Source organism: Solea solea, chromosome 21, assembly GCF_958295425.1.
Source record: "Solea solea chromosome 21, fSolSol10.1, whole genome shotgun sequence".
Classification (NCBI taxonomy): domain Eukaryota; kingdom Metazoa; phylum Chordata; class Actinopteri; order Pleuronectiformes; family Soleidae; genus Solea; species Solea solea.
This window is the reverse complement of record NC_081154.1, coordinates 9,818,337-9,887,934: the sequence shown is the minus strand read 5'-3', so window position 1 is coordinate 9,887,934 and position 69,598 is coordinate 9,818,337. Positions and strand designations below refer to the sequence as shown.

Here is a 69,598-nt window from a genome sequence, read left to right as displayed (position 1 = left end):
CTAATTCACCAAGTGCCGTCTGAACACGTCGAAAAAGCCAAAGGTGTTATTATCCGTCTCAAGTGAGAGAGGCTTTGCGATGGGATGAGTTGTAGAAACAGAGGGACAGCTCAACAAAAACAAAAAAAACGCATTTTAAACGTTTGCTCACTTTCTCAAGAAAACATTCTAAGTTTCACAACATGTTCTTCCTTACTCTTAATGAAGTAAATGAATGCCTTTTAAAGCCGTACACATCAAGTACACAATCAGTCGAAGATGAAAATAAAACGTTTTCATGCCGCTCGGCTCTGTTAGCACCTTTTTTATCATCCGGCCCGTGTTTATATACGTGCTGTTCTAGCACGAGTCCTGCAGCCACTGACCTACAGCACACTGTTTATACATCAGAACAGGGCACGATAAGTGATTCCTATCCTTCACCGTGCTCTTGTGTTGCTTGCTGCGGTTTTAACATATGTTATTCTTTGCCCGCGTGTTTGAACCTCGCGGATGATGGAACGCCACTGATTAACAAAAAAATGCACCGTGTATTTTGTTTCCGTTGGCTCCGCGGCGAGGTCACGTCACGCGCGGAGCCACGTGGACGCGATGTGAATGACGCGCAGCTCAGCGAGCGGATGAACAACCCTCGTCTTGACTAACGTCTCATCCCGCCGTCTCCGTGTCGAGAGCAGAGCGCGAAGTGGACGTGGCGTTTGTCCTTCTGAAAGTAAAGGAAAAACATCGACGTACTTGAGAGGAGCGAGGGCGAAGCCTGAGAACAGGAACGTCCTGGCACGGCCGTGTTATTGTTGTTGAGTAACCAAGAAAGAGCGAATTGTGCAGGGAAAGATTGAGAGCCCGCCAATCATGTCTCTGGGAGTGACCTTGACTATTTTCTAGTTTTTCTTTTCGGTGTATATCATGGGCACGAATATGCTTGCAGCTATGCAGGCAGAAACAAATGGGTAAAATGTGGACGGACGGACAAACGCTCGGCAATAATTTATGAACATTTCCATAAAACCCAGACTACAAACAATTAAGTTCATGGCACACTCGACACAAACGCTGTCCAGTGGTGGAAGGGAGGAGATAGGATGTTCCAGTATCACTACCCAAATCTCAGGTTTGATGGTTCAGCCCATGCAGTAGTTCCCAGAATATTTTCTTTTTTTTTTTCCATGTGGGAAAACTTAACCTCACATGAGATTTGAGTCGTATTTGTTTTCACCTACTGTCACGTTGGGATGGATCGAGCGCGATGCCAAAGATCCGCTGTCACGTCTTCATGCCACTTAAGCGGAAGACAATTCCAGAGGTAAACACATAACTGTGTGGAGGCCAGTCTAATATGGAATATCCACATACAGACTGTTTGGATGAATATTCCAGACGTTTGTTTGTGTGGATATCTCGAACATCTCCCCAGAGTGTTTTTTTTTTTTTGACAACACAGTGATCCCAGATGTGGCCCATCGTGTTGTCATCCAGTCTGGGTCTCTGGGACACACGCCACCGTTTTGATCCTAAAGAATCATGGGCTCCCTTTTTAAAGCAATGCATTGTTTATATGGCCTGTGCCAACTGGATTTCTGATTGCAGGCCACTGGTTTATTTTAATTAGCCGTGGAGAGTTCCGATGGATTTGAGTGTGAGTCACCCACTTTTCTTAAAATATTATAGCCTCCGCCAAGTTCCACTGTTGCCCTTTGAGGTTGGGTTTCGTTTCAGATTAGTTTAAAAGAAAAAAAAGGGAAAGGAGAGGACCATCCCTGATGTCGTGCTATGCACTATATGTGTGCATCGATGTGTATGTTTGTGTTCCCATGCATGTGAGACAGAGACCATATTATGACGGTTGAGCTAGAGTGAAAATTTAATTAGTGACACCAGAGCGGAGTATTTTCTCACTGGTGCTTTTCTTATCACATGTGAAGACTTTGCTTTTGTCTGACAGACCAGACTTCCTGCTGCAGCTGGGTTATAGCTACAGTGTCTGGCAGACACCTGTGCCCTCACAGTGCGGTCTGCCCACTGTGTAAAAATGCCCGACTCAATTTCAGACGTCTCACCGTCTACGAGGAAAAGAAACGACACTATTCATAAAAAAAGGAAATAATCTCGTTTTAGTTCATCTTTGTTTTTCACATTTTAGGAGAGATTGATCCGATTTTACAGTCGGTTCGCCGCAGTTCTTAACTCATCCACGATATTAAAAGTCACAGTCGATGAGAATTTCAGCCCTCTGACTTGCACTGAGGGAGAATCCACATCTGTTGTGATGAGGTTCCAACTCACGGATAAAACTTCTTCTTCTTTCTTTCTGTCTTTCTTTCTTTTTTTTTTAAACTATTTTTATTGGAAACTTTGACCAAAAAGAAGTGATGGATCGCTTGCGTAAACACGTCAGTCAAAGTCACACAGTCGCACTCGAAACACACAGCGTTGTCATTTTATGACACTTGGCTGTTTTGCATTCAGATGATATGACTCTGCAGACATAAGAGCTGATTTTATTTCACATCAAACAATAATCCTTAACTTGTCTCTTGTGGCCACAGCATATCTTTTTTAAATCACATTATTTCAAAGTCAAATCCAATCAAAGACAACACATGACAGACACTGTTTTTTGTCCTTTTGTCTGTGATTTTGCATGTTTTTTTTTGCCTCGTATTATACATTTTCTGAGCTGCTTATTTATGCGAAAATGTTCATTTGTGATGCAAAAGGTTGTCACAAACTTTACTCCGCAGCGTCACCCTGCTGTGCTGTGACACCGGCTGTACATTTCCTGATACCTTTGATTTGTGTGCACGAATGTGCCTGTGCTCCATATGATAAACTGGCTTTCCACTGCAGCCACTAAACATGACATTTGGCTTTTTCATATAGCCCCTGAGAGGAGCTGAAACTATACGACAGCGCTGTCCAGCACACACTCTTTATGATGAAAATGTTAAGCAGATATTGCGTGCCGCTTGTGTGTGAAAGACAACCCCAGCTTTGTCATTCTTACTTTATTCTTTAAGTGTCGAAGAAAACCAGCACACTGACCCGAATGACTCGGTCGAGCACCTTTAAAACACTCATGACTGTTAGAAGCTGCAGCTGCGTGTGGATCAGTTACATTCTTTATCTCACTTTATACAGCTTTTTCCAACTATTAATTTTCAGGCTTGAACTACACAAATCAGCCATTTTAGTATGTACTTTTTATCGCCCCCTTTCTTTCTTTTTTTATAATCTGGCTTCAAATTAATATTTTTACAGCTTCTCTCCAGGACATTCAAAGAAAAAGCAGGTTGTAATTATCGACAGTCTGCAGGAGGGAGGTTAGATAAAACACCAGCAGAGTTAGATTGAAAGATTAAAAAACAAAATGCAGACAGAATTGTAAGAAATGGGTAAAAATAGTTACTAAACAAGTTAAATCACAGGTTTTATTTTTGTCATATGAGTAACATTTTTTTTCTTTTTTATTTAGCCTTTATTTAAGCAGATAAAGTCCCATTGAGATCGAGATCTCAGCGACACACATCATCATAAATATATATAAAAAGTTCAAAAAGACCGATTACAATAAATTAAAATAGACAGTAATTTAGGAATTCCAGACAATTACAACATGCAGTTGTTGAGATCACAATAACAATTAAAAACACAGGCACTGTTCAATGGATTATCATTGTCTAACATTAAAGATGGAATGAAAAACTGAAAATGCTACAAGAATGTAATGCATAATGGCTTTTGGCTCTTTGTAACATAACAGATGTAAGCTAATCTTGCACCAAAGTGTCATTAACCCTTTAACACCAAAGCCTCAAAATGTCAGTCTGGACTTTTTTGCTTATTTTAATAATAAAAGGGCCAGAAAATGTCCTGTAACTAAGTGCTTTTGCCCATTTTTCCATAATAACGTTCAATATCTGGCAGTCATTCAAAATAGTCTATAGAAAAACACTGTAGTTGTATATGAACACCAGATTTTTTGTGTTAAATTTGAAATTTGAACAGTATAAAACATATTTAAAATAACATTTGTTTGCGTCTTAATGTACATACAAAAACAGGCCAAAAAATGGAAACTGTGTACAGGTGCTTTTTGACTAGCACCTTTTTACTGTGTTTATTACATGTTGGCTTTGTTGGATTTGTAACTTCTCAGCTTTCAGACACTGCTGGAATTTGCCGGATGGCACAAACCGTCACGTTACTACGGTAATGCAAAGTGTGCATTAACGCGTCGTCTGTGACACAAATGGCTCCCCATTCAGCACTTTTTTATTCGTTTACTACAGACAGAGACAAGCAAAGGTTATTATTTACAGAAGACTTAAAGTCAAAATGTTTGAAACCTTTATTGGAACCGAAAGAAAAGCTGCTTCGAGATACATATCTGTTTTTGGAGATCCTGTTTTTCCCCCATCACGAATCAATCAATTTCTGACTTCATGAAGTGCATATCAAACCTTTGAGCCAGGACCAAACTGATTTATCACAGTGAAATTGCAATATTTTCCGAAATGTGAAACATGGCAGATCCAAGTCTGACTGTCATTCACAAATAACTAGTACTTTTGCTTTTGTCAGGCTTTATTAGTTTTATTGCACTAAACTGACTGGTAATCACCTGATAATAAGGCAGCTCTTCAGGCAAGGATCTGTCTAAATGTCAGAAGGCACAAAGGAATGTCAGTAGTCAGAAAATACTTGCCGTTTGTACCGCAACCATTTTCAATTCTTGACTCATCCAGCTAGGCACATTAAAGTAACAGCCTGCACATTGAAACAATTATGGGAATCATATGGGGTGTTTTAACAGCTGTCGACGAGGGGAAGGGCAGGGTGAGAAGCTCGCAGGACCCGATCTATTGTGTAACGACAGGAGAGGAGACACCTATCACAATAGTTACCACCGACTAAGTCACCAATGGCAAGGGAAATAACGGAGTTCGAAATGAAAAACCCGCCGGACTCGGATACAAGTGGAGGCTTCAGTGTGATGTGTTCAGCTGTGGTGTTTGATTCAGACACTGACACATATTTGGCACAGTGGTCTTGATATACAGTGAACATAGCAGGTTCAACAACAAGCTAAAGTACTGTGCAGACGAACAATGAAGTATTTATGACTTAAACAGCAAAAACCTACGACGCGAGCTGTTTTTACACAATTAACACCATTCTTGATCAAATCATTCATGTTTTTTGTTCAACTTTTGAGATTACAATGCTTTTCAGACACAGATTTCATAGTAAAGGAATATTTTTTTTTTAACTTTTCCACCTCCAGGTTGTCGTAACTGGTCCAGATGTTTAAAGTACCTACTTTTCCCTCATGTGGACGAGTGTTGTGCTCCAGTGGCTTCAGCCGTTAACTTCTCTCACCACATGATCCCCTGGGAAAGGCAGCAGAGACGCTCCACTCCATGACCTACAACGTCTGCTGCTAATATGGGTCAGTTTTATCCCCAGATCCCCCGCCCCCCCAAAAAAAAAAAGAAATCTGTACATGATGACTAAATGAAAAACACAAAAGGCATGAATCAACCAGGCTGTGTGTGATTTCCCAGCACTTGTGTCAACATGCCTGGGAGCCTGCTGAGCTGTGAAATATCTAAGCTAGGACACCCGTTGGTCCTCATTGACTCCAAAAAAAAAAGGCTCCTCTTGGGCCAGGGTCAAGCAAGGAGAGAGTATGAACCCCACAGAGTATTTACAGTTCAAATAGCCTTCGAGTTAGCGTGTCTGGAAAGTGGTATTTGTTGTGACTGTAGTTTATAGATGGTGAGTTCAGCGGCAGCAAAAAAACAAAATAAAACGAAATGCACATTTACAGAGGCTGTTTGAGTTCCCCTGAATATTCCATCTGACATCTTAAGAAATGAGGTGAGGCAGGAAGTTTTTGCATTAAATGGTGGCTTCCCACCTGAGGGGAAACTGAGGATGTCCATCAGAATTTCCTCTCACTCTGGTTAAAAGTCTGGTCTTAGTCGGACTAAGACAATAATTTGGTAAAGTTTGACTAAAATCAAGCTAGTCTTAGTTGGACTAACATACCTGGATAATGTGATTCATAGTCCGATTACTCCTGCATGTATATGCTTAGTCGGACTGGAGTCAGACTTGGCGATTGGAGTACGCCTGACTCCATCCCCCTATGGGTGGAGTCAAACGTACATAGCCAATTCATTAGATTTTCGCCTCCCCATGTTTACTCAGAGTCGGCTAGTTGTCCAGTTGCCGGTCTTAGTCAGACTATGACCTTAGCTCGATTAAACTGCGTGTGTAAATGTACTGACTGTCATACAGAGGCAGCAGCAATTCATCTCATTCTACACAAAATAACTACATTCTTAACAGGAAAATGCAGCATCACCCATTTCAGAATCCCAGTCCAGAGATAAAGCCCACTTCACCTAAAAGTGAAATGCGCGTCAACTGTGTTTATGTGTTTTCACCACAAACTGTGCGCACCCTTGCTTATCACGTACCGTGACCTCGCCGAGCAGGGAGAGCTCTGCTGATATCACGATTCAGAGGAGCACAAACATCTGTGCCTGACATGAGCGAGAGGATTGTTTGTCAGGCAGTGATTAAGTGCATGAGTCAAACTATGAGCACAGCTCTGATAAAGACATCCATTAGCTGTCCCCGAACTGTCCTACTCTGTGTCAGTGATTTGTGCTGACTTTTTAGCTTTATATAGAAGCACTTGTGTGTGTGTGTGTGTGTGTGTGTGTGTGACAGAGGCTGCTGTTAAAGCAACACTTGTGTAACTTCTGTGGACTTTCAACTATATTGAACTTTAGTCACTCACTATCATTAAGTTGCAAACTTTTGGGTGTTCCAACCTGCTCACCAGAGTTACATAGATCATAGACAGAAGTACAGGGAGAGAGTGGGAATGAAAGAGGCGTCTTTCTTCCTGGTACAAGTCATTAGCTCATCGAAATGATTGTGAAGTTGCTATACAGGGTTTCTTAGCAGATCGGGAGCCGCCTGTAACCTTAGAATAAACCTTCGATTAGTGCTTCAGACAAGGGCCTTACTGTACAGAGGCTGCCACCTTTCTACGGCAGCTCAAATGGACAAACCAGCCAGGGCGTGCATTTTGCATTTCTAAACAGAAGCAAACAGAGACAAATGGAAACATCTCTGACATGTGAAGGTCGCTGTAGTTCCTTGAGATGTTTGGTAAAAAGTCCTTCGTTGGTTACAGTCCGCACTCTCACCATTAATTGTCACTAAGTCTTAATTTACTGAACCTTTAATAGACCTAATATGGTAGTGCCAACGTTCTCAAACGATGCCTCCTCAGCTTTTGTTCTTCTGTGGTGGTGCCTGAAGACCTTTGGAGTCAGTCGTTACAATTTATTTTCTGCTCATTTTGTGGCAGGAAGTCGAGTCACGTGGCGTTTTTGCGGCTAACTTTTCCTTTGTGAATTGCCTTCTTGTTTAAAAAGCACTGCTCTCCCCCCCTGCCCTCAGATGCTATGAGCCCACTGACCTTCCCTTAAATAGGGAAGTTTTATGCCGTTGACCTCTGACTTTTTACGTCTCCGTATTTATGTCTGAGAAAATAGTGAAATTATGACACTTAACGCTGTCGCCTGCATGCGTCTGGAGTTGCTCTGTGAAGACTGGGGGCCATTGAGAGCCCAGGGCAACACATGACACCCTCCTCTCCTGTTTAATAGTGATACATTGAGAGCACACTCACACTGCTGCACCATGAAAACCTAACCTTAAATGGATTGTAAAGCGTAGTATTAAAGTAGTTTCACATTGCTTATAAATTCTCCTCTTGTTTCTTTTATGAGCATTTCATTGCAATAATATAAAGGACAGTTAAGTGTCATTTTAAGCCATGCTCTTAACAAAAACCCAGAGGGATGTCAGACAAAAATCACACGGGGATGAAACTGAAAAGTGGTGGAAACTTTCAGGACAATAAGCAGTTAAAGTGCGCCCCCCAGAGGACTAAGAGTAAAACTCAGTGCTGCCTGGGAAAAATGACAATGACATGCCATAGCCTCTGGTGTTGAAGCATCCCTGTTTTTCATTTTCTATTTGTTTCTTTTTTTTTGTATTGTTTTCAGACATAAAGTGATGTCTTCATCATTATCAGAAGACATCCAGATGTCATGCTGTAAAAACAGATGGTGTCGCTGTAGAATCAGATCATTCATAAGTGAAAAAAGTTTAAAGGGAGTAAAAGAAATAAACACAAACAAAATTGAGGCAAATGCAGAGGAAAAGTCTTGATAAATTTACAAAAAAAAAAATTCGGAAAGAAGCATTTTCATCGACCTCAGCTGATTTCGGTGGCACCCCTCAGTGCTCTTCTGACATGTGTTTGCTCTGAGTCGTGTGAGGAACAGTTTTCCTCAGTCATCTGTTGGGGGTTAGTCTTATACTTGAAGAGCCAAAGACCAGCATCAGTCTCTCTGATCAACCTCCCAATCTGTGGTCACAGTGGTTTGACTCCACTTTTTTTGGCTTAATCAAGGCCCTTGAGCACAACAAAGGTCCAACTCCAGAAAACAAGAAGCTGCCTTCTACAGAGTCCCGATCAATGAGCAATCACGATCAACGATTCCCTCTTATCTATTTGGCCTGGTTGGACATGGGTGTTAATCAGTCCCATATCTCAGTAATGGTGTTTCTGTTAATTGCCTCCCTTCAATGTGGCTGTGTTCCCTGGTGCTTCTGATCTCTATCTGCAAATGAGGTCAGAAATTCACATGAACCTTTGAGCTGAACGCTAACGGAGGAAAGCTTGTGCTGACTGTGTGTTGTCTGGAGTTTCAAGCCAACTTGTCTGTCAATTCTTGAAGTTTGATCATGAGCAAGAGTTCTCCACAAACTGGCCGTCCTGAGTGCGTTTGTTTTTCGGAGACTTTGTCACTGCTCTTATCGTGACTCATGGTTACCCCTTGAGAATGGCGGGATTTGCATATTCACTAAGCCTTTGCATCTGATGGCCATCTCGTTAGACCTGGTAATGGTGCGATATGTTTCACAGCTTCAGGGCGAGTCGGCCGCACCGTCTGAGTGGCATGCAAATAGAAAAAAAAAATAAAGGATGCAGATTGAGATTTGGTTAATCACATTCTGCACCATGACTGGCCTGGTGTTGTGAAGGCCAAGTTGAGAGTTCAAGCTGGCTGATGACATAGCATGACAAAAATTGAAAAATGCATTTGACAAATGAACTATGATGCAAATGCACACCTTTGAAGAGAAGGAGATCCATGTATAGATCGAGGGTCAGCCGGGTCACACTGAAAATGCCCTATTGTCACTCTCTCTCCCCAACCTTTCACTGTGAGGCGGGTTAACCGTCATTTCTTTCAAGCTTCTCCTCATGCAGAAATAAACCTGTCGCCTCCTCCTTGACTGAACCATGGGCTTGGTCCAGGGACGTGAAGGTCTAAGAGCAAGTCTCCAGGAGGACATTCCCTTTTCTAACTTAGCTTCATGTTTATGCTCATTATCCTCCTGCAGTTCATTCAGCCTGTCCTGGACGAGACTCTCCAGCCTGATGAATCTACGCTTTGGGGTGGCAGCATTGTGTCACAACGTCACACTGCCACAAGAAGAAGAAAAGTGGGGGAGACACCATTATCCCCTTTTTCCTACAGACCAAATCAAATTAGCAGCAGAGCAACCCTGAAAGCAAACGATCTCCAAAATGGGACGTCTTGCTCAGTCAGTTCTCCTCATAATCTCTTGTTATTCAGAGTTGCCCAGCTGTTGTACTGACACTGCTGTCAAAGGAGAAGACTTTCCTGCCTCGAAATTCAACCCCCTTGCCCCTAATGATGCCCTGAGGGCTCTGAGGCTAGAGGGCAGGTGGCAGAGGTTGCTCTGAACAGGACGAACAAACTCTTCTCCCTCTGATCGTTTCCCTAATCTTTTTTTTTTAAGTATGGCACAAGTAAAAAAAACAATACAGAAAGATTTTTGATGTTGCTGGTGAAAAATAAGCTATCAAATGCAATTATAATATGCTGTTCCACTGGAATATGTCATTTGTTCTGGAATTATTTTTGTTCTGGAATTACATTTGTGTGTGTTGTTAAATTTGTGTTTAAATCTAATAAAAATTTGAATTGTTAAAAAAAAGGGATAATCAAACCTTTTATTACCCATTCACATGAACCGAATAGACAGTTTAAATGGAAATTCATGGTACTTTAGAGAAATACACAAAAAATACAAAAAAATGTAATACAACTTCCTTCAATTCAAATGTAAACCAAACAAAACAAATTGCATAGCTCAAGTCTCTGCCACAGACATGACATTGTTCATACAACACTGACCTCTGGTGGGGATTTATTGAAACACCACATTCAAAACTTCACTTGCATTATTCTCCATCTAAGTGTCAAACACCTTGAGTGTTCACGCAGAAGGTTTTGGCTGCTTTTTGGCACTTGCTGTGAGGGCCCCAACTCTCCCCTTTGGCTTCTGCACATCAGCACTGGGAGGTTGTACTGCGTCTGACACATTTTGACTGGCACCCCTCTCCAGACCTTGGACGCGGCTCTTTGTCTTCCTCGACTGACCGCCGCACGTGTTCTGCAGTGAAGAAGCGCGAGACTGCTTGCTCGTTGGCAGAGCCTGGGAGTCGGAGGGCAGTGAATCCTGTGGCGTGTAACTAGCCCAGGAATCTGTGTTGTTGCTGTCGTCGAGGCACTCGGTGCTGTCATTAGCTTCGACGTCGTACGCGCCCTGCCGTGCATTCTGACTGGTGTTGCCTCTGAGTGGCCTCTTCTTTGTTTGTTCAGATGTTTTTACCTTTTTACTCCGACTCACAGATTGTGGAGCGGTCTTACAGCGTTCTCGGACTGTGAATGGAAAAACAAAAAAATCACAAGAACGGACTATCATAGAATATTCCCACTTACGGCATGAGTCACGACTATATAAAAATGAATGTAGTCTTACAGTTTGAATAGTAAATGAAGAAGTCTATAGGAAATTGAGTCTACTTCCCACTTTTTGGTCATTTTTGGTCTCAATCATGGGTTTCAAGTCTTCTTCAATAGCACATGTATAGCAATTTTGTAAAGTATGTTCCAATTTAGAGAAAATAGATGATAAATGTGGCCCATGTGAGTTGACAACAGTGTGATTGACAGCTGGTATCGTCCAATAGGTGCATAGTTGCAGGTGAAATTGTCATGGATGATGAATCTCAAGGCTTCAAAGGTGAATAGGACTGCATCCATCTTTATATACTGTATATTATGGATGTGAGACACACATCTGCGTGCATACCTTGAGTCTGACATTTAGAGGGAGTCACCGGGACGTGCGTGTGTTTAAGCAGCTCAGCTTTCTCTGGCTTCCTGCAGTCACTGGTGTGTATCCTTTGGCTGGGTGGGGTCTCCTGTGCCGTGCCATGGTTGAAGGTAACCTTTCTGATGGATGCTGAAGATTCCTCATCCTGAGTCAGCACCACACTCTGGCCCTCTTCTGCTGTGTCGGGGTAATCCCAGAACACTTTGGCAAAGTGGTGAACTTTCACACAGGATATCGTGTTTATCAATATGCTGATTGGAGGTAGAGGGAGGAGAAAGGAGAACAAGAGAGATACATATATGAACGTGCATTGATATATTATCTGAACACCACAGTAATCAATAAAATAGAAATAAACAGTGCATGTGATTCACCTGCCGTCAAGGAAGTGCAGGGACAGAATACAACCTGCCTTAGGCTCCACTGTGATGGCTCTCAAGCAATCACCGGTGAGGAAATTAAAAATACGAATCTTTCCGTCCACACAGCCAGTGACAACACGCAGGTAGATGAGCGCCAGCGATTTGACCTCTCTGCAGAAAAGTCAAGAATAAGAAGAATAAGGATTTGAAAATTCGCTCTGTAATGGCAGGCAAAGACATTCTAAATATAGTTTCTGGGATGTTTTTATATATATATATATATATATCTGCTCCAATGACTTGCTTACTTTGGGTGGCTGAAGGTCATGAGACACTCTTTAACCTGACAGTTGGTGCTCCACACCATGACTTGACCATTAACGTCCCCAGATAGAAGATGCCATTCATCAAAGAACAAGCACCTGACTGGGCTCCTGTGGGCGTCAATCACCTGAAGGAATGGGTGTATGACATGTAAGCATAAGCCAGCCAGACAGACAGACAGGTGGACAGACAGACAGGTGGCCATATTCTCACCCTAAGTACTGATGCCTTCTCCAAGTTCCATATCTTGACGAGGCCTCGGGCACAGCTGCTGAACACTTTGGTTGTGTTGATCTTCACACACTGGATGGAGTTTGGGTGTTTGAAATTTAAACCCTGAAGATGCTTCCCTGTTTCCAGATTCCACACTGTTGGAAGAATTGGCATTATGCAGTAAGTGACTGCAGAGACACATGCTCTCAGAGCGCTTTCTGTGGTGGTCTTTGTGAGCAGAAACAATGAAGCAATCAGATGTGAATAAGGATATGTTTGTGTGTATACAGTAGCAGCACGGGGGCTGGCGGGCACAAGAAAGACCATTTCAACTATACTTTGTACTAGATTTATAACATCAGTACACATTTTCCTGAGGAGTAAATGGTCTCAATTGCTAGATACAGATCTTCTCCAATAGCACATGATGTCAATATTGTAAATTATGTTCTTATTTAGAGTAAAACAGACAATAAAGTACTGCACATAGTGTGACTGACAGCTGGCATCATCCAATCGGAGCCTGGTTTGCTTCCAAAATGGGAATTTACTTTATGATCAGTTGCCAATTGGTTGGAATATCCTTAAACTCAGATACCAAATAATGTTACTCTCACACTATATTCTGTATTCATTCATCTGAAACGTCATAGGCATCATATTAAAGCCTGTTTACCTTTCACTGTGCAGTCCTTCGACCCTGAGACAAGTCTATCAGCATGGACATCCAGACAGTTGACGGTGCCGGTGTGACCATACAGCACAATCTCACACAAGTCTGTCTTCAAATTCCAGCACCTAAAGTCGTGATCAAACACCAATTAAGCAGTGGAACTACCAAAAGGAGGAGGAATGCATCGTCATTGTGTACATTGTGTACACTCCTTCATCTCCTCCTCACCTGATACTGGCGTCACAGCTCGCAGTTATCACCAGGTTTCTGTCCTCACAGAGCAGCACTGCCCGGATGGTGCCAACGTGGCCCTTCATCACCGACACCATCTTTGCTTCTGATGCAACATAATACAGATGCGCAGCGCAGTCCTTGGAGGCGGTGGCCATATACGCTCTGCCTCTGTAGTCCAACACTCGATGGGGGTCTTCTCTGTCAAATCCAGCCACACCGTATTTGTCAGTTCTCTCAAATCACATGCAAGTGCAGGGTTAAGATACACACAATGAACATAACCATGGATTGAATACTGTAAACTTACTTCATCAGCACGACTTGGGCAAAATGCGCGCCACAATAAACATTCCGCTCCTCCATTTGGACAAACTTGGTTTTGATTTTGGCATAAGCAGCTTCAAATGGCTGTACCTGTGAAATCAATCCAACCAGAAAATAAATAATAATCAGTATACTGAGAACAGATGTGTGATTCACAAACTGAGATGAATGCGGGTTAAGTTTTGATTTGTTAACCTTCTGGTAACTTGAGTGAATATCTGCTTCTTCGTCCTCATATGTGGGCACGTGGACTTCAACAATGTTAGCGTAAGTGGGACTGACCAGATCGATGCCTTTGTACTTCTGGAACAGAAAAAAAAACAACGTTTGTTTTAGTTAAACATGCATCAGTAAAATCTTTAAAAAAAACAAAAAAACTTATTTTGTCCTCTGAAGACATTAAAATAAACCCATGTCTTACATTCATAGTTGCCTGAGTTTGATCCTGGAACTGTCTTCTGAACTTCTTGTCCTCCATGGTTTCTTTTACGAGGGGCTGCCAGCGACGACAAACCTTCTGGCAGCTTTTTAAAGTTGCTTCTTCTAACAGACCTGTTGGGAGACATGAATGTAAAGTCGGGCCTACTAGCACCAGCGGTCAGAGGGCAACTTGTTTTTTTCAAAAATAAGGTTAATTAACCATATGATTCTATGCACAGAAAGGCTAAATAACATGAGACTGCTGTTTCAAAGTAGATTAGGGTGTAGGCATGCTTACACAACAACATAAACATAGCATAGTACAAAATAGTGTTGTCAATGATGTCAATGAGACATGTGTACTTGCTGCTTGTAAAAAAAAGTCATACTGAGGATATTGAGCTATGTTCCTCAAGGTGGCAAAAGGTAGTGAGCAAATTATTTACCTAGTATCCTCTTAGACAAATTAACAGGCAGGCAGCCTACGAAGTCTCGGTATCGGCTCACTCCAGACATGGATCTGGAGGAACCAGGATCCACCATGACAGCAGGATCCTCCGAGTCTTCGTCTTTGCACTGTTCAGACCCATTGGTGTTGCAGCCACTCACTGGAAATGGTATATATCGATTGGATTATATGATGAGTGGAAAAAATTGCAAAGCTCATTATGTCACAGAACCAACATCTCTTGTTTTATTATTATTATTTCATTCATTCATTCATTCAGTAGACTAAATGAAAAGCCATGTAGGAACGGCTTCTCTGCTCAAACTGCTGCCTCCTGCTACAGTAAATAGCACTCCCCTGTTGTGAAATTATTATTATTATTATTATTAGAAGAAGCTAGTTTTATAGTGGCAGAGGAGACAGCCAAATCAAACCAGCCATTTAGTTTTTTTTGTGTTTGGCCCTTCACTTACACCATGTTTTAAATTGGGGCCCCTTTTGTGATTGAGTTTCAAAGGCAATAATTTTTAAGTACACATGTACACACATACGTGTGTGTGGCATATTCAATTTCGGCCAAAATGCCTGCCTAAATCTCCACACACTGGACCTTTAACAGCCCCTCAACTCACGTTCGCGTTGCTTCACCGCTCTCAATGTTGCCAAAAGGACGTTGGTTAGGTTGGCAAACACGCGCAAAAGTTCCGAGTCACAGAGTAAAAAAAGACGACAAAGATAAAGTGATTTAATCCAGTCTGGACTGCTGCTGAACCAGTCCCAGATCTCCTCCATATCCACGTCCGGTGGCTCCTCCAGAAACGCCGGGTTTGTGATGTGATTCGTAAAAGGTCGAGGTGGGACTCTCGCCCGACCGTAGATGAACAAAGTCCACGATGTTACACTCAGCATATTCTGGATGCTTTCGAGCAGCAGGGTGCTTTTGCAGCGCAGAAGCAGCTCCACCACGAACCCTCGCCTGTGTCCATCCGTCACCTTCCACAAGCACTGAGTACGCCCCGCAGGTTTTGGGGCAAAAGCGCAAGCGGGACACAAGCCGCACATCTTTGCGCATCCCACCTTGGATTTATAGTCAAAATTAACGCACTTCATCTTCTTTGGTGCTTCACGATTGTTCACATCCACGTTGTTCATGTTGCCTTCGCGCATTCATTATTTTCCTTTCCTTACTTAACGCCGAAAAAGCCACTTTTTGGCGTGAGTGATTAAAAAATGAAGATAAAAGGAACGGATGACGGTTTGTGTCCGCTTACACCAGCGCCAGGTTCTGTCGTTGCCTAGGCAACGGCTGCATGCACACAGTTTACGGGGCATTGTCTGTTGCCCGGTGAACTTTTGAGGGAACGTAACCAAGTAACCGATTTTAAAAAGGATAAAAAGAAACCTTAAGTCATACCACTTCCCATGAGAAATGATCTCATATAGACCATTTTGATATTGAGCTCATTTATGATACATTATAAATTACTCCATACGAATCATTTGTTATATATTTTTTTTCTTTGATGAGTGCAGAAAACCATAAATGAATAACATAGTCTTCAATATCATCGGCTCAACAACAAATCATTGGGCTCTTTGAAGAATTTTAATTAAAAGAGTTTAAAAAACTGTTCTCATAAATAGGTGTCTTGATTTCGTCGATCACATGTCACTTAAATGTATGATAATCTTTTTGTCATATAGAAGTATTAAAGATTCGTGCGCCGCCCGGGAATCGAACCCGGGTCGCAAGAATGGGAATCTTGCATGATACCACTACACCAGCGGCGCTGATATCAACTCCTCTGCCAGCACTCATAATAAACCATGTCGGAGGTGATGATGTGTGCGTGGGGTGTTTGTGGTAAATAATGCTTGTGATTTCGCTCACTGTCTGGATGTTGGCTGTTCGTTATAAAATTATTATCGTATGTGCAGCCCAGGTCATTCTAATGTCACCACTTTAATTTGAAGGACGACAGGAAATGTAACCTTTATGCTGAAAGGGAATTGTATTTACTTCCGGGGGAACTATTGCGTACGCCAACAGCATATTGAAATGGTGTTGATGTCCTTAGATGTGTGGCTGGGTCTGACTGGGGGGCTGAAGATCTACAGAGCAATGATAAGATCATCTTTCGATTATGGTTGTATGGTTTATGGATCAGCAGCTTCATCAGTGATCAGTAAACTTGACATAGTCCAAGCAAAAGCCCCAAGACTGTGTTGTGGGGCATTCAGGACAACTCCAATATCAGCCTTTTTAATAGAAATGGGGGAGATGCCGTTAGAATTCAGGAGATACAAACTTGGCTTGAGATATTTAATGAAGCTCAAAGGACAAAAATACATTTTACTAACAAAAAAACCTTCTGACCCAACATTGGGAGTTTATGGGAATGTCAAAAAAGACTCAAATTAATTTTGCAGAAAAATTTAAATCTGTGGCGCAGGAAATTGGAATTATGGGTATTAGCGTTTGTCCACCAGTATGCAGACCAGTTGTTCCATCATGGTTGATTCCAGATCCTGTTGTTGACCTAAAGTTCTTGAAGTAAATCAAGGCTGTCAGAGGGTATAGTAGGAGGTAAAAGTATGGCTACAACTAAATTGGGGAGTTTACCTACACCTTTATACAGATGGGTCAAAGGATTATGAGTGGGAAAGTGGCAGTTGGTATTAGCATTCCTGAAATCAGATACAAAAAAAGGAATCAGAATTTCAGATCATATGTCAGTCTTCACAGCAGAAATGGTGGCAGTTCTGTGGGCGTTAAGATGGGTTGAGGACAATAAACAAGGAAATTCAATCATTTGCAGTGACTCAGCAGCAGCTTTAACTACAATAAAAGAAGCTAAATCCAAGTCCAGACCTGATTTAGTAGTAAAAATTTTACAGACCTTGTTCAGAATACACATTGAAGGGTATGAGGTGGGTTTTCTTTGGGTTCCAGTCTGGATTCTTGGATTAAAACAAAAACATTGATGGATTATCTTCACAAAACAAGATTGTACAAAAGGATTTGATGTAGGTCTCAATAACAACCAGTAGGGGCAGCCATACGCCATAGCTGCGTCTAGCCTGCCATACTAAAGAAGAAGAAGAAGAAGAGAACGCCAACAATTTCTTGTGACGACTATAAGACCATCATGTGAACGCGTAAATCATCGGTCTGTTTGCTTGTTGGCAACAACTATCCTGAGACACAAAGCCGCGGTGACTAAAGTAGGTGCTGTTTTATTTGTAGGAATGTAGAAAATGTCAGTAGGTGTAGAACAATGATAGTTAATGTTGCTAATGCTTAGCGGTAGCCACATAGCATCCACGAACCAACTATAGCATGTCAAAGCTAAAGTTGCGCTATTATTAACCAAATAGATTCACGACAGGGGATTTTTCACAAGACTATGGTCCTTTATGGTCTGTATTGTTAGCCAGCTACACTACTTTTTGGGTTGGGTTAACGTGCTATCGTTAGCTGGTAGGTGTTTTAGCGATGTGGGTGTATTTGTTTGAATGTGACAACTGTACATATTGCACTAATAGTTAAATAGTTAATAGTTTAAATACTGCACAGGGTCTGCACTCATGTCGGCCGGGAGTGACGTGGTGGCGTGGGTTGAGACAACCGAAGAGGTTGTTGTAACAGAGGAGTCACCACCATCTGATGACAACACTCCTCCAGGTACAATTTCCATGTTGGGGCGTTGTTTGTTATGTCTAGAGAGTTGACTTTAGTCAATATATATGTTTCTAAAAGAGTGTTTGTGTTGTGAATTAAGTTTTTGAGCCAGCAGAAGCAACCGTTCAGAAGTTACTGGATACTTTGGGGAAGGGAGAAAACCCTGAGGCTAATGATGGCTTTCGTAAGCATGTTTATTTACTCCTCGAACACACAGGCGGGTTTATATACCACCATAATCTGATATTGTTTACCTTGGACCATAACCTACACCTGCTGAAAATGTCATGAGAATTTTTACTTTTTGAGATATGCTGCTCACAAACAGACTGACCTAGCCTTCTTAGCTGAGGTGGTAGTACAATAAAAGCAAATGGCAGCACGAATTTTACCTTCTCAAATGATCAGACAGTTCAATTAATACATATACTACAGCTTCAATACGAGCTGAGCTTTATAACTTTTATGAAAATGTGGTTGCTGTGTTTAAATGACACACCTGAGAGATAAGTCCCTGGTCTGGCTTTATGGTCCTACTCTGGTACAGTGTTCATTCCATCTACATTTGATTGGATGTGTAGCAAAAAAAATAATTTGAAACTGAAACTGAACTGTGAGAATTAATTAGGGACCTGAATTTTTCAACTGATGGAAATACAATGTAATCTTAACAAAATAATTTTTGGGACTAAATTGTTCAATTTCAGTTTTTAGGGGCACAGAATTCTTTCCAATGTCATTTTTCTACCAATGACATTGCCTAGTATACGATGGTATATTGAACCAGCGATTTTAAAAAGTAGCTATTGTTTGTGTATTATGCTTAAATGTGTCAATGGTATAGCACCATGGTTATTATTGTAGTATTATATGGATAATGATAAAAAACATTTACTGTATTCCTCCGCTTTCCTCCTCTTTATATTTCCCAGATTGCGAGGAGTGTCTGACTCTCTTTCAGGAGCACAATGATCCTGCCAACATTAATGGCCCATCTTTTGTCCTTGACTTCCCAATAAGCATTGGTGTCCCGCAGCGAGCTCTTCTCACTCTCCCCTATGGACTGATGATAGGCAGATCTAGCATTCCCAGAGCAGGTATTGGGGTCATAAATCATGGTCCAACTGTGTGTCCGGGAATGCATTTTGGACCGTATGAGGGGGAAGTGACAACAAGAGAAAATGCCATGTCAAGTGACTTCTCCTGGGAGGTGAGTGAAAATGAAGTGACAATGAATTTTCGACTTGCAGACTCATTCTTACAACTTAACAACTTCTCGTTGTCATATTGGTATGAGTGTCTTAATAGAAATATCAAATTTTTCTGCAGATCAATAAAGGAGAGCCTGATTATGAATACATTGATGCTGCCAGAGAATCACACTCAAACTGGATGAGGTAAATTATTTTTTATGATTTTTATGTTGCCTGAAATAAAAGTTGTCCTTGTCGTGCTGATTTTGGTCACAAAAGTTCACAAAAATACTGAGACGGGAGAATTATTGTAAATCAATGCATTCGGGTGCCTTAAAATTAGAAGGTAAACAAGCAAATTGAGGTTGAGCCCTCAAGCACACATATAAGACAGACAGTTAGTGAAAGCAGTTAAAGTAGCGTTTTACCGATGTGTACATGTAGAGAACAGCTGCATAAATCGGTCTTTGTTCGTATTGAAACTCCGTTCTTCCACGTAAAATGTCTAATGTCTTTGCTCACTCACAGGTATGTCAACTGTGCTCGAGTCAAAGACGAGTCAAATCTGCTGGCAGTCCAGTTCAAAGGCAGCATCCTCTTTCACTGCTGTCGCACCATACATCCTGGTGATGAGCTCATGGTGTGGCCCAGTGACAATCTCCTTGCCCATTTCAGTGAATCTTGGAACCAGCTGTGGTTTATGAAGTTGAAATCTGAAGGTACTTACCACCCGAGTCTCGGTAGCAACGAAAATGTTGATATTTTTACCTTGAACTAAATACTACTGTAATTTAATTGCATAATGCCCTTGACACCAGAGGATTCTTGCAGTTCAATGTTCCTGTATTATGTCAAATGAAGTGTGACAGTAATGTTTTCCCTCTTTTCTTTATTGCAGAGAGTAATGCAACAGTAGCATCTCAGGTCTTCTTGTGCTCCCAGTGTCAGCTTTCCTTCACTACAGAGGCTTTTCTCCACCGACATATCGAACACTTCCACACGCAGCCCACAGGGGACTGTGCAACACCTGATGCTCAGGGAGCGGAACTTGAAAATCCCACCCCAAGTGAGGACTCGGGAACTGTAGAATCACTGGTGGTGTTATCACCCGTTGACCCTTTTGACTCCAAAACATGTGGAGATTGCGGGAAAACTTTCAAGCAAATGCCACACCTCAGAAGGCACAAACTTTGTGTCCACTCAAACAGGCGCCCCTACTGCTGCCCAAAGTGCAGGCGAACTTTTAGCCAGGCATGTGGTCTAATCAGACACCAGCTTGTTCACCGGAAGCAGACTGTGCCGAAGGTTGCCAATCAAAGCAAAAATGTCAGTGAAAACACAGAAATCTCCACACAAAGCTCAGAACTTTTTGTAGCTGCTGATCCAGGCATAATTGATGAAGCAAAAGAAACGGATGTAAATGAGAATCAACAAGAGGCGATGGATGTAACTGAAACGCAGAATGCATCTACAGGAGAGGCAGAAACATCTCAATTTAACTGTTCAGACTGCGTGAAGAGCTTCATAAATGAAGCCTCCCTTAAAAAGCACAGGGTGATTGTCCATGAGAAGTTACGCCCCTATGTCTGCACTGTGTGTCAAAGATGCTTTGGTCAGTACAATGACCTGACCAGGCACCTGCAGGTTCACAGAAAAGAAAAGAAAGGTAAAGAAGAGGAACCAAACACCTTGTCTTTTAGCTGTGCCGACTGTTCACTGGCTTTTCCTTCAGAGGATACCCTTCAGCAACACACCAATGAGCATAACTCGGGGGATACCACAGTGAAGGACGGTCATCCATTGCCTGTCAACAGTGATCAAATTAACGATCCTGATTTCGTTCCACAAACCTCTGTGTCTGGAACGGATGTATCGATCCAAAACGCTCCCTCTCAGCGGCCTCGGAGACTTGGTGCCAGATCTCGAATTTCGGCCATTACCAAGCTCATAGCTCCAAAACAAAGAAGAGGTGTCAGCAAGAAACTAGCCAGCTCCACTCCGACTGATCTGAGCTGCACTCAACCAGTAGCCTCTGCTGTCAGAAATGTCAAGTTCACAAAATACAAATGGTTTAGTTGTGAGAGATGTAAACGGACATATGGAAACCCGAGTGATCTCAAATCCCACAAATGTGCTTGGAAACAGCACAAGTGTGGTCAGTGTGGGGCGTCTTTCAGTAAGTCTGGGTTTCTGAAGAGACACGAGCAGCGGGTACACACAAATGCAAAGTCCTACAGATGTGACCACTGTGATAAAGTCTTCACCACAGCTTGTAACTTGAAACAGCATCAGAAGAGCAACACTTGTATGAAGTATCACTGCACGTCTGAGCTTTTCTCATGCTCCTTCTGTCAGTTCTCCTTCACCATGAAGAGCTACCTTATCAAACACATCAAGAGGCACCACCCCGTGGAGTATCTATCAATCTGTGAATCCGATAGCCTGATGGATCAGCTGCAGGAAGAGCAGACGGAGGAGGAGCGTGTGTGCCCGCATTGTGGGAAAAGCTGTGCAAGCGCCAAAGCTTTCAAAAGTCACACTTGCTTCCAGCAGGTGAAGGTTCTATACTTGTGCACAGACTGTGGAAAGGGCTTCACAAACCACTATGGTCTGAAGCAGCATCAGCGCATTCACACGGGGGAGAAGCCACACCGCTGCCCTCACTGCAGTAAAAGCTTCTCGTACACAGGCCAGCTCAACGTGCACCTCCGAACTCACACTGGTGAGAAGCCGTACCTGTGCACCCACTGTGGAGAGAGCTTTCGGCAGTCGGGAGACCTGAAGCGGCACGAGAGGAAGCACACAGGGGTGAAGCCCTACACCTGCCCCGAGTGCTGTAAAAGCTTTAGTCGCCCACACAGTCTCAAAGCGCACCAGATGCTTCACATGGGACAGAAAATGTTCAATTGCAACCAGTGTGGAAAGAGCTTTTCAAGAAACTACCATCTCAGGAGGCACCATCAGAAGATGCACTTGTAGTCTCAGTACATTATGTGAGTAGTTTTTTTTTTTTTTGTCATCGTTCTGTACATAGCAGTATTTAAAACCACGCTTAATTTTGTTGAGAGATGTATCATTTCTTATCCTAAAAAGTAGGAACTTTCTTTTTTTATTTCTTTTCTGCTATGTAAGAGGTATCTCTGAATAAAAACATGTTCATTTTCTGCAAAAAAAGGTTCACATTTATGTAAATAAGAAAATAAAACACCATTTTGACCATTGTTACTGTTGACCATTTATTCCACAAAACATACAATGCAAAGCATGTGCACTGTACAAGCCTTAATATTATGAAAATACTCATAACCATGCCTTTTTTCAATTTATTAATCTTTGTTTTTGTAGTCACTCAGATCTACTACTTTTTTTTTTTTTTTCAACATGACACAGTATAATGTCTATGATCACTTTCTTGCATTGCTTTTGTCAGATTTGTCCTTGTTAGCTCTCAGTTTTCCACCTCGACTATGTTATAAATATTACATAAAATATTTTAGTCTCACCTGAACTATACAAACATACTGGTATATAGACCGTTGACACAATTAGACTAAATTGAATTTTTAAACTGTGCGTTAAGTTGAAACAGGTAGAAACCTGGCAGTGTTTTCCATGTGTGCTACACAGCGGTGTCGAGAGCAGCTGCTGGTTAGAGAAGGGCTCTTAAAATCTGTCACTTTGCTGCTGGTTACTGCTTCTTAAACATCCAAGTCCTGCAATCTTTCTTACATCAGTAGTCCTAACTAATACCGGTTACACAAAGTCCTTGACAACATCCACTTTGACAGGGTAAGAAAAGGTCCATTTTCATTTGTGGCACAGCAGTTTTGGAGACTTGTCTCCGTCTTCCTTCTTAAAGAACAACGGGTTGAAACTGGAGGTTTGGTTGCTCGTGAGTTGAGTCTTCATGTGTAAAAAAATACACAAACACTTCTGAAAGGTAGGCAGCAGGTGGTTTTCAAGGTTGAGTGACAACACCCCGAAGAAGGTTGGGTTATTGTTTGTACAACTTCTCACCTCCATTTAGTCCTCCACTCCAGTGAAGCACCTTGCGAATGTCTTCTTCAGTGCAATCTTAGTCCAATTTACACAACTTCAGCACGTAAAATATACAACAACCCTCAATCTCATTTTGTTTTTATATTATGTTAAATGTTATACACATCATAAAAATTTTTACAAACCAAATTGATTGTTAAACCACACAGTATCACATCTGTACACACTCAAAGTAAAAGGTCACAAAACTAGGCAAAAGAAAGAGGAGATTTTTTTTGGCAATTAAAAGTAACAGCTTGGTCTTGCACAAAACCACAAATTAAGGGATTAAATACTGAATTTTGAGAATAAAAAATAAAAAAGGAACAGTACATCTAGAGCTCCAGTCTAAATTTGTGATGATAAAAAATGTTCTCCATGTTCCCATAAATGTTCAACAGAAAAACGTTGTCTGAAGGGGGGGTTAGGTGGTTGAAATACAAAGCCTGGGGGACACACATACAGTACGTGACCAGAGACCAAGCTCAGGTTGGAGACGAGAAATACCCTGCAGTTCATCGCAAGTACAACAACACTATCATCTCTTCCATCTGGTGAGGCTCTGCTTTCAGAGACACGTGATGGAGAAAGGGTTCTTATAAAGGTTCCGATTTCAGCTCCTCGACCCTGCACTCCAGGTCAGCCACCTAGGAGAGAAGAAACGGCAGACAGTCCATAATGGGCCCGTTGCACAGCAGCCATTTTGACGGTAAAAACATCACACATGTAAATAATCAAATTAATGACGGCTGTGTTCCATTTTGCTTCCGCTACTTCAAGCTGCGTGCTGATTCACAGGGTTGCCAGGTTGGTTACAAATCCCTGAGCTGCTTGTGACTGAAGAACTGTCCTACCAATTTTAAATTTACGTTATTATTTGATAGTAGTCCAGACATATAGTAGCAAACAGTAATTGGGAACCACTCACACTTTTTAATTTGTAAACAAAACATTTTTGCTGAACAAAGCCAATGCTAATGTGCTAAATCGTGTAGAGTGGCTGCAGTGCAAAGAGCCCATTTGGTTACAGTTGATTATGACGTAAAATCTAAAGCTTCAACATATTTAAAGTTACATAGATGTAAATTTTGTTCAACTGATGAAAATCTTCATCATTACTCTTGCAAAGACATTTGACATCTAATATGCTGCTAATGCTCAAACTAAAAATACCAAATTAACTCTAAGACATATGTTTTCTGGGAAGTTTACAGTGTTGGGTCACATGAATTACTCACAGTGCTGTCCACTGGTTAAATGTGAGTGTAAAGCACTAGTGAAGTAGCCTTAATCTCAGTTACCTCCTGTACCTGTTCTTGGAGCTGTCCAGACTCCTCCTCCAGAAGGGAGGCCTCGGCCCCGACTTGTGCACAACGCTGCGTCTCCTTCTTCAGGTACTCGATCTCCCTGTGGAACAGAGCAGACCACAGTGTCAGATGATCACACACCACACACGTCTTTTCACACATATCTGTGCAGTCTGTGTCTTACTTCTGCTGATACTCCTTGATCAGGCGTTTGGCTTTGCTGTACTTGCGCTCCAGTGCTTGATACTGGGACTGTGTCTCCTTCAGGTGCTCGTCCACCGCCTGGCACAAGCTCTGAGCCTCCATCCAGTAGCCCTCCAGCTTCTCCATACGCTCCTTGTTCTCCTGCAGGGTATGCTCCAGCTGAGCCTTATCCATACGCCAGCGCTGCTTGTCCTGCTCAGCGTGGTGCAGCTGAAAACACGGTAAACGGAAATGTTAAGCTTTATAATAATGATATACTTATTATTCCTATTCCTATTACCTTTTATTATCTTGAAGCCTTACCTTTCTTTTTAGCTGTTGGATCTCAGCCTGGGTCACAGCATGCTTTATTTGAAGCTTCACAGCAGAGAGAGACAGATGACGGTTTTAAATACACGTGTTAAAATTAGATACCTTAGAGGAGGATACACTGTGATCACACGTGAAACGCTCCAGTTAAAGGAGACGATTGCTCACCTCTTTGTATTTATGGGCCAGTTTCTCAGGGTCAGTCTCCAAAGGTGACATGTCCTCATTCTCCGCCAAGTCGAACACCTCAATGGCACTGGGATACGACGGACTGACCTCCTCATCCTCGTCCTCTTCTTCATCCGTGCCATATTCAGCACCCTGCGTTGATAAGGTAACAAAGACGATTGTTAATCTAAATGCAGTGGAAACATCATCAGTGTGAAATCTGTTTTGACACACTACTGGTTTCAGGTTCCATTGTTTATTTCCCGGAAAACATGAGAAGAAAAGGGAAACAGGCATTATTGACAGCACTGATTTCTGTTCTCTGACGCTACATTAAAACCAGACACTAGAGGGCGCCCATATCAAAAGCTTCCACCAACTGCTTTTCAAGAACCACCCACCACCGTCACCCTTTCAAGAATGGGGAAACTTCCCTTGTTTTATTGTAATGAAACTCTGGGCAGTGCCCGCACTCAGAACTCTAAAACGTTCAGATTAACAAAGCAAACGACATCCTGCGTCACAAAATGTGAGTCATCCCCATTTGTCCCAATTTAGGAGCTTAGCTTTATCGTTTAATCAGAGTGATACGACAAGCTGTACAGACAACAGCGTGGCTTTGTGCCAGAAGCAGAGACAGTGGCTTCTTTCGATATTGGTCTGAGACAACCTTCTTGACCCTGAACACTACGGACATATATCATTAAAGGATGATTGCAAAAAAACAGCCTTGGAAAGGTTGTATAAATGCTAAAGCTCTGTTGTCTTTGTTCTATTGTCAAGAAGATTAGTGTAAGAGTGTTTTTCAGCTCCCTTTTTTTATTAGGTTTTGTCAGATAACTGGATTAGAACTACTGGAAATGATTAAGGATAACGTTGCTGTAAAAATCGCATCACCTTTTTTTTTTTTTAACATTTAGGTTACAACTCTAGAAATGACAATTGAATTGGGGGAAATCTGTTTTTCTTATCGCAGTGAAATGTGCCTGTGCATGCAAGTGGTGGGGGAGGGGGCAGAGGAAAATGGATTAGCGAGCAGTGCACACTCACTTCTGCTGCATGCGTGTGCAGACTCTATGAGAGATAAAAAAACCCTAGTCTTCCAAGTCTTTTAATCAGCCCTAACTGTCAACACTGACCTCTTGTTCATCCATGTACTGGTTGTAGCGCTGCTCCATCATCTCCCTCTGCCAGCGTTCCTGCTCCAGCGTCTGCTGGATGAGCTGGGCCACTTCACTCTGTTCACCTGGTTTCTCTCGCCCGATCACAAACCTGGATTTTGACAATCAACAGACCAGTTAAAAACAAGCCGATACACACAATTGTGCTTTACATGCCAAGCTGAACTTAAACAGTCCATGTGATGTGGTATAATATTATATATGCATGCTAAATTATGCACGATGGCCCTTTTCCCCTCCCCTGACCACTGAGGAGCATAAACACTTGTCTCCATGGCAGTGTTGTTTGCATATAGAGTGTAATACAGTGTGGTATAGCTTAATGTATTGACGCGGTACGGAATGTGCTACAGAAAATGGCTTCCTGTTTAGAGGTAAACAAAGGCCGTCACATGTTGTGATTAAAATCAAAACCCTCAGCTCAGTTGTGTTCACAGTGCAGTCCGTCATAGAGACTATGTTCCCCCCCCCCCCCCGATTGTGGCTCACAAATCTTTGTCCAATTATAGACGTTAAACTGGGAGAAGTACAGTGAATCATGATGAAGCCACAGACGTTATTAAGGCAGCAGCCTTTCAATTTCTGCAGCGCTAACGTGTAATTAAATGTGCACAAACACACTTCCTGCTCCAGTCTATTTGTCTCCCCGATGTTTTTTTTTTTTTTTTTTTTATGAATAGGCCCGAGCTCAATAGTACCTTTAGCCGTCACTGCGGCAAATCCATAATGCATGAGCTATCTATGGAGGTCTCTGATCTTTACAAGTCACACAACAGTAATAATTAACCCCAGCACCACTGACCACTAAAACCCTAAATTATGAATGAGCTTCTATGACAAAAAGAAGCACAAAGGGAGCAGCCAGTTACAAGGCTACAAATAAACCTCTGGCATTTCCAAACGATGCTTTTGATGTGAACCATATTTGTTCCCGATAACACAGATTTCCGGGGCTCCAGTGCATCTTAGGGCCGTCTTCAGAATGTCCCTCAAAGCAGCGTTTCACTGCAGGGTATAATCACGACCCTGTGAGACTTGAGATATAAATCTACAGTCTGGTTAGCGGAATGAGTAGGATGTGGTAGAAGTCAGCGTGTAAGAGTGGATAAAGAGGAAACTATCTTTCTAAGCAAGACTGACTCACTGTGCGCTGTTGCAAACCCAGTGACTTTCTAGTTGTAGCTCAGGATTACGGAGAGCACACGAGACGATAATGTCCATTTATGAACAGCAACTTTTAAAAATGCCATGCTAATATGCCCATGTTTACAAAATAATATGATTTTTTTTGGTTTAGAAGGTAATATTTACTGTGTTTTAGCATTTGCTAAAACCCGGGCTAATATGAGTGCAATAAAGGCACAGTATGTACTTTCTACCACTAAGGATCGGTCTCTCTCAATCAAAACAATAACAAAAAAGCTAGTTTGATAGCAGTGGCGAGCAGAGTGCGATCATGAGCTCACTTTATATTATTCTTGTCATTTTTTATGATTTTATTAGATATTTTAATGCAGAAATGTTACATATTATACCTTCAAGAGGCTACAAGCCATCCTCAACATCGATATCTGTACCAAACTCCATGGTAATCCATTTGTTGTGATGCTAGAATGTATCTAGAATCTATCTAACTAAAAGCTATTGAAATATTCAGCATATAGTAAAATATCCACCACTCGCATTTTATACTGGTGTGTATGCGTGACTCTTACTTGACAGTTCCTGAAGTGTTCCTGAGTACAGTGGCGGCAAAGGTCTGAGTGACTCCCACCAAACTGGTCCCGTCCACCTCCACGATCAGATCGTTCACCAGGATCCTGGAGCGGACATTAAAGGGAGGCGTTTCATATTGACAGCAACAGTTCAGGTGTGTAAAAACCAAACTCCAAGCCAAACTCCGGCTTGTGCATATGACACGCCATGTAACATGAGTAACCATGACCAACCTGCCGTCCCTTTGAGCTGCTCCTCCGTCTGTGACTGTCTTGACAAAGATCCCAAGCTTCTCCAGACCCATGTCTGCTCCGGCACCCATCCCAATGATACTGATGCCCAGGCCATCGCTATCTGAAAGACAGTGAGGAGAACCAGACTAGCTGTTATCTCTGTTGTTATCCTGGTTTTGGTTGAGGTTTTCTTTGTCTGTAATGTCCTTATGTGTGTGACATTGTTTCGGCTATAATGCCCCAAACGACCACTGACCAGTGGTCGAAAACCCGGCTTATCGATTGGCCAGGACTCAAAATCCATTTTGTCTTGTTCACCACAAAAACAAACAAATTCATGCAGTTTTGGGGTTTCTGTTTGGTGATCTTTGGTGATCAAACGTAATTGTTTTTTCACCAGGCAACTTTCACTTTCAACCGAACAAAGTCTAATTTTCAGGCACACCAGAGTTCGCTTGTTTAGTCCTCATCAGAGTTCGGATGAGTTTTCACGTCTGTCCAATCAGAAGCAGACTATCCGAGGAAACAAACTCTGGTCCGTTTGAAGCGGACCAAACAGCTCTGGTGTGAAAGCACCCTGAAAGTTCACTCCCTGCACCATCACAATACATTAAGGAAACGATGAATCCGTACTTCCCCCATTTCTCCTCACCACAAATGAGGAATAAATTAGAGGTTATGGACCTTTTTAAATGTACTTGTAAACAAGCATGTTTTATTTAAATGAATTTCCCCTAAATAATACATGTGTCCTTGAGCCCTGACGGTGCATTGCTCCCCCATAAAACATTTACAAAGCCAGTTTTTTTTTTAAACAAATGAATTTTCATTTTTATTGTATAATGCCAAATCTTAAAGCAAGCCTATGTTGGTGCAGCTGGGGACCATGTTTTAAAAGCATAGAGGTCAGAAACTCCCCATTATACCACTTGATTCTATTGGTAACACAACATGCAATCTATTTAACTGATCTCATTGCATTGCTGTTCTCAGACCCAGTGGGAGAGTCAGTTTCTGGGTTTGGATCAGTTTCACAGCAGGTCTTATTCTGGTTTGGTTTGTTATGGCCAAAGAGGGTTGCAGATAAGAATGGGGTCTAGCTAGCAAGAATACGGAGCACGTTCCTGCAGCTTATTAACCACATATTCAGGGCTATTAAAATAAAAAATAAAAAATCTAAAATAGTAGCATGTTCTAAAAATAATCCAAAAAACTAAACTGAGACTACGTGAACTGCATGAATAAGAATCTATGCATCTTGAGTTAAAATATGTGACTTGAGCGATGGCTGGAATCAGTGATAACACCTGTATTTCCTGTCTGAGGTGTAATTGTTGTTTCCTCTCCTGACTAAATCGATGCAGCCACAATACTCAGCAGCAAATCACTGAAATGTAGATAAAACATGGTCATATAACCTGCCCAGTACACAATTCTAAATATAGTCTCCCATACATATACGTATATATGCACCATGATGTTGAAGGGATGTCGGCAGTGTGACTCATAGGGAACAGATTAAAGGTAGAAACCATAGCACAGGATGTAGTTTAACCCAATTGTATATTATTTGGTTAAAAAGAAAGTCTTGCTGTTCCCGTACCTTTCTCCAGCTCCACGGGGAACAGGTCCAGCCTCTCCACCCTCTTTTCCAGCTCGTACTCTGCAGATGCTGCCATGGGATCCACGTCTTCATTGCGCCGGTCGTAATCCTCATTGGAGTAGGTGGCAAACACCTGCAGGAAGACAGAGAGACACCAGGTCAGATTGACACTCATTGACGCTCCAATCTTTAAAAAGGAGGGTTCATTTGTGAGATTATGCTTATTTTCGGACAAGCTGAGAGAGTTTGATCGAAAGCTCAAAGATGCTTTTCTTTCTGTCCGTAATGTGATGTGTAATTTGAACCAGGAGACTGTTAAACACGTCCTGAAAATCTAAAACGTGAACAGCTGAACCACAGCCTAAAGGTCGACCCCATTGTCAACTCCACAGTAAAACGTCTCCTCCACTTTCTGGAATTTTGCATTTTGCGTTTCCCTCCTTCGCAGCCATGCTGGCTTTGTTCTACCACTTGCTTGTTCTTACAGTGATTCTAAATATAGCAACCGCGAGTAGAACAGAAATCACATGACTTCCTGTTCAACATGGGGAGGATGATTAATGATGAATCACTTATCAAAAGGTGACAAAAGGAGCCGGAGATGTATTTAAGCGTATTGTCACTTATCTACAGTTTTAGGAACATTTATTTACACAGTTATGAACTAACAACTCAATCATACATAAAAAAAAATATGATAACAAGAGACGTATAGCTGTGTATTGTCTTATTTGGAAATGCACTCCTTTTAAAGCTACAAAAGCAGTCCCAGCTCATGCCAAATGCTCAGGACTGTGGACTCGAGCTGATTTGATCATGACTTTAACACCACTGTTAATGCAGACATGATCCCATTCAAATTCATCAGCCACGTCTTTGCGAGACAGCCGCAGAGTTTCTTTAAAGGGCCTCTGAGCTGCACTGTTTCACAGTGGTAATAGTGTATCTGACACGCTGGGTAAAAAAAAATCACAACCACTGAAGTTGCCCCAATGAAAAGAAAAGCCTCAGTTTCCAGGGCCCGGTTTCCCACATTCACTCCGGTCTAACAGCATGACAGTTTACATAACCACCTCCTGCATGCTAATGGAGACTCTCGGCAGCTGCTGTTCACGGGCTACACACACATACACATACACGGAAAGAGAGGAAGCTGAATCTTTAAAAGCCTCACTTCTTCCGAGGTGATTATGTATGCACCACGTCGCATGGTCCGCTAGCCAAACTAATTCAGTGCTGGACCTTCTCCTTTCACAAATCCAAATGCATTTATTTCATGGAATCTGTGCCTTTTTCCTCCTCACAATCCTCTGCTGCAACTCTTTTTTTTTTTTAACCTCCTTTACTGCTTCTTTCTTCGCTGTTTATTTTTGTTCATCTGTAGCATCTCGTAGCTTCGGTGCCCCACCATTCCTCCAGTCATATATGGGCCTCGTCTCCTAGGCAACCCCCACAGTAAAGAGCGCTGACAGTTTTGACGGCGCCTTTGAAAGGGAACCAGCCAATCCTCCCCAATGTTCATTCAGTAAGGATGTACTTCCTCGCATCACTGAACACTGTTACAAGTTTCCGCTTCAGCTTTTTTTACGAATTTCATTCAAATATTTTCAACTTCGGCCAAATCTCTCTCTCACCATTGTCTGTTGACAACTCTAGTCTCTCAAACTCCAGGACAAAATATTCCATTTCTATTTTTACAAACTTAGAAATATGTGGTGCTGTTGCAAGAAAGCCCAGAGTTAGATAATCAGTCGATTTGATGACACATATTTGCCAAATGTAAGGAATTCCTGTCATTATGATCTGAATGTAGGCTTTGACACTGAAGATGAAATATTAATATTTGTCACGATCATTTAAAAGGAGAAATAATTAATGAAAGAGGAAAGCGATAAATTAATCCGAAACAAAAATATGAACGACTGATATTCTTTAAATTACAGTTCCTGTCATCCTAACCGCTGCAAATCAAAGATACTGTAGTATGGGGGATTTAGGTTACCTTTGCATTTAGAGGGATTATCCGAATGTGGATTACAGGCACACAAAACACAATGTGTGCATCCTAAGTAAGAGCGTAAAACAACAACAACAACAACAACAACAGTGCACAACAATCCCATTGGCTCACTCCTTGAGTTTAAAGATCAAGAGACCACAGCTGGTAGCTGGCGCTGGCCTCATTTACACACCTGCGATGCTGCAGAGAATCACACGAGGAGGAGAGGCAGCACTTAACGTCGCACTCAAACGTGAAAACACTGGATGCGTGTCGCACCCTTACGGCCTCGCACGAGTTCAAGACCAGTGTCATTCTTGCAAAGCAGGCTACATTAATTCTGACTTCACTTCCTGTGGGAGGACTTCCACCCTCCTGGTGGATAATGATCCCACACAGGGGCGACAGACCGATGATGCAACACTTCACCCTGGTTTCACATAATAAGCATGTAAGTTAGAAGATGGACTCCTCATACAGTGAGGTGGCTATCTTTGGAAGATAAACACTGGGATTAAAGGCAGGGTGGTGTGTGTGTGTGTGTGGGGGGGGGGGGGGGGGGGACAGGCTGGAGAAGGACTCTGTTCCAGTTGTGGCAGATAGTAGGTCAGAGGAGCTAACAGATGGTCAGGAAACACCCTTCCTCCCTCCCTCCCTCTGTTACCAGCCGCCTGGGATGTCCTACAAAAGCTCTGTGGGCAGCTATAGCTGTGGTGGCCACTCACCAACTAGCAGATTGTGTTTGTGTCTATAAAGAGCACCCACTTGGGACAGTTAAGTGTATTATAAGCAGCCAATATGTGACAACTCACACTTTACAATGTAGTTGCCGTGACAGAGCGATGGCTGAATAACAGAGCCACTCTGGAGCCTGCTGATAGTGTGTTTCCATCTCAATGGCCCTCCGACTAGTGTGATGTTACGATGTATTGGTTTAACCAGCAAGTCGGTACCCCCCCCCCCCCCTCCCCCCCAAACACAAACCTCCTTGCCACAACAGCCTGTCAAATACTACATGTCTTTCCCTCTGCTCTCTCCAAAAAAACAGGTCTAATTTTGGATTTGGCCAATAGGAAGTGTGGAGGTGGTGCCACTGTTTTTTTTAAAAGAAGCCGCATTTCCACTCGGTCTCTCCACATTCTCTGTCACGTATGTTCCTCACACTATTCTTCCAAAATCTTAAATACTCATGTGATCAATGACGTGGCTGCTTGTAATGTTTCTATGGCAATAATCTAGTTTTCTACAGGTCAGAATGCTTGAGTGATGCCTAATCAAGTTGTCAGTAAGACAAACAAAAACCAAATTTCCCACAAATAAAGGACTATCTTATCTTATCTTATCCTAAAACCTGTTAACAGTATAATGACACCACCATTAATTGCTTTCCCCAACTACCGTAGCACAAACATGTCCACAACTGGCAGGTAATTGCTTCTAAATCCTCCTAAAACTGGGGGGGTTAATCCAGATCCAAGATGTGCAACAAGCAGACAGAAAATAAGGATGTAGGGCCAGCAAAATGAATATAGTGGGTTTGTCATGGTAACGGTTGCATGGCACCCAGGTCCATTCATTTTAGCAGGCCAGCCTTTGGTCAGCAGGCATGTTTAAGCTTAGCATTGACTCTGGGGAGAGACACGACAGAACCAGGTCAGCAGCAAAGAAAGCTCAGTGATATGTGGATGGCACTACTATTAATTATTACACTGTTATTGCTTTTTTTCTTTGTGTCTGATATAAAATGAATATGTTTATGCTTTTATATATTGCATTTGATGCCATTTTCAATATTTCAGTGTATATCCTACATTACATTATTATTGAACCTCTCTCTCTATCTCTCTTTGCAGCATGAAGACCAGGGTTTGTGACCCAGTTTGAAAAAGGGCCTTTGTAATGGAGTTTGCATGTTCTCCCCGTGTTCTCCCCCGTCCAAAAACATGCAAATTTGGGGATTAGGTCAATTGGACACTCTAAATTGACTGTAGGTGTGAATGTGAGAGTGAATGGTGTACCACCAGCAACTTCCTCGTCCCTCATGACTCAAAGAGAGTCAGGCTCATTGATTTACTTATTATAAACTTGTTTTTTCACTATGGGACCAGAAAGAAAGGTGTGCAACTCAACATTACAGTCCAATAGCATTATAATAATAGTGCAGCAATAATTGTATTGACAAACATTTCCATGTGAAGCTATTACACTGATGGTAGCCTACTGTAATTCTCATGGGCAAGCAATTACCTGGATAAAACGTTAAAAATAACAGTATTACTGCACAATATCTCCTTATGACTACCCTATACCAATTATCATAACACACTTGGGAGTCGCATTAGAGATAAGATAGTATGACCATAATGTTACAAAATTACCACACTATTACCATGCTGAAAGAGCAGGAGCAGCCTCATATACCTGTGAGGCTGAAACCAGCATTTCTACAAGATGATGGCAGGTTGGACAAGATGAAAAAGCACTCAGACATTATTAGCGAGGCGTTGCATAACACAGCTTGTCGCACTAACCCGAGAGAGTGGGTGCATCGCGATAAATGCTTGCAACCCGACCGCCACCACCTCTGCAGGACTGAGAAGTGGGGCAGAGTGACCTAGCTGTTAATCTGTCTGCACTCCCACCCCTCCTGGCTATGAGTAATGCACTGTATGAAATACCACAGAGTCTAAGTAATAGGCAGTTTGAGGATACCTTGACATATGGTGATGTATTATCGCTCCCTGAGCACTCACTCCCTCACCAAGCTGACCGGAGCAGAGAACCAAACGAGCAATGGTTGCAATTTAGGTAATCCCTAGTGTGCACTGTGATAGCAACCGTAACGCACTTCTCAAGTGTTTGTAAAAAATGTCACCAACTTATTATGAGCTGAGTTTGTTTGTGCTAATCACACAGTGTGAGAGAAAATCATAGGTGCAGACTGACAGGACTGCTGCTCAGAGGTGCGTAGGCAGCCGGACCCAGAGAGAGAGAATGTGTGTGTGTATTGTGGTGTTGGCAGAAGGAGTACACACATAGACTATCCATAAGGGAATATAATAGTAACGTAGAGGAGATTATCTTCTTTAAACTATCTTTACTATCTTGACTTTCTGTAAAAATCTCTCCCACAACAATACAACAGGATGAATATTTTGAAAATTCCCCGCTACACGATAAACTGCAATATAATAATGAGAGTAAAACAAGCATGCTAAGCACGTAAATAAGACATGAGAGGGCAGCTTCCTGTGTTCGACGAGGAGGCAGCCCTGAACAGCAAGGCAAGCCTGTGACGATAACAATGCTGCTATTTTTACTAACAGTAGGAGACTGGTGACAAAGAGCGAAAAAGGAGACAAGAACGAGTGAGTGAGAAAGAGAGTGTGTGTGTGTGTGTGTGTGTGTGTCAGTCAGCAGCAAGAGCTCTGGTGTGAACTCTACCCGCAGCAGATATGCTGTTTTTGCCAGTTTTTGAGGACAGACAGACAGACAGACAGAGAGGAGAGTTCACTGTAAAACAGGGACAAAGAAAGACGTGTGCACAGACACTCAACCACCAGTGCCACCACAACAACACTTAATTGTGGCCAAAAGCTGAGTCGTTACACAGAGGGGGAAATGTGCACCAAAATGGGCACTTCCTGTTTGGACGAGCAGAAACCAACTGACAGTGTGACTTAAGAGCAGGCAGTTCACTGTCGCATGACATTTGAGCTGCATAATAACGTCCCTCCCATTTGACCTCACCCCCTCTCTTTACTCTCCTCCACCCCTGCATCCATCTCCATAACAAAGGCCACAATCATAGGGTGAAAGGACCCAGTGGGAGGTTATTCTCCAGTGACGGCTGTGCGGTCACAAACTAATTCTACTTTTTATGAAATCCCTTTTATCGTTTTGACTTCTACATCAGAGCTTACATAACGGTTCCTCCTACTACTACCCATCCTTGACCTCTTGAGGATAAAATAATATAACATTGTACTTACACGATGGATACGCCGAGCTCAAGCATCATTTATAAGGGATATAAAAATGGACCGTCTTCCCGTCAGGAAGTACCAAGGAGCTACTACAGTTGAAGGGGAAGACTTAGTAAGCCTACTTCTACTGTTACCGTACATCCATATTTAAATGTCTCCTTCTTTAGCTGGTCAATTGCAACGTTTCTTCTGACAAATGACCAAAAACTCGTCCACATGTTTTATTTTCTGTGACATTTCATACTGTATTTCCTGTTACAGGCTCTGTCAAAGTTACAATGCTTTATTTTGAATCAGATACTACACTCCTCTCTCTGGTTTTCCTCTGGGCAACTTCTTTCTTGGAAAAAAAGGTAATGTGACTTAGAACAATACAAGAATTAGTTGTAGCATTTCATTGAGCAACGTGTGGTGCTGGTCGAACTTTACTGAGCCCATAAAAGCTGTCAGAGAACCCTGCCTGTCCCACTTTAGCACAACATAGCTACGAAATGTACCTGCCCACATTGACGCCAACGGGGAGCAAGCACTCTGTGTTCCTCCATATTTCTCTTTGGGTCAGCTAGCTCACTTGTTAGATGCCGTTGCCTTGGCGATGTGCATCACTGCATTTGTGGGACAGAGCTTTTAAAGAAGCACTGAAGGGTGGAGTGTGTTTGTTTGGTCTCTTCAAATATGGACACAATGTCTCTCTCTTTTAATTGTACATGTAAAAAGTATATTTCGATTTTTGTGTATTATTTTTTTTAACCACCCTACTTATCAGCATCCATTCAGCTTTGAAAAGCCAGACAGAATAAGAGGAGAGTGCCTTCCTCTAAAGCTAAAGTCAAATATTAAGTGGACATTTTCTGTTAATAATAACACATACATAATGGCACATACAATAAAATCAATGTGTGCATGCGTGCCATTTGAGAGGGCCGTCACATCCACATGACAGTCAGATGCAAGTCTCTTGTAGTTATCAATGTGAACGGTCAAATCTGACCTGTGATTAATCTGGTCAAACTCAATCTCACATTCTATTCTAGTGGGGTGGATTTCTCGCCAGGGGTTCGCCCTCTTTTTAATATGTCCTTTTTAAAATGCTCAAGTTTTTAAAGTTACCGTCTTCTTCATTGTCTCTTTTCAGTGCACAACGTTAACGCGTGCAGTGTGTGGACAGAAACTGGAGGTTTGCTTGTGTTCGCCCAGGTATGTTCTGCACGGACCACTGCGGAAACGGGCGGATGGGCGAAATTTACGCCGCGCAAACCCTAGCAGACCTCTGAGGACACATGGAAAGTAAGACCCGGGCTTAAGACACTGCTGGCTTATGTGTATAAGGAGCAACTTTCAACTTGACTGCTCCTTGATGTCACTGAAATGGCTTTTCTGTGTGAGGGAAAGTGTGTGTGATGTACAGTGTCAGGGCCCACTTTTGCTGACATGGTCTCTGTGTGCCTCAGACGTCGAGGCAGAGCAGAGCAGCGAGTCTGAGCTGCAGAGGATCCGATACTCCTCTCCGGGTCATTACACCAACCACAGACACCAAGAGACACTTTAAATCAAATCTCCCTCCTCCTCCTTCTCTCTCCTCTTCTCCTATTATACTAGTCCAAGAGGAGATCACACTTCTTCTTTATTTTTTTTCTCTTGCTAACGCAAACAAAAAACACTCCATTAGTCGTTCAGCTCCTCATAAGCTGCCACCAACCTTTCACTGGCCACAGCAGAGTACCCACTTCTCTAAAAATGGGGCTAATTATCCGGGATTTTTTTTTTTTTCTTCCTCCTACTCCCAACAGGCAATTATTTACAGAAGCAGTTCCTTCTACATTTTCAGACAAGTATCTCTATTGCAGATCTTTAGATGCTCACGTCGGCTGCACAGTAGGAATGCAGGACTATCTGTGAAGCTGCGGTGGCAGGGTATTAGCTTTGTGTTCAAAACAGGGTCAAATCAAAACGTCAGCATCATTGCTACACCAGCAGAGGGTGAGTGAGTTCATTGAAACAGCTGACGGCGTCACTGGCTGTGACTGTATCGTCAAAGATCAAGTTCAACCAGCCAAAGAAACTGGATGAAACACAATCTACCCACGCCAGAATATCAGACAATTCTACAAACCAGGAATCAATGGCTCAGCCTTATTAATACAAATTATGAAGGCAAAGAGTCACTGGTTTTGTCTTCATACAGTATATCCATTATGATAACATCACATGTTCTTCAGTTTCCGACCATGGTCCGAAAACATGCAGAGTTTAATTGGACACTGTGATTGTTTATCTATTTTTGCCCTGTGATGGACTCCCGACCTGTCCATGATGTACCCCGCCTTTCGCCCATTGTCAGCTGGGATTGACACCCCCATGACCCTCATGGTGATGATAAAGCAATAAGCAGTAAAAATACATAGTCAACATAAAATTATATATAATAACTCAGTTAATAACTCATTTTTGAGCCTGGTTATTTGTTGTACTGTCGGTAACAGACAAGAAAAAAGGGGGATGAGTCAGTTTTAAAACCCTCACCTTGATTGGCTCTATGCTGAAGCAAATCTTCCTGGAGGTGGGTGGACTCTCCTCCTCAGGCAGCCCAGTGATCTCCACACAGCTGGACTCGGGCTCATAGTGGTCGTCAGCCTCCGCTTCCTCCTCATCCACCTGGCTTCCTCCAAAGTCCTCACCGACTGCGCTGTAGGTACTGATATCCACAGAGTCACGGCCCGACTGCTCCTCCCTGAGAGTCCTGTTGTCGTCGTCCTCGGGTTCTCTGGCCGTCTCACCATCCTGCACGAGCATCTTGCTGTGCTGCTCTGCAGCAGCTTCCCCATTCTCCATAGAGGTGTGGATGTCACTTTGCAGTGATGTTCTGGTTGGCTCCTTTTCCCCAGGGTGTTCCTCAATTTTAATCTCAGGTTTTGCCTCAACACCTGCATCTGAAACAGTTTTTTTAGTATGTTCTCCAACACCACTGGAAAATTCAGTAGTTGGGCCACTTTGTCCCCCATTAATGTTTTCAGATGGGAGAGTCACCCTCCCCCTTGGGGCCCTTGGAGGCCCCTCTTGGTCCCTCTGATTGCTTGAGTTGTCCTCCTGGTTGCCTGCTGCAAAGGCACAAGCTCTCTTTGTGATTATTTTGGAGTTCAACACACCTACCTTGGTGCTGACCCCTCTTGAGGGAAGCGGCGGGGTGGAGGAGAGGCGGTGGAGGTTGTTCCGGAGTTCGGCTGCCCTTTCAAACACAGCACTGAGCTGGCTTACTGTGGGGGACACCGCCTCACTGGTGTCCAGACTGTCCAGGGACTCTGTGCTGCCATTGAAACGAGACACGTCCAACCTGCCTTCCTGGAAGCCAGAGGCCTTGTCTGTCTTCAGCAGGACTCTGGTGGTGGCCAGCTTCTCGTGCTTCTCCAGCTTCTCTAACTTCTCCTCCTTCTCCTGCCTCTCCTCCTCCTGCATCTCATGCCTCTCCTCCTCCTGCATCTCCAGCATCTCCTGCATCTCCTGCCTCTCCTCCTTCTCCTGCATCTCCTCCTTCTCCTGCCTCTCTTGCTTCTCCAGCTGCTGCTGCTCAAAGATGCGACGGGTCTCCTGCAGCTTGGAGTAGCTTGGCGACGAGGCCCGCTGGTTCCCATTTTCAGGTTTGGTGTCGAACTTGCTGACGCGCTCGGACACGGTGGAGCCGAGCTTCAGCAGCGCGCTGTGGTCCACGTTCTCGTTCAGACTCCCGGCTCTGGGGAGGGACAGACGCACTGCCTTGTCTGCGCTCTTGGCTCCCTCCTCTCCCTCTGCATCCGCCGGGGATGTGGTCTGCATCTGTTGGAACATGTTTTTGATACGGTGCACGTTGGAGCCATACCTGCGCCCCCGGGGCCCGTCCTGCAAATCTCCGTTGGCAGCATTGTCTTTGACGGGCTTCAGGGCCTGCATCCCCGCCTCGTATGCGTTTCTGTGCGGGGATGGGCTCCTGAGCGTGGAGCCGGAGCCGGTGCTCTTGGATGTGGATTCGGTCTTCATCATGGTCGGTCAGTGGATGCTCAGCGACGGCATGTCTACGTTCTCAACTCCCGCTGGCAAATCCGTGTGATCCACCAAGCGGCCGACAGCAGCGAGGTGGCGCCCAGACTGAACACCGGCAGATGGGGAGAAACAAAAACAACAGATCGCGTTAAAGGCCTGCTCGCATCCGCTGCAATTCTCGTCCGATGCTGCGGAGAAAGTGTGCACGATGCATCTGTCATTAGCTCGCGTGCAGCTACACAATGAAACCCTGACGTTCACCACCGTTATTTGCACAAGTCACACAGAAATATTTGCACAGAAGCAGTGAGCGCGGATTTGCCGCAGCGGACGACAGATTGCTTACGTTTAATCCCTTTTTACAGGCAGCATCATTTTGATCTCTTCATTCTATGAGCTGCAGATTTCTGGTCCTTCTCTGTGAGCAGCGGCCGACTGCTGCTGCTGCTGCATGGACGAGGGAACCTCTGGGTCCTAGTGCCCGTCGCTTAGCATCTGCTCTGTGACAGTCCGCAGCATCACGTCCTAATTATTTATCCTTATCAAAAACACAGCCTTTACTGGTGCAAGGAGTCTTGTATAAAATATTTAAAATGGATACTTGAGTAAAAGTACAAGTATCTTACCAGAAAATGACTTTGGAAGAGGTTATTACTTAAATACAACTTCAGTAAATGTCTTAAGTATATGACATTTAATGTACTTAAGTATTAAAAGTATTTTTTTTTTTTTAATATTAGGAGCTCAGCGGTACAGTTGTCTTTCAACTGGGAGGTTGTGGGTTCAATTCCTGTCTCTGCTAGTCTATATGTGTCCTTGAGCCAGACACGTGACCCCATGTTGCAGTGTGTGAATGGCAAAACTATGATGTAAAGCAGCTCATCAAGACTAGAAAAGCTCTATATAAATACAGACCATTACCAGCCAGTAACATGTAACAAAGATAGTTGGAGGACATGTAAAAGTAAAAGTTGCTCGAAATGTAAATAACAAAGTAAAGTACAGACATGTGAATGTTGTACTCGAGTACAAAGTATTTGTACTTTGTGTTGTATTACAAGGAGTGGGAAATAATTCAATACTGATATAATATATCATACAATATTGAGGGTTTTATCTCAGATGTGTCAAAGTGTGTTGTTTTCTGTTCATAAAGACGTTAACTGGCTACTTCACCTTTCACTCTGGAGCGAAACTCAAACTTTGTCTGACATTTATTGAGATAATTGTCAGCATCTGAACATTTTGTATCCTGATCAGGGTTTTGCCCATATTTTCTTAGCTGATATTGAATATTATCGATGCCTTTGTGGTGTTTTTTTTTAGTATCAGTTTACTTTCTTTTTCTCCCACTGGGTCCAGTTGTCCAGTCTGCCTAATATTCTTGTTCAGTTTATAATGTATTATAATAACAATATAATAATAAAGTTGTTCTTCCAGTATACAAAATACTTGTAAGTGACTGGTCTATATCACTGGTAAGATTCAGTAAATCAGTGATTCCCAATGACTTATACAATAGTGAATACAAAGTGGGAGTTTGGGCACCGAGAGCTAAGGTGTACAAAGGGAAAACAAAGGCAGAGACAGTGAACTAACATTAACTTCCACAAAACACCAATTAAGAAGATGTTCTGGGACCCCACGACACAATAAGTAATAATTAACACACACAAAAACAAATATCTTTGATCACTCAGCAATCTCACGTCAAACCTAACACTATGACGCTTCCTGCGTTCCGTGTCTGTGCTGACACATACATGTCACATCATCCCTGACCGTAGACTAAGCATTTCCCTTTCTTTGTGGATGGGTTATGTGTGTGTTTACCCACAATGCCTTAGTTCCACCACAAGGCCAAAACATTCATGAAGCTGTTGTCACTCTCCAGGAAGAACCACTTGAGAGTCGTCTTTGTTTCGCTGTGTACTAAACTGTCGTCCACTTTGGCCTCATTCACGTCAGACTCTTAATCTCAGAGCAGTCGAGGGACAAGTTTGAAGGACACAACCAGAGTCATGTTGGCTGAAAAAGACTGAAAGGATGCCCGTCACTTTTCATTTAGACAACAGCGCCATCTAGCTCCCTAATTGTGTTGTTTGGCATGTAAACACCTGACAACAGTGTGAATGAGGTTTGAACAATACAGTGCTTATGAGCACCTGTCATACAATGAGAAACCATAATTATTTTATAAATCTTTGGGAAAGCTGTTTAAAACAAACATGTTTATTTTTATTCATTTTATTCTGGTCAGGAATGCAAGTAAATAACTATAATTTGACATCTTAACCAAAAGATAATAACAGGCTTTTAGTATTTGTTCAGGGTTATGTTTGTAAAACAGTAAATTGGAAAAAACATCACTCACTCACTCACTCATTCATTCATCTGACATAGAGTGAAAGGTGGGATATTACATACTAAAACTAAGCAAATATGCCACTGATCATCAATTCAATTCAAGCAATAATCATCTTATTAATGATAATAATAATAATAATAATGATAATAATAATGACAATAATAATGATAATAATAATAATAATGATCAACTCTCCCTACCAATGTTCATTCATTTTATTTGTTAAAAAAAATATAAATTATTTTGTAAATTAACTACTAATTCCAGCCGTCCAAAAATATCTCTTGATTTACTCCACGGCTCCACATTCACAGACTCACAGACTCACAGACACCCCTCCCGGATGTTATTAGTTGAGTGAGTTAAAAATAGCCACTGACGTTTCCTTTGCTGTGGACAAGCCCCTTACCACTTGGTTCTGTCAATCAAAAGTCAAAACAAGATGGCAGGCTGCAGGAGCTGGTTTTTCTACTTTACAGGCAAGTTTACTCCAGAAAATGTACTGATCTTAAGTAATATGGCAATTCCCCTGATATATTATCACATGAGTGTTTTTTAATGTCTAAACATTTGGTGCTAATGTCAGACATCGAGGACTGTCGGCTTGTTGCTGTAAAATAACATTAAAGGTTGTGTGTTGGCACACTTTTGAGTCAGTTTTTGTCCATTCAGAATCATCCATTCTTTGTTGTTTGTTTGTTTGTTTGTTTTGCTGTTTGCAGTTTGTGCTGTCGGTGTGTTTGGGGCCAATGCAGAGATCAAATTTACCATTCCTGTGGGGAGGTTATTTACATACGAGCTGATGAGAGAAACTTTCCAGAATGACTTTGAACCGTTGTCAAAACTCTACGGTAAGACCCCAAATTCACCCCTTTTATCATTTAAAAAAAATACTTTGTATAAATATTTGTTGTCTCTGGTCTTCTGTGTGTGTGTGTGTGTGTGTGTTAAAGCCGGTCGCTTGTATGATGATGCCATGACATTTAAGTGCAACAGGCAGAATTACCCAGACCTCCCAGAGTGGCTGCGCTTCACCCAAAGGCACTCGTATGATAACGGCTTCCTGTACGGCACGCCAACATCTCCAGGGAAAAGTATAATTGAGGTATGAAGACGTCATTTGCACCAAAAGTGTCAATCTTGAAATATATATGCCTCTGTCAGAATACCTTTTCTGTGCCAATAATAGATAGTCTGAAAAAATAAGCAGCTGTCTAAGACATTAGTGGAAAATATCAGGTTGTGTTGTCACATCTTCACAAAGAGCAATGCTTTGGTTTTCTCTCCTGAGTACAACAGACATTAAAAATACAGGAAGAAACCTGTGAATCTTTTGTCTCAGTCAAACAGACTGTACTGCAGCTTGAAAACACATCACATATGGATGTGACCACATTTATTTCAAATAGTTTATTAAACACAGGACCAAAGTCAGTCTACCTCAATGAAATAGGTTTGGATTTTTCATTAGTTTAAGTTTTGAGTGAGTTTTGACTTTTTTTGTTTTTGAAATTAGTTAGTTTAAATTAGTTTTAAGAGTGGATTAGTTATTTTTTTAAGTATTGTGTCATAAACAAGCATACACCCAGCAAAATATGCCATTTTAAAAATGCATTGGGACACATGAACAACCATCCCTGAAACAAATATAACAGTCTAGACTGAAGTGGGTTTTTTTAATTTTCTTGGGTTCACCCTCTTGATTCAAAGTGAGTCATACTCATTTTTCTTGAATAGAGGGCATTCTGACAAATGTAAGGAATTACACAACAGACAAAATATCTGTATTTTGAAAGCTGCAAGTGTCACAAGGCAATAATATCCATGGATTGTGAAACTCTTCTTCCAGGTCTATGCTGTCAACAAGCGCAGCTACGAAACAGCCAGGCAAATCCTCGTCATCAAAATAGTTCCAGGTGTGTGAGGATTTACATTATACCACGAATGCACAGCAATGGTCACCATAACCATAACCAGTCGCCCTTACATCACTGCTGTCACTCACAGAGAAGATGTTGCCCTACCAAGCCGAATTCTTCATCAAGCTGAGGGAGGTTGAGAAGGTGCTGCCCTCTTCTGTCCAGGATGAGATAAAGCAGGATTTACAGAAGCTGTGGGACACTGAGGCTTTGGAAATTGTCAATGTTACCAACGCCCTTGACCGTGGCGGCCGAGTTCCCCTCCCTATTGCAGGACACTTTGAGGGGTAACAATGAGAGCCATTTCTGCAACTTTCTGTGGTTTTGATTCAACACTGTGCTGTGATTGTTAATAACGTCTTCTGCGTCAGTGTGTATGTGAAGGTGGGGTCTGAGCAGTACTTCTCAGACTGTCTCCTGAAAGTGCAGTCACCAGGATACCAGAGGCAGTGCTCAGCAGAGGCCAAAGTCAAGATCCCCGGAGGCTGCAACTTCTGCAGCATTCCCAGCAACTGCATCACCTGGTGTAAGATCGAGCTGGTGAGGCCTGAACAGACACAGTGTGATATGTATAAAGTAGCATGTAGTGTTAGTGAGTAATGTGTTGGGTGAGTGCTGAAACAGGAATAAAGCAGTAAATGAGAATAGTCACAAACCACCCATACCTTGTTTTCAATCCTTATTCTTTAGCTTTTAAAGCATGTATTTGTTTATCTAACATGACAAAATGAGACAAAATAAGACGTTTCTGTTTTACTGATTATTTTATCATGTTTTTTCTTCAATCAGATACCTGAAAATAACCACCAAACTATTATTGTTCTACAACTATTTGTTCACGTTGACCCTTTTGTTCATTTTTGCTTTTCCTCTTTTCTCCACTGACTTACAAACATAAAACATCTGCTTCAGTTTGTAACACTCAAATGAATCAGTTTGTTTAAACTAATGTTCACATGACAACTTGACAACTGACTCCAGTTGAATTAACTTTATTCATGTTGTTGTTACAGATTGTCAAAGTATATTAATGTTCGTTTAATGCCCTTTTATACTGTTTGTCAGACAAAAAGCCTGATTATATACTCTGACATAATCAATGAATCGATTAATCATTGTCGCTTTAAATGTTATAGGTGATTAATCACTTATGGGGGGAAATTATAGGAATATAATTAGTTGGAGCCCTTTTTTGTGATGCCAAATGTGGGCGCATGTTAGAAGATAAACTCTGGTGGCTCCACTCTTTTCTCCCTGCAGTTTGATTTAACAAAGCAGGAGCCGTCTCCACCCGCTCCCACAGTGGGCTCAGGGATACTGGAATCAGGAGGTGACTTCAACCCTCCTGAGTCGCCTCCGAGCAGAGATTACATCCCAGACTACATCGTGACAGTGATTGTGCCCCTGATCCTCGCCATCATCCTGTGTCTGCTGCTGGCCTACATCATGTATGGCCGACGGGAGGGAGTGTATGTACTCTGTTTTTCATCTTTTATTTAAATAAAGTAAACCCAATTGCTATCTTACTCAGTCATTGATGAAGACGAAAGACGACATTTTTTTTTGTTAAATCAATGTTCCTCACTGATCCCAGTGAACTGTGACACAAACCCTGACACATTCTTCTTTTTTGTAGTGAAAAACGCAACGGAAAGACAAACGAGTAAGTACTCTTTTTACTCAGTTACATTTGGTTGACAGCAGTAGTAACTATTTACTTTGTAGATTGAGATTGTTTCCATAAATCAAATGAAAAAAAAAGGCGAAAACTGTTCAATAATTGCTCCTAAAATGTGTAAATGCGTGCTTTCTTGTATTTGTGGCTTTGTGAGGACCAACAAGCATATAAACCATTCGGAGTGAGGACATTTTTGGAAAGTGAGGACATTTTGTCTTGTCCTTACATCTTTAAAGGGGTTTTTCAGAGTTAGGACCTGGTTAAGACCAGTTCGGGTTAGAGTTGTCTTTAGGTAAGGGTTAGGGTTAGCCATCTAGTTGTGATGGTTAAAGTTAGGGTAAGGTAGGGTGTGTTTGAATAATACCAAGTAACAATTGTCAGTTAAATGTAGTGAAGTAAAAAGTTCAACATTGGAGCTGCAAGGAATTAGATACACTATGAAAATGGGTTAGGTTAAATACCTCAGGTAAGTACACCTTAACACACATAACTGCATGAGACAAGTGAAAGTGTGAAAACCCATGAACGTGTTGTCCTGTTTGTTTGCAGAATCCAGCTGTACCACCATCACACCATTCTCGACAACACCGATGAGCTGAGGAACATGTCGGGAAGCCGAGGTGTTTCTCCACCCCTGTCCACACTGCCCATGTTCAACAGCCGGACTGGAGAGAGGGCTCCACCGCTGCACTCTGACAGCCCCACCATCCCACTCATCATGGCACAGCAGTAAGAGCCTCATCCACACATGCACCGTGCCATCATCAGCAGCATTCAACACCTTTGCCTCTCAATTTGAGAAGAGAAATCAAGTTATCGTTAACATGTCTCTTTTTTTGTCTCCTGTTTTTGTAGCGATCCCTACAGTGACACACTGCCCAGGTAAAATCACTTATGGGGCGTCTATCTTCAACTGTTTTTTTTTTTTTGTTTGTTTATTGTTTTTTTGTAATTTAATTTTTTGTTTCTAATTAATCAAAGATATTAAACAACAAAGACTCATTGCATTGTTTCTTCTTGCAGAAAATAAGAGTGACGACGTGCCATTCATGCAGTTGTTTACTGCCAGTTTTACATTTGCAGTGGATAGTTGTGTTTGTTTGTTTTTTTTTTTTGGTTCTATTAACATTATTTCAGTGTGCTTATTTACTCTTATCTAGCATTTGTGATTGTCTATACTCCTTCACCTGTCACTACTACTACCACTACTGCTGATAATAAAAAAATATCTAAAGCCACATTTATTTATTTATTTATTTATTTATTCATTGTACCTGTGACAGAGCCTACAGAGTCCAGGGTTGCTCAGAGAGTAGATAAAGTGTATACTCACCATTTTTGAGAGGCTTGGTATCTTGAGCAGACTACAACGGCAGGATGTCTTTACTAAAGACAAAGGTTTAACCAACTGTCTTTACTGTCGACAGACATCAGAGCTGTGCAGTATGAGAAAGGATGAAGATATGTTGTAGTACGTAACTGTCCCTCTATCACCGTACTTTAGTGTTTGTTAGTTTTTTTACCCAGAGTTCCTTTGCTATTCCATCCTGGGTCATTTTCAACTCTTCAGGCTGCTTCAGTCTTTTTCTTCAGTCTTTATAGCAGCTGCTGTTGCACTGACAGTCCAGGAGGGGTCACTGTTGTACCTTCTTGTGTTTTAGGACTGTCTGGATTTGACACACATCTCCTCTCCTCTCCAGCTATCATCCTTGTTATGCAAATTAATGTCCTTATTTCAAGAGTGTGGAAATGAAAACAAGAAAACACGTGCGGGGGAAACATAACTAATAAGAATAACTATTTTGTTAGTAATTCAGCAGCTACGAAAAGGTAAATTGGAGTCTTGGATACTGGCTTTGTTTTCACTGCTGCTTAATATAAACCTATTCCCTGCAACTGTTGTGGAACAGTTGGATTTTGAACCTTCTCTAACTGTGTTTTACCACCAGAGCTGGAACATGTTTGGTCTCCTGAGGTCTCTGAGGGTGTGAAACACTGCATCCTTGTATCTCCCCAGTCCTATCTGACCTCGGTTTCACAACAGTTGCAAGACAGGACAGTGAAAACTCCGCCACTGAGTAGACCACTTCACATGCTTTATTTCAGCACCCAAAATAATTAAAAACATCTTGATTTATTATACATGTACAAAATAAGTACAGAATCTTTTCTTTTAAACCATGAAAGGGGTCTGCTTCAAATTATTTTTTAAGAAACCCTTCGACATCAACAAACAACATAAACAACAAGGTGGGAGATGTGTGCTGTTCTTTTTTTTCTTTTAGTGAAGAGGAGTTTTCCACAGGGGCAAACAGACAGAAAGGTCAATACTGCACAAACGGGCAGGGGAATGAGTACCAGAGTCACTTGCTTTTATCTACAAAGACATGATTGCATGCATTACATCTGCAGTGATTGCCTTTTCAAAGGACCTCTGTCATCAAACCAACACTTAAGAAGAAAACAATTGCACTGCATAGACAACAAGAGAATGAGTCAATTTTAGTAGCACCAAAGGTTCTGCAGACATTAGTGGCAATAATTACAGTATGACAGGGAACGTCTCACCATCAAACACCAATAACTGGACCTCTTTTGAGTTGTAATAGCACCTTTGAATGGATTTAATTCGCCAAAATAGACTTGTTGTGTAAAATGTACCCTTGTCGTTTAAGAAAAAAAATAGGGGTGACTTCTTGATATGAGGTAGCCATCTACATATTGCAATGAAGGTTAGCTTTGTCATCTTTGCTCATTTGACGGTCACATTTGTCTGAGCAACGTTCAGGTGTTTTGTTGTTCATGAATTTAGAACAAGAAGACACTTCACACTTTTTACAATTTATTTAACACCAGAATAATGGTACATATCACTTGTTGTTTTCAATGTCCTTCCGCAGTGGTAGAAATTGGCAAAAGTCACCTGTGTTTTCGTCGCATGTGGATTTTTTTTTTCTCAATCTCCAGGGGAAAATTTTACACAAGTATATATTATATTCTTGTTGCCAGTGGAAACAAAAGATTCTTTTTAAAGTGTCCTTGTGGCTGGTTTCAGTTGAAGTAGCAGTCCCAAAAAAACTTCTCATGAGTGGGAAAACACAAACACCGTCTTCAGTAGAGTGGTTTTAAGCATGTGGACCAATGGCAGCCGAATGAGTTTTGAATGCATAGAAAAAAGGATTTAGAGATGACTGCTAGAAAAAAAAACAACAAATGTCATGTCCATATTTCTTTCATTTTTTTACAAGAAGCAAACAGGGCCAACTTCAACGCCAAATTCCTGATCAGATGCACCAACATCCATAGGAGCAATGTCAATGATGGGCAGGCGGGATGTTTTTGATGTCTTGTAGTCGATGACTGTCTTGCCCCATGTGCCAGTGTGTGACTGTGGAGAAAAGGAAAGAAGGAAACTTTAGCTCGGAAAGGTTATTTTTACACACATGCTGCAAAGGTTTTGAGGAATCCATGTAAATGTCCAAATGTCCATGGCAAACTCACCGTGCATCCATCCTCGCTGACGCTGTATGTGAAGCGGCTGTTGCCCTCGGCTCTGATCTCGACATCATTGGAGCCCTGGAGAAGCATGGCCTTCTTCAGGTTTCCAGTGGCGGCGTCCATGTAGGCAATGCTGTTCTTGCAGTGGTATGTGATGTTCTGAGAGGCCTGGTTGGACATCAGGCGCATGAAGGTCATCTGGATGTTGACATCCTCGGGATCAGCTCCATCGGTGCCATACTGGAACTGCGTGGCGAAGAGAGGAGACAGATACAGAGATGTTATCGTCACTGACTTACTTGTACTGCGCACTGTCTGATCTTCCAATTCGTTTTCTCACCTGGAATCCACCGGTCATGGACTCGCTGAACCAGACGTGTTTCTTGATGTTCTTGCTGAGGTACCAGTTCTTCATGGGGATGTTGGACTCACTGGGGTAGATGCAGGTCTCGCCAGTCTCCATGTTGCAGTGTACCTTGATGGCATCCAGAGGAGATCCCTGGTTGGGATCAACCCAGAAAGAGCCTGTAATGAGAGACGGACAAAAAACAGTGTGAATCAGCGCTTATCCTCCTGTTATACTTGATCTAGGCTCCAGCAAGCTCTGAACTGCACTCACCGCTCTTCCACTCAGGGTGGCACATCCTCAGGTCACGGCACATGCGGGCAGGACTCTTCTGGGTACCGTCGGGGCTGCGGATTTTCTCAACCCTCTGAGACAGGGTCTTCAGGGTGGTGTCAACCTCCATGTCGCGATCGCGCATCATGTTGGGGTCGTCAGCACGGTAGTGGCCGCCACGGAAGTGATCGGGAGCCTTCTCCTGAGCTGGCTGGCTGATGAAGTCAAATCCACCACCGGGAGCTCCAGGGGGTCCAGCAGGTCCAGGGGGTCCAGGAGGACCCTGTTTGAAGATACCAGAGGCTTATAAGTTGTAGCCACATTGAAGGTGTCTCAATTTACAAGTCTGTAGGAAGTAAAAGAGAAAGAAGCACAACTTACAGCAGGTCCCATCTCTCCATTGCGACCGCGAGGTCCAGGGGGTCCGATGGGTCCGGGCAGACCATTCATACCATCCTTACCAGGGGCACCATTACTTCCAGAAGGTCCCTATCGAACAAAAGCCAATGAACATTCAGTGAGGGAAAATATCAATTCATATCAGTTCATGTGTAAGAGTTGTATTATGATGCGCTGTTTATTGTCCAGATTCTCACACACAGATTTTTCTCCTGGGTCAGTTAGAAGATCTTACTTACTCTTGGTCCAGCGGGTCCATTGACACCAGCGGGTCCTCTCTCTCCAGCAGTTCCCTACAGGCAGATGAGGATGTTGATATTAAACCTTTCATGTTGTGGGATGCAGAAATGAACACATTTGTGAGGTTTACTTACAGCAGTTCCGGGCAGACCCTGCATGCCACTGAATCCTCTGTGTCCCTTGTGGCCTCTCTCTCCAGCCTCACCAGACTCTCCTCTATCTCCCTTGGCACCAGCGGGGCCCTGAACAAAAGGCAGCAAGGGGTCAGATTTCCATCTCATGTTCACGCAATCATCAACACAGACAGTTTGCACTGATTTCAGAACAATGTGAATATGTGTCAGTGGTACATATTATGTAGTAATGAACTTACAGCAGAGCCACGGACACCAGCAGGGCCAGAAGGACCAGCGGGACCAGCAGGGCCCTAGTGGAGAAGGGAGAGCAGGGAAAACAGATTGCAGTGAAAAACTTAATCTCTCATCTGTTAAAAATTTCAGTAGTTTCAAGGTGAACATGACAAGGACTTACAGCCTCTCCACGTTCACCAGATTTGCCAGAGGGGCCAACATGTCCGGGAGCTCCAGGAGCACCAGGAGCTCCAGGGGGTCCAGCCATACCGCCCTCACCACGGTCTCCCTATAGGAGGAACAAATCTCGAGTGAGATAATTCTACGTAACAACAAATGTTTTGTATTTAAGTATTATTTGAAATGGAAAATTACACAAGAGACAAAATGTTACCTTGGGGCCAGCGGCTCCATCGCGACCAGGGGCGCCATCGTGTCCAGCAGAACCCTATAGTGAAGAAGCTTGATGGTTAGAAACCATTTGCTCGGCAGGTTTGTGAGTTTGTGTGAATGGCAGATGCTTTTGTTATGTCAAATTACTTAAAAGGTTCAGGTCACCTACCTCACGACCAGCCTCTCCGGGAGCACCAGAGAGTCCAGGAGGTCCAGCAGGTCCGGGGGGTCCACGCTCACCAAAGGCACCACCAGATCCCTGCTTTCCAGGCTCACCCTGAAAAACAACAGCAGAGATCAATAATCTGCAGTACATAAGGTAGTGTTAGAAATTATGTGTGGAAGTTCTACTTTTATGTGCATGAAAAAAAGGAAACAGTGAGATTGTTTCATTCCAAAACAAATCTAACAAGATTCTTAAAAATGTAGCCCACAGAGTATACAACATGCACATTGACCATAATGTACTCAGGAAAATACTTACACCAGGTCCAGGCAGACCAGAGAAACCACGCTCTCCACGCTGTCCGGGGAGACCTACAATACCACGCTGTCCAGCAATACCTTGGGGTCCAGAGGTACCAGGGGCACCCTGCACAGAAGGACATGGTCAGTTATGTAAATGAAAAGAGTTCACAGCACCGTATTTAATGCTGTCAAAAACCTTGACAGAATGTGTTTTGCACAGTTACGGCAGGCACTCACAGCGGGTCCATCGGAACCAGGAGATCCCTTGTCTCCACTAGGTCCAGGGGCTCCAGCAGCACCAGGCTCACCGGGACGACCGGCGGGGCCAGTCTCACCACGGCCTCCTCTTTGTCCATCTTTGCCAACAGGTCCAACGGGGCCAGGGGGTCCAGCAACTCCCTGGAAGCAAAAGAGGAGTCAAACCATTGAGTCAAAGCTCTACTGAAGGACGTGATGGTTATATACGGAAAGAGCCTGGAGACACGATTGCATTTCGCTACTTACAGAGGGGCCAGGGGGTCCAACTCTTCCACCAGGTCCAGGGAAACCAGTAGCACCCTACATGCACACAAACAAACAAATCACATATTACAATGAAAAATGCTTTGCTAACAGTTTCATCTTTATTTCCCAATATAATACACCATGGTAGGATACTTACAGGAGATCCAGCACCACCACGAGTACCTTTGGGTCCAGGAGGGCCAGCATTTCCCTGTTGACAGAGATGTAATGACAAACATTGAAATCCCAACTTTTACTGTATTACAACTAATCACAAGTCAAATCAAAAGATGTTCTAATTATTTGATACGGATAAACTGTGTGACAAAACAGTTTTATAAGGCTATTCTGCAGTGCTGCAGGGATTATCTCAAAAATCTCTCAATCTTCAAATTTGAACATACTTTTTTTGTGAAAATAACAGTTAACTAAAAAAAGATAATCAGCCATACCAAAAATAATCACAGCTGCTTGCAACTCTAGATGATATCCTGTGACTTCATCTCAAATGTGGACCTACCTGAGGACCAGCAGCTCCAACAACTCCAGCGGGTCCAGGAGCACCAGCGTCTCCCTTGGGTCCGGTGTCACCAGTCTCTCCCTTGGCACCAGGCTGACCATCAAGACCCTGAATTTGGAGCGCAAGAGAAACGACACAAGTCAAGTCGGCTCAAATCCGAAGTGAGTGGTTATGATTTCACATGAAGTGAAAAGAAAATGTCAACTTGGGGTCAAATTAAATTAAACTAAACATTAGATTAAATTTCTCTCTATTGATTCCACACTGGGAAATTTCACTAGTTACACCAGTAAAAAAGGTCATAGGTAGATAATTGACAAATACAAAAAAGGAATCAGTAAATTAACATAGAAGTAAAAATACAAAAAAACATCTACTCTACATCAACATCTAATTATTGATTACTTACAGGAGGTCCAGCAAATCCAGCAGGTCCAGAGGGGCCGCTCTCTCCACGCTCACCCTGTCCAACGAATAATGAGAGTCTGAAGTTAACACATTATTTCTTGTGGAGTTCTATCTTATGTACTTTATGTGTTGAATTAGGTGCGTTATAGAAAATGAAATTACAGGGGAACCACGAGGTCCACTGGGTCCAGAAACTCCGGGGGCACCACCCTCACCCTAAAACCAGAGAGAAAAGAGAGAGGGTCAGATCAGCAGACTAATTGGTTTGCGTTTGCTTATTGACTTTATTTCTATCACATGCAGTGTACAAAATAGATGCATCTCAGTAACAGGAAAGATGCTTTCTACCAGATTTAGCTACTAGTTCATTAGTCATTAGACAATGACATTGCTTAAAGGAGAGACAATGCTTCTGAAACCAGATCGCTGCATTCATTCATTCATCTATTTCTAGCAGTATATGTGAATAAAAATACTGTAATACTGAACTGTAAGTGGCAACAGACTTGATTTAACTTGAGATAATAAAATTATGAATCTGCATCGGTGTAATTTGTAAAAAGACTATGTTGTTTCTTGACTCACCTTCTCACCCTGAGGACCAGAGGGTCCAGGGACTCCAATGGGACCGGTCAGACCACGCGCGCCATCTTTGCCAGCAACGCCATCGCCTCCCTTGCCACCAGCGTCACCCTGAGAGAAGAACAAGGTTATGATGGTCACTTGGGATGAACAAAAGAAAACTTTACCCACTGGTTACAAGACTATGAAACTATGTTAACTGGACTTTATGAACCACACGCATAAACGTTTGGTTGAATACTCACTCTCTCTCCCTTGGCACCGGGCATACCACCAGCTCCGCGCTCACCAGGCATTCCCTGCATACCGGCAGGTCCAACACCACCGGGGGCACCGTTGACACCGGCCTCTCCCTGCACACAAACACAAAAGCATTAATAATCACATTAGCATCCACCCATGTTTCAATCAAATCAGCGCACCAGTGAACAATCCAGTGTAAGCGTTTGTCTGCACTGCTTCTGTTGATGATGGTCAATGTTTTATGATATACCAAAAAATAAAAATAAACAACATTGAGTTGGCAGTGTTAATTAGTGATTAGTTTGCTGTAGTCTTGTGCCCAACCTGCACAACAGATTTTTGTTCTTACCTCCATCTGTAGTGGAGGGTGAAATAAAGCATTGACATTATTGTTTATGTTCTTCCTCTCTACATATGATGCCTCTGCCTAACAAGATTTAGTGTAAACCCGGTAAGGAGTGGCCGCAGATTATGATGGTTGTTCAAAAACAAAGTTGTATGTGATTATGAGAAATGTTATTTCAAACTTTTGTTTCTTTCTTTTGTTCACCTCATGGATTTAATTGTTCCAGCCAACATAACATTCTTGGATATAGGAACATGTTACATAATCACTGATTAGGAGATTATATTCTACAAAATGATGAACCCCATAACAAGATAGTATTTTGATTTGCTCAGCTTTGTGTGCTGGAGTCAATAATAAAATAGTATATTCTAATAAAACCTTGGTTAACCTATGTTGTATAGTGTCTTTTCTCTCTTTTTTACATGTACATGTATTTTCTGCATAAATGATGCTTAAAATAGAGATTTCTTTTTCAGTGAATGGCCATGTTGGCTGTAAAATGACTGTTTCTCCATCTTAAAAAGTAGTTTTTTTAATCGGAACTTTTGTTAACCCACCTTAGCTCCATCGCTACCAGCAGGGCCAGGGGAACCACGGGGTCCATTAGGGCCAGCGATACCAGGAGTACCACGCTCACCAGGGAAACCTCTCTCGCCCTAAAAGATAGAGAGGACATATCAGTCACAGCCATTTTGCCTGAAGATGAGAGGAACAGTGTTTACTAAGCGTGATGACAATGCTGCGTTTCTGACGTGCAGGAGAGACTCACTCTAGGTCCAGATGGGCCATGGGGTCCAGCCTCACCGGGACCACCCTGAGGGAGAAAAGGGAAGTGGAGAACGTTATTGTAACTTCTAATTAATGATGTCAATATGATGTGTGCTGAATCTCTCACAAGACTCGGAGAAATCACAGAATTTTGTTGACAAAATATTTTATCTTGAGAGATAACCCTCCTGAACTGTAATAATATGTGTATTTGTGTATATGGTTCATAACATTAGGTGTGTGGCTCTTACCTGCTCACCAGGCTTGCCAGTCTCACCAGTAGCACCTTGGGGTCCAGGAAGACCCTGCACAAATAATTAATGCTTAACATTAACATGATTAACATGCATATATAGTCAAAGTGTAGAATTTTATCAAAGCTCAGAAATACATAGCAGTGAAGGTAAAGAAACCTACCTGGAATCCAGCAGAACCACCAGGTCCCTGCTCTCCCTTCTCTCCAGCAGGTCCCTGAACAGAGAGAATTAAACTTAATGAGCCTTTGAACATACAAAATAATGGGGGGAAAAAGTAAAATAATGAGTCACAATATGTGTCTCAGGCAAAGCAGATAAAATACGTACAGCGGGGCCAGAAGGTCCAGGAGCACCAACATCACCATCTTTGCCAGGGGCACCCTGTGAACAAATACATTAGCAAAACCAATTACCTTTTAGCTTTTCCATGGGAGTTTAAACTCTATCGTTTTGAAATACACTGAAGTACTTACAACAGCGCCAGTACCACCAGAGGGTCCTCTCTCACCAGCTTTACCAGCCTCACCCTGTCAAAAAAACAACAAGGTCCAATTATTACCAATTACCAAAAACTACAGTTTTTACTGATCTGTTTCAATATAAACCTACTTTTAATGTACAGAAATAAAATGTATTTTTAATGCCCATAGCTATGTAAATGGTGACTTTCTAGAGTCATATTTGTACATTTGAAAAGGAAATTGAACGTGTGGATATTCTGTTGACTTACAGAGACTCCCTTGGGTCCAGGGAATCCCATAACTCCAGGCTGACCTCTTGGTCCAGCAGGGCCAGGTGCTCCGGGGCGGCCATCTTGTCCAGAGGCACCCTAATGATCATTGAGAAAATGATTGATTGCAGCTACTTCACGAGGAAGTCACTAGTATCTGATGCTACTGGAGACTGTACTTACAGAAGGTCCAGCTTTGCCATCAGCGCCAGTGCTGCCAGGGCTACCAGTCATACCCTAAATAAAGAAAGAGTTTTTTTAAGTGAGATTAAATGCACAATGACAGAAAACCTATTTGGTGTTTAATCAGCTCAGATTAAAGAAATATGCAGTTGCACTCACCTTGGATCCAGGTGCGCCAGGAGCACCGGGGCTTCCAGACTCACCAGTGGCTCCTTGAGCTCCCAGAGGACCGGTGGAACCACGCTCACCAGGGCCTCCCTGTCACACAAGAGAAAAAGAGTCAGCACTAACCTCCACAGCATTAATGCATCTAAATGATCCATATTTAAATCTATGCTAATAGCTATTTTGGGAGGTTTGAATATATTGGGAATAAGGACGTCACTTCCCAGTTTGACAGATGAATTACTGACCTGCCTAAAGATCAACTGAAAAAAGTGGAAAAAGCTCACCTTGCCACCAGCAGGTCCATCAGTACCAGGGAAACCACGAGCACCAGGGGAACCCTAATGAAAAAAAAACATACCATGTCACAAACTGTGATATAAAAACTCAAGTTTAGGGCTGAATCCCCCTGGGAATATAGCAGAATTTTTACATTATCAGATTGTTGCATCACTAAATAAACAGCGACCCACAGTTTATGTGTTTGTTTTTAATCTCCCCCTCAAATTAGTGGTAACTACAGTGGAAGTTTCTTTTCTTTCTTTTTTTTAGTGTTTCACAAGAGGTATATAGCTTACGCGCTCTCCAGGGGGTCCACGGGCTCCGGCACCACCGGGCTCTCCGCGAGCTCCTCTCTTTCCCTCCTCACCAGAAGGACCATGAAGTCCCTGAACTCCAGCGGGGCCCTGGGATTGAAAAAAGTGAAAGTCATTCAAAATATCTCCATCTCAAGTCATTTGCTAAAATCACACAGCCTTTTGATTAATTCAGTCATGTGTTTCTGAAACTTACAGGCTCTCCCTTGGTACCAGGCTCTCCCTTAGATCCAGGGGCACCAGGGTCTCCCTGTTGACAGAAACACACAGGTTATTAATGTTGTCTTGTCTTTATAATACTGGATAATGATGTATGGTCACACCAAAACTCCAAATTCACAAATGAATTGTTGACTCACGTTGTTACCCTTGGGACCAGGAGCACCAAGACCTCCCTGAGCTCCAGCAGGACCACGAGAGCCGGGGAAACCAGGAGCACCAGCAATACCAGCAGCACCCTGTTTGGATTGAGTATTGAATTGTCAGAATACTTCCAACTGGAGAAAATTATTTGCAATAAATATGATCAAAATGTGTTCATACTTACAGGAGAGCCCTTGTTACCAGGGGCACCATCAGATCCTGGGTTTCCCTGATGAAGGAGGAAACACATTTAAACAGTTTAAGATGAGCAATTGTTGTTTTTTTTAGTTTATGATGTTAATCTGACAGTGTGTAGACAAGTTTCTAAACAGTCGAGTGTCCACTCACAGCAGGTCCAGCAGGGCCGGCGGGTCCTGGGTTACCAGGCTCACCACGGGCTCCCTGGGGTCCCTCGGATCCACGAGATCCTGGACCACCAGTCTCACCCTGTGGAAGGAAGCAACATGATCTCAGAACACTGCACTGACATTGTGAGTAAACACTTCCTGGTAAACACTGCTTATTTCATTTCATGTCCAAACTACATGTCAATTACATTAAGTTATATGTCATCCTGTTGTATTGACATTCATGTCCGAAATTATTTTTAATTTTGTTTTTATTTACAGCTGCTAATAAGATATTTGAGTGTCAATATAATTCGGGTGTTGAAAGAGACACCATGTATCCACACTGTTACTGTAATATTCAAATGTCTCCTTCTTCTCCTGGTTCTTAAAACAGCTCAGTTGTTCATGACTTAATAATAATAATTGAGCATTACAGGAATTTAAAATGGTTTGATACCAACAGGGAGCTGGACAACATTAGAAGTCCAATGATGCCATCTGGTGGCTACAGTGTTCACTTGTAGCGTTGCCTTGCACAGACTCTCTTTTTGAAGAGTGTAACTGCTTTGTGAAATCAGTTTTGTTTCAGCAGGGATTCTTCTACAAATGCTCAAACTCTACAGCCTAAGCAGGGTGACGTGGCTAGTTCACGCCCCAGGTTTCCAGCTCATGAGCAACAACAGGGAGGTGATGGGGCAACTGGTCCAGTCAGGAGTCTCAATTTAAATTGATTGAATGACTTACACTATAAAATGGTGTACAGCAACAACTGGCCACATTTGTCATGGAGCAAATGTGGTAACCTAATCTAAGCATTATCAACTTAGCATGACAATTAAAGTGTCTCTTTTGATTTAATGATGGCAGTATTGCGAGACTTACCTTAGCACCAGCACCACCGGGGAAGCCAGGGGAACCAGCGGGTCCAGTAGATCCCTGAAAAATAAAGAGAAGTAATGTTAGGCAACAGATTCGACCCATAGAGAAGGAAAGTTAACAATATTGCTTCATTTCTAGCATATTACTCACAGGGGGTCCAGCGGGACCAGAGTTTCCATCATTACCACGAGCACCCTGCAGAGGAAGAGATTTTTGATCAATGTCACATTTAGGAAAATCTTTAGTGTTTCAAAACATGAAATCGCACTAAACACGAGCCATTTCAACAGTTGCATGCAACTAATTATCGTAAATTTGCTCCAGTTTCTGTATTTTGAATTTTCACCAGCAAATCATAAGATAAGATTACTTACAGAGGGGCCAGGAGCTCCGGGGCGACCTCTCTCACCAGGAAGACCACGAGCACCCTGAAAAAGGCAAACAAAAAGTGCTGTTGACAGTGCTGTAACATTTCTATACCGGCTTTCTTTTATTAATTAATAGAATTAGACCCAAAGGGTTGCAGTTTTAGGGTTAAGATGAAACACCTACCATTATTCCAGGGAGACCATTCTCTCCAGAGTTACCGGGCTCTCCCTATTGACAGAAGAAGGCAAAAAAAGATTAGCATTAGAGGTTGTGGTTGAGAAGTGAAATAATGGTGCTATCTATGTTCCTGCTTTGGTGAGGAGAAAGCACATCCTGCTGCCTCACCTTAGGGCCAGCGGGTCCTGTGTCTCCCTTGGCTCCATCCAGACCGCTGAAACCCTGTGGGAAAATAATAAAAAATAAGCATCATAATGCACAATTACCTACTCATAACGACAACGCAGCTGCTGAAAATAATGCATTTAATATTCAGTGTTCTTCTCATTGGCACTCACTCTGTGTCCCTTGATGCCGGGGAGTCCAGGAGTTCCGGGGAATCCACGAGCACCCTGCACAGACGAGGAAAACCAGATCAATAGCTGATCTTCAAAAACAAGCCTCACTTCATACTGTTCTAATGAGTCAGTCTTGGATCATTATGAAAAATGACCAGCTCCTCATCTTGTTTTGCTTAAAAAGATCTCACTCACCTGAGGACCGGCGGATCCACGCTCACCGGGGCGTCCAGCTTTGCCGGGCTCACCCTGTTGAGAACACACAGAGAGGAGGTTAGCGCGAGTTCAATTCTATCAATATAAATCTATTTGGTGTTAAAATGACAACTTTTTTTTTTTAGCCATATATTTCTGTACATTAGGCATTAACATAACTGTTTAACGTCCCTACAACATGCCTCAGAAATAAGGACAACGATCAAAAAAGGAAGGGAAGGAAAATGATCAAAAAGTCACATACATCATCTCCGTTCTTTCCAGGGGGGCCAGCGGGACCACGTGAACCCATGGGACCCTAAAGACAACAACACATGACTGAATTAGCACCAAACTAAAGCTGATCATTCATTATTTTGTTGTGGGTAATGAGCAGAGGCTGCATCAGGCACCAACACATCCATCGTCATCGATTATGACAGGAAGTGGAACACATAGCACAGGACGTAGCTTGAAAAGTGCTACAATCAAGTCAACTAATTAATAAGAAGCAGTCATGTCGATTCATGTAGGTTGTGTGTGATCGATGTGTTGCACTTGTTTAGGAAAACATTTCATATACTCACAGAAGCTCCAGGCTCACCGGGCTCACCGGGGGGTCCAGTGAAACCCTGAGCACCCTGAAAGACGACAAGAAAAACAGATCAATATGATGTGAGCACATTTCTCTTTTTCTATATATATACATTCATAATTATGCATTTATCTTTGATACAGCATCAGTGACGAGAATTATAAATGTTGTAATTGAAGTGATGTACTTACACTGGAGCCAGAGGGTCCAGGAGGACCACGAGGACCCATAGGACCCTGGTGAAAAGGACACACACAAAAAACCCTTTAAAATATCTATTTTTCTATCTAAATCTAACATTTAACATTGTATATTTAGCGGTCGATTTTAAAACAAAGGGTTACATACCATTGGGCCAGGTTGAGCTGGACCGCTGGATTTGGAGTGGTCAACATAGCCCATTTGAGGAGAGAAGTTCTGTGAGAAGAGACAGAGAATTAGAGCTTTGACTAGTGAGTTACTGTAGCACACAAACACAACATGTTTTTTCTCCTTTTCTTACTTCCACAGTGTTTGAATAATAGTTTTGACTCACATGTGTAAGTGTAAGACTTCTATTGAGGGAGATGAGGGAATAAACTCATGCTGGCATTGTTTAACTATGAAACATTCAGTGATGAATGCCAGGTATTTAATATGATTCTCAGGTGAGCTATCCACACTCACAGCCCACAAATAAACAAGACGGTATTAATAAGGGACAGCCTTAGAGTTTGGAGTTAGATTATGATGGATTAAAGTTCATTTAATCTGCCATGAGTTATAAAGATGTACCTTATCTGGCTTCAATCACTTTATGGGTGTTCTGACTTAGTGATACTTACTCCGCCAAGGCCGGGTGGGCCAGGGGGGCCGGGTGGGCCAGGCAGGCCAGGCTGTCCGTCAAGTCCATCGTTGCCAGGAGGGCCAACTGAACCCTGTGGAGCAAAATAGTCTTTCTGTCAATTTGGTGATAAAATAGTTCATAACAAGTCATGATCTAAACTCACATGATCTATATTCTGTGTACAGGTGAGTCATAACCAAAAAAAAGTTGATATTTCTTTTTAATTCTTATTTTTAAGCTCATCTTCCTATTGTTATGTGTTCATTAAATGGGTGTCATTGTTTTTAAGCACGTACGTGGCATGCGGCCTTTGAATTTGACAAAGTACAAATCCCAGGATATCCCATTATACTATGTTGCAGTAAGCATATATGTATATAACATATTGTGATCATATCATTAAACTTACACAATGAAAACTACAAAATGCAAACACTTATGTGTCATTTTACCGTTGAGAAATATCTATAAACACAAGTTTGCTTGAACCTTGTTCTTTTTTCACACATAAACATATTACAGTCGTCATTTAAACCATATTTGCATCTAGAGACAGAAAATGTATCTTAAAAAGTGTTGATGATGTGGAGTGTTCAAGTGAACCGGAACATACCCTGTCCCCCTTGGGGCCATTGGTTCCTTTGCTTGTCTATGGAGAAACAGAAAAGAAATTGACCGTTAGACCGTGTTGCCATGTTCAACTACACTGTGAATACAAATGAGTAATCTTAAACAAAAACATGGTGTAATAACAAACTAAACTGGGCCATGTCTACATCTCCAAAGAGATTTATGGATCATGGAGACTAGAGCGCAGGCCCAGTCTAGACATGCATCATTTTCAGTATTTAGAATTTAAAAAAAGGGCAAAATACCTCCTCAACGATAGGTCCATCAATCATTCCTACAGAACCAATAGAGGAAGAGAAAATGTCAACACCTTTGCTCATTTATGAGTGACACAGTGATACATTTAGACATTATTTACGAAATGATGTGAAAGTGAGTGTGTTTGGATTAAGCTATTTACAGCAGCAATCACTATGTGCAGTTTGACTATGAATCAAGAGCCTGCTCATTTGTCCCTAAATCATCTGCCGCTGAAACTGTGGAAGTATAAAGGTTGGAGATATATCTAACACGTGTAGGCCATGTTGCTGCCTGCACAAGCAGGCAATGACGAGAATTTAACAAAAAGTCACCAAAAGACCAGGTGTAATCCACGGTTAAAAGAATGCATACTGACATTTAAATTAACAAAAGGTAAATCCAAAGCGACTGAGAATCCTCTGGCAAACAGGCAGCTTTAGGGGCCTCAAGTCCAAAGAGCCATGGATGGTCAGATGCAGGCGAGGTAAGGGCACTAGGTGACGCCAAAAATCTAATTAACCACATGTGATGCAGCGGGAGGGGAGATCAATTCAAGGTGTTGTACCCTCAGTGTCGGGGCAGATAGGGCAGCACTCTCCGTCTGGAATGATAGGATCAGCGCAGTCGGATGAATCCTCACAGATCACATCGTCGCACAAGACGGTTCCACTGTCACAGACGCAGATCTGGCAGGGCTCTGGTTTCCAGACGTCCTTGTCATTGTAATTCTGTCCGTCTAACGTGCAGCTGTTGAATGCACCTGGCAGAAGAAAACAAAGGTACGCTTGGTTAACATTTGACAGGTTACAGTTTATTTGGCGTAAACTAAACGCAGTCAACTGTCACTGATTTAGATCAAGTGTTTCTCGGGGCCAAATCAAAGCAAATGAAACGTCCGTACAGTATATATGTTCCCCTGTGGCAACTCCTGACCTTTCTGTTATTTAAATCATTGTCATAGAAAGCACACAATCAGTCTGACTGTATCTGGATGTGCCACAGTCATGAAAGCAGGCTGATACGGAAAAACATCATTGGAAAGCATGCGTTTGTTGAATGGTTTGAGAGCAGAAGCGGACCTGCAGTCATCAGGGAGTGAAACTAAAAATGCTGTGGGAAGTGTTGGCCTGCGCAAGGTCACAATACATGACATGACATGGTGTGCAGGGGAACTCAGTGCTCACTGCTCCAGTGCAGATTTTTCACTCGGGGCCTAATTGCATTTCGCTGCTGGATGAGTGGTGGGGGCCTTAAAGGTGGGGGCATAGTAGTACCAGGCTTTGCCACAGAGAGGCGCTGCGCGCCTGCAAAAGCGGCCCTTCCGCACCCTTCTCTCTCTGTGTGATGATTAATTAGTGTCTAGACCCTTTTTCACTTTTGACGTCAGGCTTTAGCGATTTTTCCAGTGCACCCCCATCCCCTCCTCCAAGCAACAAAGTTGCAGGAAAAAATTAGATTTAATGCACTGTAATGTCCATCAAAAGCTTTATTCATTTAACCACATAAAAGTAAGAAAACTTTTATTCCTCATCAAATTTGTTTTCACACTTTTATGGTAAAGATGATGAAAGAATCTACAGATCTCGGCTCATAGTGCAACTTTTTTCTAAAACTGACTCCACATATGACAGGATTTAGATGGCATCGAATGCATGTGCATATTTCTTTTACTATAAATTAGTTCAGTGCTTGTGCGCTCCTTCAACTCTCATTGAACTCAATGGATCCTGTCACTGCGCATCTGCTTCCCTCAGGTTGTCGCGCTCCAGCAGGAGGACGCACATTGAGCATGTATCTGCACGCCAGTGAGGGCATCAGTCAGTAAAGAAAATCCAGGCTATACATTCCTATTCGCCTCCGGGTGTCCGTCTAAAAAGACACTAAAAACGCCTCACTGAGTAACAACTTTCCCCCATCACTGCCCACTGGAGTCAGGGATCCCACAGAGGCAGACAAATCCCAGTAAACTGCTCAGCATCCTTTCGGGCTATCCACATCCTGAGGGTGCCACAGTCCCAAAAACACCCCAAAAATCAATGTTTGAAAGTGATACTTACTATCATCCTCGCCTTGACCTCTCACCAAAAGCACTGATGCGCTGAGCAAAAGCGCTAGCCGAATATCCACAAAGCTGAACATGTCTAAATATTAGACATGTAGATTCTCTGCGGTAATGGGGAATCCTCTGTTTCTCCTCAGACACCACTCATACAGGGTAGGGTCCGGTCTGTGCGTAACTCCAATCCAGACCCTAGCAGAAACTCCCTACTGCTTAAACAAATGACTTAGCTTGGCTTTTATATGCCAGAAGTTTTGGGGAGGTCCCGTGCGCAACACATATCTTGTACATGTTCAAATGGCAGAGTCCCACCTTCACCAGAAAGAGGGGCCGTCTTAAAACATCTGAAACAAGTTCACGTTTTAGCTCTAACGTGGACGATGAGCGCACCAGTCATTTACGCACCGACTGTTCGCTGTTTCAGACGTGTTGTCTCATCCTCCTGTGCGCGATGGATTTTATAATTGAGACTTTTGTTGTTTGGCGTTTTGTGTTTTCGGCAGCCAAACTGAGACACTGTGTCGCTGAGCTGGTTTTTAATCGTTTGGACTTTGGATTGGTTGATTTCCTTTTATCTCATTTAGACTCTTGTTTGATAAGAAAAGTGTTAGGTTTCGGTTCTACAGGGAGTTCATGTTTTACACTTTATTTTGTCACTTTCTTTTCTTTTATTTTACAAAGAATGGCTCAGAGTAATATCTGACAATGCACTGATCTGTTAGTGTGCGCATTTTACGCGTTTTACGCACAGAGACCAAACCAAAGTACAAAGTGACCAGCGCCAATGTTTTAAGATTTCATGATTTTCTGGAATAAATAAAGGAAATTCCTCTAATGTTCATGTAATACCAACCTCTGAAATTCATTTCTTTTTTAATTCCGGCCCCAATCAGATTATATAAAGCACCAGCTGCAGTTTCATGTCAGCATTGCCATTCAGACAGTTGTTAGTGTTTAACCCTAACCCAGCTAAAGTCTCAAGTTTCCCTCACATAAATATCAGCACCTTTCCTTTAACCATCTTCCTATCACTGTGTGTCATTATTAATACATAAAACTCAATTCCCTGTAAACTAAAAGCAGGCAAGATGTTGAAAACCTGTGCTAAAATCCACCTTTCCAAAAGAGACATGGCCATCCCATGATGTTAGAGATGGAGGGAGCGGGGGGGGAGGAGAGGGAGAGAGAGAGAAGGAAAAACTGGCAGATCCACAAAGCATTCTGGTTACACTGTGGACACGTTGCAGCTTCTACAGCTACAGAACAGGCCACTTCGAACTCTGAGTTGCACTCTGCTGTTGACTCCTCCTGACATGCAAACCCAGTTTAGCTTTCCTGCCATCACAAGCTGGAATCCATGAAGTATATGAACAAGCAGACATTGAGGACACATAGAAAAGAAACATTGCATTTATGGGATCGCTACTAGATCAGATAAAGTAAAATAAACAACAACAACATACCTCTACAGTGGCACATCTTGTATTTCCTTACATAATTCAATAAATAATGAATTCAATACATTTTGTGGACAGATTTTAATGGAGTCTTTGTATTTTGGCCATACTGATACCGGTATCACAAACTCGAGCATCTACAGATACCGATATTAGTCCGATGCAGTCATTTTAGACCATTTCTGAACTACAAAGCTGTTAACAACACATGTGTGCCGAGTCATTTCAGAGACATACTGTAATTCTCCAACTGCGTAACAAAATATTGTTCCCCCCAAAAAAGAAGAAATAAACAGCCCAAACATGACTCAGCTAAAATGTTTTTGCTGATTTTTGCTGTGCATATTTATCTGTCCGATATCTGATCCAGTGATTATGACCAGTATCAGACCGATACCGATATTTACCGATACTGATTTCCATCCCTACACCTAAACTTTAAAATTTTATATATATATATATATATATATATATTTACATACATATGTATATGTATATGTTTATATATATATATATATACATATATATATATAATTGCAACTGTGAACTGATTTGAACTGATACATATGCACTGGAAGTCTGGTCACGTCATTTGAGTGACTTGTTTTGAACAAAAAATGCAGCAGATGAGAGGGAAACTGTGAAAGTCACGGAAAACCAGACAAGAGTTTCAGGGTGTTTTAAATGAAGTGTAAATAGGGAAGTCCTGTCGTTGTTCAGAGAGGAAAACCAGTTGATAAGACCTGCGCTTGTGTGGTGTCTATTTTCCGCAGAAACACTGACTCCACCACTAGCTTAGTTCTCCTGCTTTCAGTCATTTTGTGAATGTGTGAAACACATTTAGAAGTCTTGATTGATTGAGACAAATAAATGGCATCAGTCTTAGAGGCAGTAAACTCCACATTCACGGTGACTTTCCATGAGTGAAATGGATCAGAAGCTCATAGGACAGTGTTTAAATAGAACCGGTCATTTTCTCGTGTTTGCCTTGGACTCATGTTGCTGCAATCTCTACTATATTTTTGTGGCGAGCCTCTCAGAGTTCAGACTGGCAGTTTGGGTGGAAGTGCTCAGAATTAGTTTGTTACAGTTTAGCTGCATTCAAATACGTCTTCGGAAACAATCTACACCTTTTTTTTTTGCCAGGGCAGGTATTCAGCACAAATCCAGCCCCGTCAGTTACAAGTTTGTGTAAGGAGAACAGAACTAACTGAATTAGAGCCATGAAAACTGTGCTGAGTCCAGGGAGGAAATTCCATGTTTGTCACTGGCAGGTTCTGGAGGCGCACGAGCCCAAAATGTAGCAGATTGTGAGGAAGAAGGTGTCTACGTCGCTACTGCTGCAACTTTTTCACAACTTCCTTTTTGTTAGCGAGAAAACTGCCTCGTCTGCTTTCTCCACAATTAATTAGAACACACCTAGACTGGAGAAGCATTTGTAGATGGAGGCTGTAGCTGCACGGTGGTGGATAAAAAGGGTGCAGCCCCTCAGGTGGAGTCAACTTGTGCATCTCATCGTTACCGAAACTCTAAAGGCCTCACATTTTGGTCAGAAGAGCTATGTTTTGGGGGGATTATCGTGCAGCAGCGCCTACAAAGTCACTGGAAAGGTCTAAATTGTACATTCCCCCAGCAAGACTCTGAGCTGTAGCCAGCAACACGTAGCATCTGCCTGGCGGTGTCCACGTGTTTCTACTTGTAAGACTTTGAGCTTTGGCTGCTTTGAAAACCTCTCAGTCTCCCTCTCTCTCTCTCTTTCCTAGTTTCACCATTTTGCTCCACCCTCTTTCAGGTGTCATGGGGCATTTATACATTCATCGCTTTCTTAATATACTGTAATGTCTGACTGGGAATTGTGCGATAAGGCCTCCATTACAGTACTCGCAGTTTCACTTTTGTTCCAGGCCTTTATGATGTTTTTTTTTTTTATTTTTAATTGTTTTCAATTACGGGTTTCATATCATGCTTTGTTTAGGTAGGAGCCCATTGTAGACCCACCTGCCTGCAGACAAATTACAGGGTGCGATGAGGAAAATTGTACACTATCCTGAATAAAATCAGTCACTGTACAGTGTATCTTTAGAGTTTAAATGGCTGTTATGTGTGCTACCAAACTGCAATACTCTTTATCTGGAAAGTTTTCCAAAATTATATGGACTCCTTTAGTAAATAATCATGATAAAAAAAAAATAAAGCAACTTCCAGGCACATAGTGTGTCAAGGTCCGGTGTCTAAGGACCTTAGTTTGTCTGCCATCTTGCGCCGCCATGTTTCCGTACAGCATTTTGTTGCGAAGTGTAGGACGCAAACGAAGAATGACATCCTTTCTGGTATGTGAAGATGTCACTAATTCTTATACACAAGACTTTAAATCATCAAAATATTCATTGTTAGTGAAGATTATAAAACTCACTCACATCTTGATGACGGATTTTAATCATACCGAGTTCTCGTACTGACAGAAATCAAACTTTGTGCCGTCACTGACCTCATTTGAAATCATTCAATATTCATTTGTGACACAGCAAAAATAAATCTTCCCCCTCCTTTACTATACTACACCTATACTACAGTAGTGCATAATATGAAGCAGTCAGATGGAGTTAAATGACCCTCTCTATTGAACTTTTTTGTCACTGTTTAATTGCCAGAGCATAACTACGAGTCATAATGTTTAAACCGAGATTCAGAGTCGATCATGCACTACGTCAGCTTCACGTCTTCAGCAGTCGCATCAAGCGAATGAAAAAAAAACAAAAAAAAAAGAGTGCCTTCTACGCGGCATGATGGGTAAATGCTCAATTACAGGGTAAACGTTTGAGCCTGCTTCTGACTGTTAGCCCTGTGTGAACTGCAATCATCCCATGAAGGTCTGACTTTTGTCTTTTTTTTGATTTCAGGCTGGGGTTAGTGCTGGCTGGCTGAGCACCAGTCTCACCGCTGCAGTAGTTATTTACTGTGAAGACAGTCATTTTGTACACGAGCAGGAAAATGGAGAGCTGGGACACAACTGCATGATACCGAATAGATCATAGATCAGCCCAGATGGCATCATCCAAACACACAAAGCGATTTTATTACTATTATAACAATTATGTACACTTATTATTTGCACACACTGGTACAAAAATTATATATCGTTGTCTGTTCTCGTGCAATATGGTAATCAATAAGAGGGATTATGGCGGAGAAAGCTACGTTAAGAGATGTCCAATACATAGACTTTATGCACTTTGTTCTCTATGTTGGGAATAAATAAATAAATCCTGCGCTTTTAACTTAACACGGACGTTTTCTTTTCTTCGGTTAGACAGATTCTGTGATGTATCGCTATATGATTGCCTTGCCATATATTGATTATCACAGAATCATTGTATCGTGATATTATTGGTATCATGGACCATGTATCGCGTTAGATTCCCAACCCTCGTGAGGGAGTTTAGATGGTAAATGGACGCCAGTTTATTCATTGAGTCAAGAGCTCAGCTGGCTAGCAGACCCAGTCTCTCAAGGACTCCACCCATCATGACACCTCACCTCCCTTTCGGGGCGTGAGAGCTTCCAGATCCCTGACAATGTGCACCATTCCTTTAAGTTTAAAGTTGAGTGTTAAAAGTCCAGAGTACAGTTTTCTTCTTCACAATAACATGGCACAAATGTTTCTAAGCTCTAAAGTGGTTCAGGTTTGTCTTCCTTCATAGAACTAAAATGTGGGGAAAGGCCTGGTTTTCTTCTCGTCTCTGCATCTGGATTTCTCCACTGATCCAGCCCCCCCTCCACCCCCACCCCCACCCCCCATCCAAACTCCAGCACCCCATCCCTCCCTCTTTCTCTCTTCTGCGTGCTCTATTTTCTCCCATCCCTTCACTCCACCACGGGTGCAGACATCTAGTCAGACACAGAGTGTGGATGGAAAATATGACTGAATCCTTCCCTGGCTTCAGA

General features: G+C 42.4%; 5 protein-coding genes and 1 non-coding gene across 8 annotated transcripts; 2 read left to right on the top strand and 4 right to left on the bottom strand.

Annotated features, from left to right (window-relative positions):
- Window positions 1-10,129: 10,129 nt before the first annotated feature.
- fbxw10 (F-box and WD repeat domain containing 10) lies at window positions 10,130-15,590 on the bottom strand. The gene is made up of 12 exons (XM_058621448.1): window positions 14,938-15,590; window positions 14,304-14,465; window positions 13,859-13,989; window positions 13,633-13,740; window positions 13,421-13,527; window positions 13,108-13,311; window positions 12,883-13,004; window positions 12,207-12,361; window positions 11,978-12,120; window positions 11,682-11,840; window positions 11,284-11,558; window positions 10,130-10,850 (listed from the first exon to the last, which is right to left on the bottom strand). The coding sequence occupies exons 1-12, from the start codon at window positions 15,470-15,472 to the stop codon at window positions 10,405-10,407; spliced, it is 2,547 nt and encodes an 848-aa protein (XP_058477431.1). The 5' UTR covers window positions 15,473-15,590; the 3' UTR covers window positions 10,130-10,404.
- A 435-nt stretch (window positions 15,591-16,025) lies between these two features.
- trnag-ccc (transfer RNA glycine (anticodon CCC)) lies at window positions 16,026-16,096 on the bottom strand. The gene has a single exon. It is a non-coding gene; the product is annotated as a tRNA-Gly (tRNA).
- A 1,184-nt stretch (window positions 16,097-17,280) lies between these two features.
- prdm9 (PR domain containing 9) lies at window positions 17,281-22,401 on the top strand. Of its 2 annotated transcripts, none has more exons than XM_058620825.1 (7): window positions 17,281-17,530; window positions 17,867-17,990; window positions 18,088-18,171; window positions 18,920-19,197; window positions 19,317-19,384; window positions 19,709-19,899; window positions 20,079-22,401. In XM_058620825.1, the coding sequence occupies exons 2-7, from the start codon at window positions 17,894-17,896 to the stop codon at window positions 22,157-22,159; spliced, it is 2,799 nt and encodes a 932-aa protein (XP_058476808.1). In that variant the 5' UTR covers window positions 17,281-17,530; window positions 17,867-17,893; the 3' UTR covers window positions 22,160-22,401. The 2 variants fall into 2 exon arrangements, with proteins under 2 accessions (XP_058476808.1, XP_058476806.1); XM_058620823.1 differs by having other exon boundaries at window positions 17,282-17,530; window positions 17,883-17,990.
- A 900-nt stretch (window positions 22,402-23,301) lies between these two features.
- Window positions 23,302-40,510, bottom strand: LOC131448406 (neurabin-2-like). Of its 2 annotated transcripts, none has more exons than XM_058620826.1 (11): window positions 40,285-40,510; window positions 38,448-40,043; window positions 29,940-30,072; window positions 28,337-28,457; window positions 28,103-28,207; window positions 26,346-26,478; window positions 25,207-25,359; window positions 25,033-25,086; window positions 24,710-24,939; window positions 24,520-24,625; window positions 23,302-23,865 (listed from the first exon to the last, which is right to left on the bottom strand). In XM_058620826.1, exons 2-11 carry the CDS (start codon window positions 39,936-39,938, stop codon window positions 23,815-23,817), a joined length of 2,577 nt encoding a protein of 858 aa, XP_058476809.1. In that variant the 5' UTR covers window positions 39,939-40,043; window positions 40,285-40,510; the 3' UTR covers window positions 23,302-23,814. The 2 variants fall into 2 exon arrangements, with proteins under 2 accessions (XP_058476809.1, XP_058476810.1); XM_058620827.1 differs by having other exon boundaries at window positions 24,529-24,625; window positions 40,285-40,509.
- A 2,203-nt stretch (window positions 40,511-42,713) lies between these two features.
- Window positions 42,714-47,143, top strand: sgca (sarcoglycan, alpha). The gene is made up of 11 exons (XM_058620524.1): window positions 42,714-42,785; window positions 43,029-43,157; window positions 43,260-43,411; window positions 44,156-44,222; window positions 44,314-44,512; window positions 44,597-44,765; window positions 45,486-45,694; window positions 45,862-45,888; window positions 46,453-46,632; window positions 46,759-46,785; window positions 46,927-47,143. Exons 1-11 carry the CDS (start codon window positions 42,749-42,751, stop codon window positions 46,931-46,933), a joined length of 1,203 nt encoding a protein of 400 aa, XP_058476507.1. The 5' UTR covers window positions 42,714-42,748; the 3' UTR covers window positions 46,934-47,143.
- Window positions 47,144-47,978: 835 nt separating this feature from the next.
- On the bottom strand, window positions 47,979-64,412 carry col1a1b (collagen, type I, alpha 1b). The gene is made up of 51 exons (XM_058620523.1): window positions 64,195-64,412; window positions 62,703-62,897; window positions 62,143-62,171; window positions 61,881-61,916; window positions 61,266-61,358; window positions 60,790-60,858; window positions 60,633-60,677; window positions 60,434-60,487; window positions 60,112-60,165; window positions 59,847-59,900; window positions 59,652-59,705; window positions 59,482-59,535; window positions 59,320-59,364; window positions 59,142-59,195; window positions 58,918-58,962; window positions 58,771-58,824; window positions 57,887-57,985; window positions 57,723-57,767; window positions 57,535-57,633; window positions 57,372-57,425; window positions 57,158-57,265; window positions 56,867-56,920; window positions 56,574-56,672; window positions 56,415-56,468; window positions 56,232-56,330; window positions 55,975-56,028; window positions 55,829-55,882; window positions 55,662-55,715; window positions 55,496-55,549; window positions 55,246-55,290; window positions 55,034-55,132; window positions 54,130-54,237; window positions 53,888-53,995; window positions 53,465-53,518; window positions 53,304-53,357; window positions 52,895-53,002; window positions 52,532-52,585; window positions 52,375-52,428; window positions 52,108-52,269; window positions 51,887-51,994; window positions 51,572-51,679; window positions 51,404-51,457; window positions 51,191-51,298; window positions 51,033-51,086; window positions 50,794-50,901; window positions 50,659-50,712; window positions 50,402-50,509; window positions 50,021-50,303; window positions 49,742-49,926; window positions 49,405-49,647; window positions 47,979-49,291 (listed from the first exon to the last, which is right to left on the bottom strand). Exons 1-51 carry the CDS (start codon window positions 64,274-64,276, stop codon window positions 49,145-49,147), a joined length of 4,350 nt encoding a protein of 1,449 aa, XP_058476506.1. The 5' UTR covers window positions 64,277-64,412; the 3' UTR covers window positions 47,979-49,144.
- Window positions 64,413-69,598: the final 5,186 nt, after the last annotated feature.

Coding starts and splice junctions, on each gene's coding strand:
- col1a1b (XM_058620523.1), bottom strand. CDS start 64,276: ATGTTCAGCTTTGTGGATATTCGGCTAGCGCTTTTGCTCAGCGCATCA. Junction 59,536..59,651: donor CCGGCATCAAGGGACACAGA/GTGAGTGCCAAT, acceptor ATTTTCCCACAG/GGTTTCAGCGGTCTGGATGG. Junction 51,087..51,190: donor CTGGTGAACGTGGAGAGGCT/GTAAGTCCTTGT, acceptor CTTCTCCACTAG/GGCCCTGCTGGTCCCGCTGG.
- prdm9 (XM_058620825.1), top strand. CDS start 17,894: ATGTCGGCCGGGAGTGACGTGGTGGCGTGGGTTGAGACAACCGAAGAG. Junction 19,198..19,316: donor CAAGTGACTTCTCCTGGGAG/GTGAGTGAAAAT, acceptor ATTTTTCTGCAG/ATCAATAAAGGAGAGCCTGA. Junction 19,385..19,708: donor TCACACTCAAACTGGATGAG/GTAAATTATTTT, acceptor GCTCACTCACAG/GTATGTCAACTGTGCTCGAG.
- LOC131448406 (XM_058620826.1), bottom strand. CDS start 39,938: ATGATGAAGACCGAATCCACATCCAAGAGCACCGGCTCCGGCTCCACG. Junction 30,073..38,447: donor TCAGCATAGAGCCAATCAAG/GTGAGGGTTTTA, acceptor GTCTTCCTGCAG/GTGTTTGCCACCTACTCCAA. Junction 23,866..24,519: donor TCCAAGAACAGGTACAGGAG/GTAACTGAGATT, acceptor CTTCTCTCCTAG/GTGGCTGACCTGGAGTGCAG.
- sgca (XM_058620524.1), top strand. CDS start 42,749: ATGGCAGGCTGCAGGAGCTGGTTTTTCTACTTTACAG. Junction 42,786..43,028: donor CTGGTTTTTCTACTTTACAG/GCAAGTTTACTC, acceptor TGCTGTTTGCAG/TTTGTGCTGTCGGTGTGTTT. Junction 44,513..44,596: donor ATTGCAGGACACTTTGAGGG/GTAACAATGAGA, acceptor CTTCTGCGTCAG/TGTGTATGTGAAGGTGGGGT.
- fbxw10 (XM_058621448.1), bottom strand. CDS start 15,472: ATGCGCGAAGGCAACATGAACAACGTGGATGTGAACAATCGTGAAGCA. Junction 14,466..14,937: donor AGCGGTGAAGCAACGCGAAC/GTGAGTTGAGGG, acceptor TACCATTTCCAG/TGAGTGGCTGCAACACCAAT. Junction 12,121..12,206: donor AGAAGGCATCAGTACTTAGG/GTGAGAATATGG, acceptor CCATTCCTTCAG/GTGATTGACGCCCACAGGAG.